We start from the raw sequence: 72,089 nt of genomic DNA, 5'->3' as shown, positions 1-72,089 counted from the left end.
TTGCTAAGGTGATGAAGCCAAAATTTGACAAGTACTTTGGAGATATTGATAGTATGAATTTGATTTTATATTTTGCTTTCTTACTTGATCCAAGGAACAAGGAAATGTTTTTGGATATTGTATTGGAAGATCACTATGGAATGGAAGGAAAAGTGTTTGTTGAGTTAAAGAAAACACACATAAAGAATGGAATGCAAGAGTTATATGATCATTATGTGCGAATTCATGCTCCACCAATACCATCTACTACAACTTCAACATCAACTAATCCTTCAAGTAGTACAACAAGCCACGATTTTGGAGATAGGTTGAGAAATAAGATGAAAGCGAGTCAAACATCAAATTCCTCAATTAGTGAATTGGATAAGTATTTGAGTGAAAGTGTTGAACCTTTTAACCCTAATGCTAGTTTTGATATATTAACTTGGTGGAAGGTAAATAGCCCAAGATTTCCAATTTTATCTCGTATGGCTAAAGATTTGTTAGCTATTCCAATCTCAATAGTCGCATCAGAATCGGTGTTTAGCACAAGTGGGAGGGTGTTGGATTCATATAGGAGTTCTTTGGGTGACAAAACTATCGAATGCTTAATTTGCACACAAGATTGGCTTCGTACCGGAAGTAATCCGGAAAAGGAGGAAGATCCCGAAACAATAATTCAACTTGAAAAAGGTAATTTTTTAAATGTTTTATTAATCTAGCATTGGGATTTACATGAAATATTTTTTTTTGTAGATTTGATGGAAGAAGTTACAAGGCTATAGTTTGAAGAATGAAATTTAAATTTTGGATTTTGTTGATCTTGATTTTCAGACTTTGACTTTTGAATGTTTGATGTTGAATTTTTAAATTTGGATTTTAGACCTTGTGTTTTAAGTTATGAATTTTGAATGAATTTTAAGAATGATGAGATTTTGATTCGTTTTGAAGTTTAAGGTGGCTCATATTACTGTGTCTATTTGATTTTTTTGTTGGGGATTTTGATTGAATGATGACAATCATTTGTGATGTTGGCGTATATCAATCATATACTACTATACTAGTAAATAATGAAGACTTCTTATAAACTGAACTCCTTAGTAGCATGTGGACACAAGATTGCAAGTGGAGAATGAATATGGTGATTGATAAAATCAATTTAAACTATTAATATTGTTCCTGTCACTCACGCCACAAGTCATTCTTTTTCAATATTATTCACCTACCTCACCAAGTCACCATCAATAAAAATAACAAGATGTGTTATTTTCAACCCAACCCTGTAGGCATGTAATTTTAAGATAATAGCTACTGTACGCCTCTGTACACCTCAACCTTGGTACCGATCCACATCATAATTTTAAGATAATAGCTACTGGAAATAAAAGAACTATATGTCATCATCGGCTCTGCCTTCTGGAACAGGTGGATACTTTTGCCTTGAAGTTATATTGACGCTAAATTTTACTCAAAATATCGAGTAACCCGACTCACCCGACCCGACTAACCCGAAACCCCGATTAATCCGAACCCGACAAACCCGAACCTTAATAGGGTCGGGTTGCGGGTTAGTTTTATTTTTCTTAAAACCCGATTAACCCGACCCGATTAACCCGAAACCCGATCAGGTTGACCCGATTAACACCCCTAACTACAATCCAGGATGGAGAAACCACCCGAATTTCAGCTGGGAAGACGGAGGTAACGCTCAAACTTTACCAGGATTCGAAAAAAGACTGATGAATCAATCATTCCAGCCTAAACCTCAATTTCAAGATCAAAGTTCTAGTAGCCATCGAAACCCAAGCTACTCAAAGATTGAAGAAATTTTAATCCAACTCATGACCAAAACAAACGAAGCAGAGAAGAAGGCCGAATCAAGAGCTGTTGATATCAGCGGAGTGTTGTTAAAGCATGAAGCCGATCTCAAAAGTCAACAGGCATCACTTCAGAATCTAATAACTCAAATCGGACAAATTGCCTGACAATTATCCGAAAGACCACCTGGCACTCTTCCAAGCAACACAATCACCAACCCGAATGCGACAGCTAACGACGTTACACTCAGAAGCGGTATGACCACTGTTATCTCACCAACTTAAGTTATGGAGAAAAAGTCTCCTGATGAAACACAGGAGAGACTGACCCCAACAAGCACTGTACATCCCAAGGAGCTAGTCCGGACTTATGTCTACCGATTCCATACCCTAGAAGACTGAAGCAGGAAAGATTGGAAGCCCAGTACGGGAAGTTTCTAGAACTCTTTAAGCAACTCCATATCAACATCCCTTTCATCGAAGCTATTGCTCAGATGCCAAAATATGCCAAGTTTCTTGGAGGAGCTCTCGCATGTCACCCAAAGTGAAGAATGTTCAGCAGTCCTCCAAAGCAAGCTGCAAACAAAAATGACCGATCCAGGGAGCTTTACTATCCCTTGTCTTATAGGAAATTTGTCTGTTAGCAATGCCCTGGCTGACCTAGGAGCTAGTAGTAATTTAATGCCTTATGCGGTTTTTGCAAAACTAGGGATAGGAGAACCAAAACCCACCCGCATGAGTATTCAATTAGCTGACCAATCTGTTAAATATCCTCGGGGCATTGTTGAAAACATACTTGTCAAGATTGACAAATTTGTTTTCCCAGTAGATTTTGTAATTCTAGACATGGAGGAAGACAAAAGTGTGCCTTTGATTTTAGGAAGACCCTTTTTAGCCACCTCAAAGGCTATTATTGATGTTTGCACCGGCAAGCTCACTCTCAGGGTCAATGACGAGGCAATCACTTTTGACATAGGAAAATCTATGCAATATCCGCAACAGCACGATGACACTATACTGTGTTGACATAATAGATTCCATCGTGAGTTGCTATATGCGAGATTCCTCTATCAATACACCACTAGAAACACAAGTCTTAGACAAAACACTCAACAAACCCATTTTAGAAAACGAAAATATCAAAAATGATTATCAGGAAACATCAGAAGTAATATATGAAATCACTGAAAACAATGAAAAATCAAAACCATCAATTGAAGAACCATCAGCCTTAGAGTTAAAAGAACTACCAAACCATCTCGAATACGCCTTCCTAGAAAAAGATTCTCAACTCCTAGTAATTATTTCATCTCACCTTTCTAAGAAGAGAAAGACGAACTTCTTAAGGTTCTCAAAAACCATAAGAAGGCCATCGCATGGAAGATCATGGATATCAAGGGCATCAGTCCCTCCTTTTGTACTCACAAAATCCTCATGGAAGAAGAACACAAACCCATGGTCCAACATCAAAGACGTCTCAATCCCAACATGCAAGATGTGGTGAAGAAGGAAGTAATCAAACTCCTTGATGCCGGATTAATCTACCCGATCTCAAATTCACCTTGGGTAAGTCTCATTCAAGTAGTACCCAAGAAGGGGGATTGACGTCGTAATGAACGAGAAGGACGAGCTGATACCAATGAGAACTATCACAGGCTGGCGACTTTGCATTGATTACCGGAAGCTTAATGACGCCACAAGAAAAGATCATTTTCCACTTCCCTTTATCAACCAAATACTTGAGCGATTATCTGGAAAAATGTTCTACTGTTTTCTTGATGGATTATCCGGATATTTCCAAATTCCCATTGCTCATGAAGATTAGGAGAAAACCACCTTTACATGTCCCTATGGAAACTTCGCTTACCGAAGAATGCCATTTGGATTATGTAATGCTCCAGCCACCTTCCAGTGTTGCATGGTGTCCATCTTTCATGAAATGATCGAAAATTCTATGGAAGTCTTCATGGACGATTTCTCAATTTTCGGAGACTTCTTCGATCATTGTCTAAAAAACCTAGAAAAAATGTTAACTAGGTGTGAAGAAGTGAATTTGGTACTCAACTGGGAAAAATGCCACTTTATGGTAAAGGAAGGCATTGTTCTCGGCCACAAGATTTCTCAAAACAGACTAGAAGTTGATAGAGCCAAAATAGAAACCATATCCAAATTTCCACCGCCAACTTCAGTCAAAGCCATTAGAAGTTTTTCTAGGTCACGCAGGTTTCTACCGCCGCTTCATAAAAGACTTTTCAAAAATCACTAGACCTATGACCAAACTTCTGGAGAAAGACACACCATTCGTTTTCTTCGAAGAATGTGTTGAATCATTCAACATATTAAAAGACAAACTTGTCAACGCACCAATCATGACTACACCCGATTGGACCCTTCCATTCGAAATCATGTGCGATGCAAGTGACTTTGCAGTTGGAGCCGTACTCGGACAACGCAAAGAAAAACACTTTCATCCAATTTACTATGCAAGTAAAACTCTGAACGATGCACAAGAAAATTACACCACAACAGAGAAAGAGTTACTAGCAGTAGTATTTGCCTTTGAAAAATTTAGATCCTATCTAGTTCTTTCCAAAACCATAGTTTACACCGACCATGCCTCCATACGATACCTCTTCAACAAGCAGGATGCCAAACCTAGACTTATCAGATGGATCCTACTACTTCAAGAGTTCGACATAGAAGTCAAAGACAAAAGGGGAGCAGAGAATGTCGCCACAGACCACCTTTCGCGCTTAGAATGCCAAGCTCCTGAAGAACTTCACAAAGAAATTATCAACGATAATTTCCCACATGAAATTCTCATGCACATTCAATCCGTCATAGAAGAAAGAGACGAAAGCCCTTGGTATGCCGACTTCACAAACTACCTAGCTTGTAGAATCCTAAGAAAAGGGCTTACTCATCAATAGCGGAAGAAATTATTCTCCGACCTTAAGTTTTACTTCTAGGAAGATCCATACTTGTTTAGGATAGGCGCTGACCAAGTTATTCGTAGGTGCGTGGCAGGCAAGGAGGCCTTAGACATTCTCAAACACTGCCATGAAGGACCCACTGGTGGACACCACGGTACCGCCACTACAGTCAGAAAAGTGTTTGATGCAGGATTTTTCTGGACAACCATATACAAAGATACACATACTTTGATCCAAGCATGAGATGCTTGTCAAAGAGCCGGGAACATCTCATCCAAAAATGAGATGGCTCAAAAGGGCATTCAAATTTGTGAGATCTTTGATGTATGGGGAATAGATTTCATGGCCCCATTTCCTAACTCATTCGAAAATAAATACATCCTTGTAGCAGTCGATTACGTATCTAAATGGGTAGAGGCACAACCCTTCCCACTAACGATGCTCGAGTAGTTGTAAGATTTCTAAAAAAACTATTTTCACGATTCGGCACTCCCAAGGCCCTAATCAGCGATAGAGGTACCCACTTCTGTAACACTCTAATGAACAAGGTGTTAGCACGATATGGGGTTCACCACCGACTGGCAACACCATATCACCCTCAGACTAGTAGGCAAGTGGAAATCTCGAATCGAGGAATTAAAAGGATTTTAGGAAGAACAGTAGGAATGAATCGCAAAAATTGGGCAGAAAAGTTAGATGACGCTTTGTGGGCTCTCAGGATGGCTTACAAAACTCCCATAGGAACGACACCCTTCAAACTCGTTTACGGAAAAGCATGTCATCTACCAGTAGAATTAAAACACAAAGCCTACTGGGCTCTCAGAGCAGTAAACCTTGATCTAATATCCGCCGGCATAAACCGGGAAGATCAAATTCGTGAGCTCGATGAACTGAGAACATTGGCCTATGAAAATTCATGGTCTTATAAGGAAAAGACTAAACGCCTGCACGACGTCCATTTGAAAGGAGACAAAAAATTTCAAACTGGCGACCGTGTACTGTTATTCAATGCCCGTTTACGTCTTTTCCCAGGAAAATTGAAAGCTCGATGGATAGGTCCATACATAGTTGAATAAGTTTTTGACTATGGGACAGTTGAAATTTCAAATTCAAATGGCCAAAAGTTCAAAGTTAATGGACATCGATTAAAGCCATATATCGATGGTCCATTTGAAAAAGTTCTGGAGGTATTAACCCTCCAACTCCCTGAATAAGAAATCAAGGAAACAAGGTCTGGCCAAGACCTTCACATAACTAGGCCTTGTAAATAATTATATATATAAAAAAAAGTTAAAACCACGGGGGCATTTCAAAGGCACGGTCACGTGCCAAAAATCGCGGACCGGCATCTTCGTTGCAAAAATCTCAGTCAGACTGGTTTGTAATAGAATTGTCAGAACAAAAACACGAGCCGTGCTTCCAAAAGCATGGGGTCGTGCTTGGGATGCTGGTTGGCTATAAAAGGCACCTTGTGTCATTGCATTCCTTGAACCAACCAAAACCAAACCAATAGCCTATGAAAATTCAAACATGCCAACTGAGATGAGTGAAGCAATCCCCGTTTCCCGACACCCGAGAAACGATGCCCGCCATGTTTCCAAAACCGAGCTTCTCTTGAAACTTCAAGAACTTGTTAAAGAACTCACCGAAATGAATCTCCTTGCTGAGATGCGTCTTGTTCAACTCACTGAATCAGTGGAAAATATTAAAATGGAAGTCCAAGACATCAATGAACAACTCCAGTTTCAAGTTCTCGGTTTCACGTACTTTTCACCACCAGGACCATTCAGAGGAGGAGAGCCTTTCGAAGAAATCTAGGAAACTTAATTTTCTGCTTTTATGTGTAAACAAGTGCATTCCACAATGTGTTAGAATTTCGGGCTTAACCCGATTATTTTCTTATTTTTAGGAAAACCGGGCTTATCCCGTATTTGTTTTAGGACCTTTTAGTTTAATGAAAAGTAATTTTTAGATGACCAAACTCCTAAATCATCATACTACACATCATTCTAAAAATTCCAGCTCTCGCGTTTTGCTAAAAATTACATGAAAAATATCTGTGACAAAAAGCACGGGTCGTGTTTCCCTAAGCACGAGGCTGTGGTCACCCTAGAATCTTTAGCATGATACGCGCTGACTCCGTACAATTCTCTGACTCAGAAAAATTTATTCCCCTAGCAGCACGAGGTCGTGCTTCTATAAGCACAGGGCCGTGTTCAACTTCCCAGTCTCTATATAATGCATGCATAAACTCACTATTCCATTCACACCAAACACAACATTACTGAAATGGAAAGCAAGAAGGTTGAATGGAGACCAGTGAGGAAGGGCAAGCAACATGAATCTTCCTCAAATCTTGAGGAGGAGGTCATGAGGCTACAATGCTTAATGAGAGACCAAGTTGAAAGCAACATTCAAACCGAAGCTCGCGTAATCGAGCTAATCAACAAAGTCGAACTACTGAGATTCAAAAACTTCCATGTTGTGGATGGCCACCACAAAGGTGTGGCATCCAAGCTCAACTTTCTTAACCGAGAAATCGTTAAGCTCGACAAAAAGCTCTCCGAGCTCTTGGAAGCCAAACGAGCACCACCACACATCCAGGACTTGTTCGGAATTGGTGGTCGTTGAAGTTTTGACTTTGTTTCATGTTGAAGTTGTTCCCGCTAGTATTATGTGTTAGGATCGAGAGTTTGTTGTACTTTTCATTTCCTCTATGTTTAATTATGTCTTTAGGTTTTATGTTTCAATGAAGTTTAGGATTTTTAATTACTGTCTCAAACTAACCAGAAAATAAACCCAGTTAAACACGAACCAGCTCGAAAAATAAACAAAATACAAAAGGTATACTGTCTGCATCATGCAGCACGGTACCGTGCTTCCAAAAGCACGGCGTCGTGCTTTTGGTCCCAGTGCAATTACGAGTTTTAAATTATTAAAATAACATTTTCCAACCACCAACCCTAACATTCACTACGTTTCTGGACCAAAAACCGCCGACCATCCAATAGTTCACTAATTTCTTCATCGAATCCTCAAATCAAAACCTAAGGTATGTTAATTTAACAATTGCATTGTTCAAATTCATCATTCTAGGTTTAGTTTAACCCTAAAATCTCTCGAATCGACCAAATCGAGTCTAAACCAGAAAAGGATATGGATTATTTTGCTAGTATAAGATGAATAGATTGTTGAATGTTTGATGGTTAAGGTTTAATTGAAAGGGACATTCGGGTTTTAGGTCTTGGAATAAACACCCGACAAACCAATAAAACTAATTCTTATAACCGGTTAGAAACGGGGGTTCGGATCTGAATAAGGTAGAAGTCAGTATTAAAAACACGAGCTGTGCCCAAAACAACACGAATCATGGTCAACCAAAATTCAAATTCAAAGGAAACTGAAACAGTGGCAACAGCACGGGGCCGTGCTTTTGAAAGCACACCGCCGTGCTTTGCTCTCTGTTCCAGCAAATTGAAAAATATTTATCAAATTTCGACTAATTTGGGTATGATTTGCAGATGGCCGAGTATGGGGACAATTTTCATGCACTCTTAGTCTTCTACGGACGGAGAACAAGGGACAGACAGGCTAATGCAAGACAGTCGCTTCCCAGAACCAAATTTCTATGCTTGTCAAGACACGTTGCGCCAAGTCAACCAATGGGACCGATACAACACATTTGTGAAAGGACCATGGAAACGGGTGTTTGAACAAACGGGAGAGGCAGTAACAAAATTAACAAAGGAGTTTTTGGCCTCTTTCAACATAAAGAAGAAGAAATTTGACATGTGGGACGGAGATGCAATCGAGTTTAGATGTGGGGGTGTATGGCATACAACTTTTGTTACCCAACTGGGGATTGATTTAAGAATCTACACGACCGAGGAAACTGACTCAGACATTTGGTATAATACTAAGACAACGTTTGCAGATGAAGATGCTGATGATAAAGCTGAAGCAGGAAACACACGATTAGAGGCCTGGGAACAACTGAGATATGGCACTGAAGAATACAATGCAAGCGTCTCAAAGAGCACAACACTACGTGACCCGCTCATGAGATACATTCATCGTCTACTCAGTCACACTGCCACGGCTCGAGGCCAAAGTGAGGGGGTGGTTAACCTGAGGGATCTTTGGTCACTGTACTGCATGAGGAATGACATACATTGCAACATCACGATGTTATTCTGCAAACTTTTCACGACAAATGCAGCTGCCAAAGGAAATACCCCCAAATTTGGTGGCCCGTGGATCTATAACCTTTATAGGGCTTACAATACATATACAGAAGGGACCCGAAGCCCAGATCCAATAGCCCTCAGCCTTGTTTATTGTGATAGCATGCAGATGATTCAGCGAATCGGCCAGAACCCAGATGTGTGGAGATTTTGTGACAAATATAACCAGGTTTGGGACCCAGAAGACCCGGCAGAAATGATGCTTCAGAAGTACCGCCGCCGCACCTACCATCAGCGATGAGGCCCATCTTCATCAGGGGCCGGCCCCAGCTCGTCACACGACAACCGATACTCTTTCAAGGGTATATATGGACTAATTGATCAATTCTCAGCTAACACTACCGCCTCATTTAACAGGATTATAGAGCAAATGGCTGCATCAGATGCACATCGAGCATCCGAATGCGCCAAGACGAGGCGAGAGATTGATCGATTGGGTTACCGCATGGACAGACAGTGGGGACCATTCAACCCAGACACAGGTAACTGATGACTAGCAGCACTGGTAGGTCGGGCATGTGCATGGTTTGGTAGTACTTCATGACATTATTATGTGTTTTTAAACAATTTACTTTCTGTCGTACTTGTTTGTTTGTTTATTTGCTAGTTTGGATACTCTTATGGCCATAGGTGCCAAGACATTATGGTAGGAACTAATTTAGCCCGATAGGGCAAGAGATGGATGATTAAATACCCAATTTTCAGCAGTTTATGCTTGTGGTTGTTTGCAGTTTTATATTATACAGGTACAAAAACAGGTAAACGGACGATATACAGGGGACACTCTGCCGAATTTTCGTTAACCCATAGGGAAGTAACTCTCCATTTTAACCAACTATACTCAATCAGAATTTTTATCTTTTTCATGAATCTTTCCACATTGAGTACAATGTGAGATTCAAGTGTGGGGAGAGGAATTACTTGACCAATTGTTTGTTCAAATAATTATAAAAATTCTCTATTCAACAAATACTTTTGCAGCAAACAAAGATTATTTTTAGAAAATCAGAAGAGAAATTGATGTGTGTATAATGATGCTCTCACAACTAAGCTTTAAATTTATTAAACGAAAATCCTAAAGAAACCACACAAAACCAGCAAGTGTACCGATCACTAATAGTATAGCACTAAGGAAGTCCGAGTATCGAACACAAGGACACTTGAAAACGTTAATGATACTTAACCCTAACCAAGACTCACCTAACAATATTTAAATGATTTTTAAGATAATTAACTACTTAACCTAACTAACTTTAACTAAATAAATTAACTAAACTTAACTAAATGAAACTCTTGACGAAACTTGGAAGCTTAACTGCAATCGGAGAAAAACGTCTACCTAGGTAAGAATCATGTTGAAGGTATAATAAGATAATGGATTGAGGATATTCACGACACCGGTTCCTAAGGATGACACAACTATGGTTCACTCAAGGAAGCTAGATCACCTCTCGGTCTCACCAACAAACTCTAACTTACACTTAGTTGATTTTAAGAACAAAACCGGGAAACGAATTGTTAAAGTGTTCTAATGCCGACTCTCCTCTCGGACTCACCGACACATTACCCTAATGGAGACGAATACTACGCAACCAAGGATAGAGGAACAATTTAGTTTAACTTAAACTAGATCAACTAATCGCTCAAAACCCAAACCCGATAAGAACCAAACCCGCTCTCGCGCGATCTTAATCCTAACAAGTAAAAGCTATAAGACGACCTTACTTCCTATCACCTCTCGGTCTCTAAGAAGGTGTTCACCCGCTGATTATATTCAATTAACTTATCCACTTACACCCTACGATTGTACACCCCGCAAACAAACCCTAAACACCAAGTAAAGAGTCTAAACAAGTAAAATCAATCAAAACCGATTCAATTAATTAAAGCAAGAGGTTAATGAGTATAGTTAACAAATTCACAGTCACTAAACACAACCTAATTCAATGTTAAACCAAACTTTTCATTAACAATTCAAGCCATGATGATCAACAATCCATATTATTCATTAAAACCTAACAATATTCATCTAACCTAGGTAGAACTAACAAGTTTAGCCTAACATATTATTTGGACAGCAGCTATACATCAAAGTAAACATCATATAACTCAACATAAACATAATTAAAATCATTCACGAATCAATCTCAATCAAGCACAAGTCAATCTTCAATTCAAATGCAAAACAATCCAAGTTAAAGATCAAAATCAACTAGTTAAGTATCTTGAACAAAAGAACAAAGTTTATGAATGAATACTTAATATTATGGCTGAGATTATATTGGATATATAATGACCCTAAGTTGTTGTACCGAAACGCCCTTGGCTGCCTTCTTTCTCCTTAGCTTCAAAAGAACTCAAAAAAATTTGTTTTTTCTTCTCCTTTGCTGCCTTCTGTCCGATCGGAATAGGTGAATGAGTAGAAGTTAATTATTTGGTGCTTGCTGCTGCGTTTTTCCACATAAATGAATTCACCAGCCCCTTTATATTGTAAATATGATTTATGTGTGATCCTAAGAACTCCAGCGGTCCACCAACTTTGACTTAAAACTAACTTTGTTATTTTTTCCTTTTACTCTTGCCGATCCGAAAAATCCAAAGAGAGCTGTTTAGGGTTCTTATATTTTTTTTTTTGCTTTGATTAATATAATAATGCATGTAAGGATTTGAACTTGTGGGTTTGGGTAGGGCCTTGAGTTGTAGTATTAAAACTTGATCAAATGAGCCCCTAAAGTCTTCAAACTTAACTCTTTTTTCCATCAACTTTCATTACCTACAAGTAAACATTCAACATTTGTAAAATTATGCAAAAACCACCCATAACTCTTATTAATCAAATAATTAAGCATGAAAAACATGATAAAACCATACGAAAAGTAAGTGTGTTTTACAACACATCAGAAATCCAAGAAATTTTTTTGCCAATAACCAAATAGAAATCTGTTATAACCAAAAAAGTGAAAAAGTAAAAAGAAGTTTTGTAATACTGAGAATAAAATCAAGCAAAATATGGCATTTATACCCAATTCCTCCGTTACTGTGATATAAACCTCATGTCATATAAATATTTTTTTTTCGGAAGCTTTGAGTGAGTCATATGTTTCGTGTGATTTAGAACTCGTCGCAATTATTCATTTCAAGACAACACGAAGCATTGTATAAAGAAGAAGGTAATATTATCACAATTCCATCAAACAATTCGCCAAATTACAAAACCCAAAAACCTCAAACCGAAACCCTACCACTTTATCTATCTCACCGGTAAAATACAACACTGGTCTTTTACCGGCATACCTTAAAGAACTGGAAATGCATTACTTCAATTTCAATTTCCTTTGCTGCATACACTTCACAAAACCTAGGTTGCCTCCAGAACTTAGGGAGAGAATCTTTCTCTTTAGCAATGAGGTGAGGAAAAAGTGGCGCAAAGACGAACAAAGGCCACCATTTTGTGGAATTTTCAAAAACGCAATGAAGAGAAGAGCAAAAGATACGAACGATGCTTAGGTTGCGGAAACTGGTCCCACAAAGGAAGATGTAGAAAAAGTCAAACTCAGTCTCAACATGAATATACTGAACTAATGAGGGTGAGGACTATTAGGCTCAAAGCCGAACGATCCATTAGAGTTGGGAGTTATGTTCAGAACAGGATTGAGGAAGAACTAATCCACATCCTCGACAAAACTGGTCTTGACGATCTGACCTTAAAAGAGTCACTAGGTATATAAAAAAAAATGAGAGAAAAGAGCTAACCGTTGAAGACATCTTAAGACTCCCGATAATCAGCAGAAGTTGTACATGCCGTCCTCATCCTCATTAACCGAAACCCCGGACCACCAATACGAAAATCCCTTCTTTCCCAAAACCAACCATTATTACCTTCTAATTTATGCAACCCTTCAAAAAGGTGAAGATTTGAACTTGTTACAAGCTTATTTATCACATGTCACATTTTGGCTAAAGAGTGTTCACATACATACATCACAGGTATGAACATATATAAAACCAAGAGTGAGTGGACATTGTGAGAACGTGACATTTTGCATAAACAGAAACTCATAAAAACAAAACCTTGTTATATATCACTACATATATTCCTATGATTTAAGGTTGGTTATTTTGTTCCCATTTTCTTGAAACTCTTTTGGGGATTTACTATGGTCCTAGTTTGCTGTTTATAGAGAATATTTATAAGTAAATTGCTTGAGGACAAGAAATATTCAAGTGTGGGGATGTTTGATGTACATAAAAATATACATCTTTTCGGCATCAAATAATCTCTAAAAACTGGAACTTCTACAAAATAACATAGCATAAAAGACTACTTACATAATAAAATGTAATTTCAGGTAAAACCAAGCCCCAAACAAAGAAAAAACGAAAAGACGAATAAAAACAGAAGAAAACACAAGAAAAACAAAGAAACACGCCCCCATGCTTCTGAAAAGTCAAAAAGAATTAGCACATGTCAATAAAAAGCACGGGGCCATGCCTCTCAACCACGGGGCCGTGGTCACCTTTCAGAAAAGACAAAAAGAATTAGCACATGTCACAAAAAGACACGGAGCCGTGCCTGAGAAAGCACGGGGTCGTGGTGAATCATCATGTACGATCTGACAACATGCAACTGGGACACGTAGACACGAGGCCGTGCTTAATAAGGCACGGGGCCGTGCTTTTCTCTTCAGACAACCTATAAATAGTGGCTCTTGTGCCATTTGAAGAGTGTGTCTTGAAAAGAATTCTATCCGGTTCTCTCTTATAAAAACACACACTAACACTCATATAGAAGATTTAGTGAAGAGTTTGAAGGCTTGGAGGTCATCACCATCAACCATCATCCATCATCACCATCATTAAGAAGGAAGATTCATCTACATTTGGTTAGATCATTCCAAGTTTAATCATGTATTTGTTATCATCATTCATCTTAATTTTTATCACTATGCTCATTATGAGCTAAATTCCTTTTACCATCTAAAATCTATGAATAAGCTTTGTTTTACTTGATAATTATACAAAATATGTGGTGTAGTCTAGTAAAGTACATGGTTATATTACAATTATCTTTTGATGAGAAATGTTTCACCATCTTAAATCACTAATTCAAAGTTGGTGGTTGTCAATTATATTGGCAATCGTTCATGATCAATTCTTGTTCTTGAAATATAGAAATACTTTGATACATTATCGAAACATGGATCCTTATATTGTACTTAGAAATGATGAGATATAAGTTATGATGTATTTTTCTAAACCTTGGTAATCCGAAAATGGCTTTGCTTAGGATATCAAATTAGTTAAAGAAATCATATGTTAATATAATGTGTAATAATAACCTACATAAATCTACCAAGGGGAGGTTATGTGACTAAACTACAACCACCCGAAGTTGTTAGAATTGGTATTTGAGAAATCGAAGTCAATCCTAGTCTTTCTACTTTACGAAACTACTTGCCAACTTAAATTGATATCATTAAGATGGCATGACATTAGGAAAGGGTGGACTTTACAATGCGCATGTTATCTCCTTAGTGCCAAAGATGCTCACTTAAGGTTTAAGAAGCTATCTATCATATATTGCTACGGCAAATTTTCCACATGTTTAAATACTAATTATCAATGCTAAAATGGAGTGGATTCTTGATCTTAGATGGTGTAACGATTCCGACGAAACCAGGTATACCCTAACCGGTAGACGTTAGTTACGTCATATGTAATGTCGGGTACATGAGTTACCATGGTAATTATACGAGAATACATGGTTTATTGTATTGATTGTATGTGAATATATAATTCACCGTATTGAATATGCGATCAAACGATCGATAGTTATTGAAACCCGAATGAATCGAGGGTTCAATTATAGACGAGATATATGATATTTAGTGATGTTATGAAGTATTAAAGCTTCGGGGTAAGTGGATTAAAGCACAGAAAAAGGATTTCGATTTAATAGTACGTCGGTACGTTAAACGAAACCTTTAATACCAAACCGAGCAAGAGACGATCGATCAAGCCGAAAATGATGCGTAATAACTAATAATATGACGTTTTAAGTTAATAAATGTCATGGTTTAAGTTTTTAAATTGGTTTTATATAAATTTCATTTTTTAGCCGAAAAACAACCGTTTTTGCCTCGTTTTAAGCCGAATTAAACTTTTAACCGAGAAACGAACTGAATCAGATTATCCAAAACATTATCCAGATTACGGAAATCCAAATGAGTGGCCAAGAATGAATTTGTGGGTCCCACCCCACCCTTATGGGTTCCGATCGGCCTCCCATGGCCTTCATTTTCTTTTTTTTTCTTTTTTCAATCAACAATCCACAAACTTCATCAAATCCTCTCAACTCCTTGATCAAAAACCGAGACTTTTAACAAGAAAAACCAAGGTAAAGATCGAATTATATACGTTTCCATCTTCGTTTCTTGAGTTTATTTGCAAGAAAATGAGGTTTCAAAGATGAAAACCGATTCTTGCATGATCAAGTGACGTATACGGGTTATACAAGGGATCTTGGTCCAAGAAAGGAGTTAAACGAATCAAAAACGAATTTTTACGGTTAAATCTTTGTTTTAGTATCATAACCGTAACCATGAAAGAAATGGCTTGATCGTGAGTGTAACTTGCTTGGTATTGTGGTATGTTGTTTGTAGGCTCTGTATTTAGTGGTAACTAAGGCAGAAAGATGAGTTTGTAGCTTGTAGTGGCGGAAAACGAAAGGTATATTCGGTTATGTTCGGTTATGGGAAATTTGGACATATTGTTGATGCTTTAGAGTTAGGTCATGAAATTTTACAGAGGTGTTAAACACATGAAAATATGAGTTCTATGAATTTTTGTGAATTTTTGGATAAAGGATGAATATTTGGTGAATTTAATGCTCGGTTTTGGCCAAAAATGGTGAAAAATAGTTAAATATCATGAAAAATTCTGGAAAATTTCAGATAAGCTTTTCATATCATGTATAAGTCACACACAAAATTTTAGGTCCGTTGGAGAGGTCTAAGTAGGATTTTTGGTTAAACAAGTTCTAGGGATTTCTAGCTCGGTTTTGGAAAAAGGGCATGTAAAAGAAGATTTTGGTTCTGGAAAAATTACAGGGGACTATGTGGATGGCAGGGGACATCCAGGAAAAAAATTGGGATTTTTCTAAGGTCGTTTGGTATTTACGACATATTTAGTGTTTAAATGGTGTTTAAAAATAGATAAATAAATTTTAAATATAAGAATTAATTCTGGAAATATTTTTATAAAATTCCCCACTATTAAAAAGTGATTTGTGCAAAATTTCAAGATCCGAGAGTAAACGGATAATTAATCGTGCTAATTATCAAACTTTTTAAGTTAAAACGCGTAAACCGGTGAAGTTCGCTTAAGCGAGCTGACTGGTGTATAAAAACCTTAAAAATGGACTATTTTCATATAATTGAGTTAAACAAGTAAAAATGAATCATCCGAAAATAAGTCGAATGATTTGGGTATTTTTAACCGATTTAACAGTTTCCGGTACGCCAAAGACGGAAACGGGTCCCGCGGCCAATCGGGACGTCTAAACCGAGCTATAATTTCACATTTTAAATTAAATTATCAGACAACCACTATTTTCGGGTCGTGTGTGACCAAACTCATTTTTGAAACATAAAACGGATATTCGTGCTAGGCACGCAAAACGAGAAAACGACTAATAGAAATTGTGACCATGGAACTCTAAACGACATCACAATCTGAGTCCGGAGAAGTATTTCTGGGTTAACATTGCCCCCGGAACAGGTACAGTACTGGGTTAACAGTGTCCCCAGATGTACCGATTGATAAGGTTAAAGATTATATAACCAATAATTGTATAATAACGATCGTAGGGATCATATTACAGATTGGACGTGTTAATTGATAATGATTGTTGTTACCTGCTTGCATGTGCTAAGGTGAGTTTCACGAGCCCCTTTTTTACTAAAATGTTTTAAATATTTTCCCGGGGCGGAAAGCATGTTTCTATCAAAATGATTAAGTACATGCTGAACGCATGGAAATGAATGTATTTATATAATGTTTATTGTACGGGAATCGTACGGTAATGTATTAAAATGGTAATTGTTTGAGTTGTTAATATTGTAAGGCCCGCAACAGTGTTCTGGGTTAACAGTGTCCCCAGAGGTTATTGGAAGTTTCTGGGTTAACAGTGTCCCCAGAGGTTAGTGGAAGTGTTCTGGGTTAACAGTGTCCCCAGAGGTTATTGAAAGTTCTGGGTTAACAGTGTCCCCAGAGGTTATTAAATGTATTTATGGGTTAACAGTGTCCCCAGATAATATTATATTATGATATGGATTTATCATGGTTTACTAAAATTGTGAAACTCACCAACTATTCGTAGTTGACCCGTTTTCTCACATGCTTTTCAGGTACAACTAAGATAAAGTGATTGATTACGTGCTAAGTGCTTGATGTGTGTAAGGTTTGCGTACTGGACGTTAGGATACATTATAACAGATAGAATTATGAACCGTATTGTATGATGTGTGTATCACCTAGACGGTAATGAAAGATGAGATAATGTAATTTTTAAGTATATTAATGCATTCGGTTTTCTTTATAAACAATGTGGTTGATATCAGAGGTGTCTGTCGCATCCCGTTTACGTTTCCGCTGCGGTTACGGGGTGTTACAGAACTTGGTATCAGAGTCATTGGTTATAATAGAATTAGGATGTCTTTAAAAGATACCTAAAATATAACCAGTAGCTCAAGTATTATAGGATCTGAATATCAACTATAATTTATAGTGACGAGGTCTGGATGAACTTGGATGGACAAGTGAGTTATTATGGTCCGGAACATAATAACAGACTTGTCCGCACGAGGGAATTCAGGGGAAGTCACGGGGTACATTAATAGGTAAAAATGGCAACATATGTGTAAAGTATATAGTATTATTTATACGTGCTAATGTGTATATATATATATGTACATATCTTGTGGGTACATGTATTGAGAAATGGGACCCGGATAAGGAACCGGGGGATGAAATAATAAAAGTACCGAGGATGCTGGAATTCTTAGAGCATCGGTTGATGATAAGTCTGACTTATCGAGTCACAGCTATGATAGCACCAAGTTAGACCTCCCGTGTGACATTAACCAGAAATATCTAGTAACCGTCACTCCCAACCAAAATTGATGAATCTCATACCCTACCAACACCGGTACCGTATATCCTAATAACCCCAGATGTTCACCCGAACCGTCGACCCTCACGTACGGACGGATCCGTACCTGAACCCATTCTTATTCCATTAAGGTAAATAAATAAATAAAATAATAATAATAATAAATTTGATAATAAATCAGCAGATAAAAATAATATATAGAAATATATATATGTATTTCTCACTCTCAAATATATGAGTCATACCACCTCCAGATCGAGAATTACTGATTTTAGCAAACCTAGAACGCCTGAGGACATTGACTGAGCAAGTGTAGAGTTTCCCATAATAGTAATTAATAATATTTGAAGGCAACCCATGTTGCGCAATTACCTTGAACCTTGCAACTCCCTATGTTATCCTTACATTCGTTAGATGTCTACACTCATGTATGCTCGAATAGAATGATTACCTATACACAAAGAAGTGTTGGAATCATTATAGCATAGTTGGTTGTTCGTTCGTAGGTGGTATACTGTGTATGCCGGATATACGAATAGACACGGATATTATAACTCCGTGGTACGTAATCGTTTGGTGCTCACGGTGAGCATGTATCGGTTTTTTTGCTGATATGCAGAAGGATATTGAAATCAAGTATGTTAAATATTAATCCTTATTGAGAAAGATCTATATGTCAGTTGGTGACAAGGGTTATGAAACATATTAAAACGTTAACCGACGTCAGGTTAAGTCCATATATTATTATATTTGTGGGTCATATATATTAGATACTGATATGTGTAATATGTATGATAATATTTGGTGTGTATGTGTACCTGCTGTCATGATTGAGCTGGTAACGAGTTATACGGTGAGATTAGTATTGAATACTGCGTACGGGATGAGTACGGCAGAATGACATAAAAAGAGTAACTCCAATGATGGAGATAGATATGATTCAGTTGATTGCTCAAAGATAGCAGATGATGATACCGAATGTCGTATCATAGATCACTGCTAGTGTTGATGCAAATGTGATCGCAAGATTGTAGATCGAGCAATCACATGAATATGAATATTTCAATTCTTGGTGGTATTACTAAAAGTGATAATGTTCCACCGAATACTATTATGACTACAAGTATTAGTTATAAACTAAACATGAATAGTAGTCGTAATGAATTAGATCCGGTATGAAGAATATGTTTATCGGTTGTGTTAAAGGGATTATTAATAGTTGACTGATGGTAAAGGAAGGAATAGATTAGCGAGTGGATAGAAAAGATCGAAATGGTTAAGGATATTGGTAAGAGTCTAGAACATTGTGTAGTGAAATATGCTACAGATATGTTGGTAGATTATGTTGTATCGTGATGGAACACGATGGTACAAAATTATAGTTAAAAAAAAAAAAAAAATTTATTGCTCAGATAATATGGTCAGGATTTAAAATTCTTGTGCTAGAGCACTTTTATTCGAGAAATTAAACTCAGAGATTGGGAACTGAGCTATGAAAGATAGAAATGTTGTGTGCTGATCACTTAGAACACACTAACCGTTCGAAGGAATTGTCATGTCTGGTAACTTGGCTAATTACTCCTGAAATTAAGCGAAGTGAGCGCTATATTGGGAGCTAACTCCATCGATAAGGAGTATAGTCAATCATGTAAAATATACAACCTTTGGAAGGGTTGTGTCACAAGCCAGCATTGATATATTTTACTCTATGAGAAGCGGACTGGAAGGACGTTAGGTGAGACGTCGAGTGTTAAAGAAGAGAAGTGATAAAGGCATAGTGCAAGATAGGCCTTTGAATAAGTAGGTATGTCTTACAACCCAGAATTATACTGAGACTAAATCTGGTGCGAAAACATGAACCGCATAAAGGGTCCTTCCTTAAATGTGGAAAATATAGTTATCGGCAGAAAGAAGAATGTCGGGTGATAGTAGGCCACAGGTATGGTAAAGATGGACGTAATGCCCCATTCGTAGAACCAACTGAAGCCATGAGAACCGGCAACCCCAACCCATTCATGTACAACCACTCCGAACCCAACAACTTCAATAACAATCCATCCGAAGAAATCAAATTATGCCAAACAGTTGTACTTGCTATGAATGTGGCAGTGAAGATGAACCTCATGACAAGCAACAACCTCTGATCAAGCAAGGAGCCATGCTTTTGTGAGTAATTCAAATAAAGCACGTCATGATCCAACAGTGGTATTAAGTACGTTGTAGTTTTAAATCAATAGGCTTCAGTGATATTTTTGCGGTCGTCGATAGAAGTTAGTTCCTGCTAACCTCCTACCCTTTGGAAAGATACCGATTAGTGAAACTATAGAACCCTATACTGTAGGATCGCTAACGGTAAATCCCTAATGGTTAACTAAATTGTACGGAATTGTCCTATTATTCTGAACGATTAACCTTTTCTTATCGACCTACGACCAGTAAAGCAAAGAAGTTTTGACGTAATAGTTAGCATGGATTGGCTAACTCAACATGAAGCAGAAATCAAATATGAAAAAAAGATGATTAGAAGATCTCTTTCGGACGATGAAGCGATTAAATACAGAGAAAAGTGTACGGTATTATGTTGCCACTCAAATCTCATCTTGAGATGTTATAATATTTACGACAAGAAGACGAGGTGTATTTAACAAACGTGATTGCCATGGTATTTAAAAGAAAACATATAGAAGATATCCCGGTGGTGCGCAAATTTCCACAAGTTTTCCCAGAAGAACTCCCTGGATTACCGCCAACCCGGCAGGTCGAATTCAGAATCGATTTAATGTCTCAAGCTAGCCCTGTTGCTAAAGCATCCTGCCGACTTGCACCGTCCGAGATGCAAGAATTATCCAATCAGTTACAAGAATTGCTGGATAAGATTTTATACGATCTAGTTAGTCACCATGGGATGCACCAGTTTTAATTGGGAAATGAAGGACGGAAGTGTTAGGATATGTGTTGATTAGGGAGAATTGAATAAAATGACGATCAAGAGTAGGTGCTCACTTCTTCGAAGTGAACGATCAAGGGACGATTTATTTTTAGAAAAATTGATCGTGGATATAGTTATCACCAAATGAGAGATCCAAGAGGAAGACGTTGCAACGACAGTGTTTCGGACTCGCTACGGCCATTATGAATTCTTAGTTATGCCTTTCGGGCTAACAAATGCGCCGGCAGCATTCATGGAACTCATGAACCGAGTCTGTAACTTTATTTTGACAAATTTGTCATAACATTCATTGATGATATTTTAATATATTCGCAACGTAAAGAAGAGCACGATCGACGGTTAAGGAAAATTATGGAAGTGCTAAAGCAAGGGGAGTTGTACGCGAAGTTTTCAAAAGGTGATTTTGAATAAAGAATGCATAATCCCTTGGTCATGTTGTAAAGCAACAAGGATTTCACAAAGATCCAAATAAGATAGAAACCATTAAAGTTGTGCCAAGCGCCGATTTTAAGTCTCCCCGATGGAGACGATGGTTTTGTCGCATATTGTGACGCATCGCGTAAAGGGTTAGGATGCGTGTTGACGCAGTATATTAAGGTTATAGCCTATGCTTCCCGACAGTTAAAAGTACACGAGTAAAATTACACTCCTCACGACTTAGAACTGGGAGGGGTTATCTATGCACTTAAAATGTGGAGACATTGCCTCTACGATACGAAGTGCACCATCTTCACCGATCATAAAAGTTTGCATCACATATTCGATCAAGAAGAACTAAATATGAGGCAACGAAGATGGGTTGAGTTGTTAAAAAAAAAAAAAAAATTATGACTGTGACATCCGTTACCACCCGGCAAGGCTAACGTCGTAACCGATGCCTTGAGTAGGAAAGATCGGGTTAAGCCATTGCGAATGAGGGCGTTGGGGATGATAGTCCAGTCAAACTTTTCGGATCTGATTCGAGTCGCTCAACGTGAGGCGTTGAAAGAGGGACAATTGGAAAAGGAGGAACTTTACGGCAATGAGAAGAATTTCGAACAGCGCGTGGACTAAATTCTCTACTTCAAAAATCGGGTTTGGATCCCGACCCTCCATGACCTTCGTGAATTAATCATTGACGAAGCGCATAGATCGAAATAATCCATACATCCGGGATCGGATTTGACTATTGATGATACGGATATCTGAAAGGATTTTATTAATGGTCGAGTTTGGAGAAAGATATGGTCACGTGTGTTGGTGAATATTGAGTTATGCAAGAGATAAGGCTGCACACCGAAAACCCTAGGGAACGCCAGGACGACAGAAAAATTCGCCAATTATAGTGGGAATAAATTACATTGGATTTCGGGATGCAAATTCCCAAGATATATCAAAGGCATGAGGAAAATTGGGTAATCACGGATCGATTAACCAATTCTCGCATTTCATTCCAATCTATGACGATTACCACAACGAATTCTTGCCTAAATTCCTGATGGTGAAATGGTATCTCGTCGTGGAGTGCCATTTTCAATTATCTCAGATCAAAATAGTCATCCTACTTCCATTATTGGAAGGCGGGGAAGGAAGCATCGAGAGCTTGAAGCTTTTTATGGGTGAAGTGATTATCACCAATTTGTTAAATTGAAAATGGGCGTCGATCGAGCCATAAGATTTGAATTGATTCGAGAAACAACCAATCGGGTTTATAATGTTTAAGAGAAGTCGAAAGTAGCGCGAGGATTGGCAAATGATTTATGTCAACGTTCAAAGGAAACCATTGTCACTAAATAGAGGTGACAAGGCATTTTAAAGCATCTCCTTAGAGAGAGGTGATATGAGGTTTGGCAAAACCGAAAATAGCTTCTTAATATATTGGACCCCATGAGAACTATCTCCATGGTTGGTCATTTAGTCTATCAATTAAAGTACTCCAGGGGCTAAGTACTATACATGATATTTTGCCATGTATACGGATTGAAAAGTGCCTAAGCGATGAGGCAACGAGAGTACTAGTAATAGAGGTACTCATAGAGGACATACTTGATATCATAATTAATTCCGAAAAGATAGTAGACGGGAAAACTAAACAGTTTGAACATACCAAGCGTTATTAATTAAGATTAAGTGGAAATTCACAGCGAGGACCAGATTATACTTGGTAACGCGAGGGTGAATTCTGAAGGAAAAACCCCCCACCTTTCTCTCAAAGGGAGATTGTGGGCGTGTAAAATTTCGAGGACGAAATTTCTTAACGGGGGGAGAATGTAACGATTCCGACGAAACCAGGTATACCCTAACCGGTAGACGTTAGTTACGTCATATGTAATGTCGGGTACATGAGTTACCATGGTAATTATACGAGAATACATGGTTTATTGTATTGATTGTATGTGAATATATAATTCACCGTATTGAATATGCAATCAAACGATCGATAGTTATTGAAACCCGAATGAATCGAGGGTTCAATTATAGACGAGATATATGATATTTAGTGATGTTACGAAGTATTAAAGCTTCGGGGTAAGTGGATTAAAGCACAGAAAAGGATTTCGATTTAATAGTACGTCGGTACGTTAAACGAAACTTTTAATACCAAACCGAGCAAGAGACGATCGATCAAGCCGAAAATGATGCGTAATAACTAATAATATGACGTTTTAAGTTAATAAATGTCATGGTTTAAGTTTTTAAATTGGTTTTATATAAATTTCATTTTTTAGCCGAAAAACAACCGTTTTGGCCTCGTTTTAAGCCGAATTAAACGTTTAACCGAGAAACGAACTGAATCAGATTATCCAAAACATTATCCAGATTACGGAAATCCAAATGAGTGGCCAAGAATGAATTTGTGGGTCCCACCCCACCCTTATGGGTTCCGATCGGCCTCCCATGGCCTTCATTTTCTTTTTTTTTTCTTTTTTCAATCAACAATCCACAAACTTCATCAACTCCTCCCAACTCCTTGATAAAAAACCGAGACTTTTAACAAGAAAAACCAAGGTAAAGATCGAATTATATACGTTTCAATCTTCGTTTCTTGAGTTTGTTTGCAAGAAAATGAGGTTTCAAAGATGAAAACCGATTCTTGCATGATCAAGTGATGTATACGGGTTATACAAGGGATCTTGGTCCAAGAAAGGAGTTAAACGAATCAAAAACGAATTTTTACGGTTAAATCTTTGTTTTAGTATCATAACCGTAACCATGAAAGAAATGGCTTGATCGTGAGTGTAACTTGCTTGGTATTGTGGTATGTTGTTTGTAGGCTCTGTATTTAGTGGTAGATAAGGCGGAAAGATGAGTTTGTAGCTTGTAGTGACGGAAAACGAAAGGTATATTCGGTTATGTTCGGTTATGGGAAATTTGGACAGATTGTTGATGCTTTAGAGTTAGGTCATGAAATTTTACAGAGGTGTTAAACACATGAAAATATGAGTTTTGTGAATTTTTGGATAAAGGATGAATATTTGGTGAATTTAATGCTCGGTTTTGGCCAAAAATGGTGAAAAATAGTTAAATATCATGAAAAATTCTGGAAAATTTCAGATAAGCTTTTCATATCATGTATAAGTCACACACAAAATTTTAGGTCCGTTGGAGAGGTCTAAGTAGGATTTTTGGTTAAACGAGTTCTAGGGATTTCTAGCTCGGTTTTGGAAAAAGGGCATGTAAAAGAAGATTTTGGTTCTGGAAAAATTACAGGGGACTATGTGGATGGCAGGGGACATCCAGGAAAAAAATTGGGATTTTTCTAAGGTCGTTTGGTATTTACGACATATTTAGTGTTTAAATGGTGTTTAAAAATAGATAAATAAATTTTAAATATAAGAATTAATTCTGGAAATATTTTTATAAAATTCCCCACTATTAAAAAGTGATTTGTGCAAAATTTCAAGATCCGAGAGTAAACGGATAATTAATCGTGCTAATTATCAAACTTTTAAAGTTAAAACGCGTAAACCGGTGAAGTTCGCTTAAGCGAGCTGACTGGTGTATAAAAACCTTAAAAATGGACTATTTTCATATAATTGAGTTAAACAAGTAAAAATGAATCATCCGAAAATAAGTCGAATGATTTGGGTATTTTTAACCGATTTAACAGTTTCAAGTACGCCAAAGACGGAAACGGGTCCCGCGGCCAATCGGGACGTCTAAACCGAGCTATAATTTCACATTTTAAATTAAATTATCAGACAACCACTATTTTCGGGTCGTGTGTGACCAAACTCATTTTTGAAACATAAAACGGATATTCGTGCTAGGCACGCAAAACGAGAAAACGACTAATAGAAATTGTGACCATGGAACTCTAAACGACATCACAATCTGAGTCCGGAGAAGTATTTCTGGGTTAACATTGCCCCCGGAACAGGTACAGTACTGGGTTAACAGTGTCCCCAGATGTACCGATTGATAAGGTTAAAGATTATATAACCAATAATTGTATAATAACGATCGTAGGGATCATATTACAGATTGGACGTGTTAATTGATAATGATTGTTGTTACCTGCTTGCATGTGCTAAGGTGAGTTTCACGAGCCCCTTTTTTACTAAAATGTTTTAAATATTTTCCCGGGGCGGAAAGCATGTTTCTATCAAAATGATTAAGTACATGCTGAACGCATGGAAATGAATGTATTTATATAATGTTTATTGTACGGGAATCGTACGGTAATGTATTAAAATGGTAATTGTTTGAGTTGTTAATATTGTAAGGCCCCGCAACAGTGTTCTGGGTTAACAGTGTCCCCAGAGGTTATTGGAAGTTTCTGGGTTAACAGTATCCCCAGAGGTTAGTGGAAGTGTTCTGGGTTAACAGTGTCCCCAGAGGTTATTGAAAGTTCTGGGTTAACAGTGTCCCCAGAGGTTATTAAATGTATTTATGGGTTAACAGTGTCCCCAGATAATATTATATTATGATATGGATTTATCATGGTTTACTAAAATTGTGAAACTCACAAACTATTCGTAGTTGACCCGTTTTCTCACATGCTTTTCAGGTACAACTAAGATAAAGTGATTGATTACGTGCTAAGTGCTTGATGTGTGTAAGGTTTGCGTACTGGACGTTAGGATACATTATAACAGATAGAATTATGAACCGTATTGTATGATGTGTGTATCACCTAGACGGTAATGAAAGATGAGATAATGTAATTTTGAAGTATATTAATGCATTCGGTTTTCTTTATAAACAATGTGGTTGATATCAGAGGTGTCTGTCGCATCCCGTTTACGTTTCCGCTGCGGTTACGGGGTGTTACAGATGGTAACCTTCGCATAATTGAACAACTTGTTTAGAATCTGTCGTCTTGGTCACCTATATATTATATATAAATATTAATATTTTATAAAAAGTTCAAAAATTAACCCCAAAATGATTAAAACCTCCAATTAAAGTAAAACAACGATTTATCATTAGAAACATTTGTGTCCACGGATCGATACTTGGTTCTTACCAATACTATTCTACATATATGATAGGTACACTTGCCTATTTTGTGTGTGTTTAGTCTTTGTAGAAATCACTTTCATAAATTTAAAACACGACCTTGTGCAAAAGCTAAATATCCAATCTATCATATTTTACAAGCCGCACGTGCATCGCATCAACCAAAAATGATGGGAAGCCTGTGGAATGGTCCAAGAAATTTGTTCCCCTCGTTTGACTCACCGGTCAAAGGAACAGTTTTTTATTTTAATTGCAACTTTTCTTTTCTTGGCAACTTGTTACATCCAAAATACTCATATTGTTATTTGCAGTCCCAATGACAAAATGTGTTAGGTCGGTCATGGGTCAAAATGGTTATTTTTGTACGTGTTGTGCTAGTTGAACTGACCCAATATAGTTAATTTTGTTTATGTATTAATAACGAGTGTGTCACCATATTTCAGAGAATGGTTTTATAAACAAACCGAAAAACAAAACGGTAGATGTAGCAATGTACAGTCTTAGTATAAAACATGGAGTATTATTTATTCTGAATAGCTCGGATTTTAAATTTGGTTAATTCCGTTTAGCAATGTACTTTCTTAATTACGTCTGCAGATTGATTTTGTTTAAATTTTGTGTCTTTCGTTTATATAACTTTTCATAGAGGTATGGTACAAAATATTCTTTTTCTTTTCAAGTGCAATATTGTATAAAAGTTTAAGTTTTATATCTACTTGTGTAGGAGGACAGCCTCGAAGATGGTACGGTTGCACTGATTTTATGAATAGCCTTTTTTATTGGTGAGTCGTCTGTTTTTCATTCTTTTTTGATTCTATGCTGATGTGTTACGTGTATATTTTTTACAAATTGATTACAAAAAAATTAGTTAACAAATTAGTTAACTTTCATTGCAATTTATTGTGAATTGGAACATCAGTTTATTATTAGTAAATTAGTTTAAACAATACGTACCCGCCGCGAAATTAGTATTAGTGTAAGTTTACTATCGAAGATGTCGGTAACACAAAGAATCGCTACTAACGGAATCACAAATGTGTCCCCGTCGCAACGCGCGTGTAAGGCCCCGTTACCGGTAGCCCTACTTTCGTGTTGGATTTACTCATAAACACAGTCCTAAATATCAGAGTGAATTAAAACTTTCGCGGAATAACATAAAACATCAATAGTCATTACAAACATTCATAACCTTGTTTTTAAAACATAACTTAAACATGTCTTTCAGTTCAAAACATAACAAATAGATCTTCAGATGCCAGCTTCTTTATTCTACCACCATGTGTCCCCGCTCAAGCCAGCTGCCTCATTCTACTCACCTGCTTGCATACTAAAAGTCAGCTACGCTGAGTGAGTTCTAGTTAATCACATAACATACATTACATTCATAACTACATACTTTCGTTATATTATACTTACTTACCTTCGCACCTTCTTTCATATACTTACCTAACGTTTTAAAGAGCATTACGCCCTATAACCTTCGCATATATTATTAGGGTATGCAACCCTTTAACCTTCGCATATATTGTTAGGGTGTGCAACCCTTTAACCTTCGCATACATTATTAGGGTATGCAACCCTTGAACTTTACCTTACCTTTCATTATCATATTTGTACAATTAATACCATACACAACAAAATCGTACATACTCCCTTATACACATACATATTTCATACATACTATACTATACTTACCTTAACAATACGTGCAATACCCGAAGGTCGTTCACGTACTGTCAAGCATACATACATAACTATCACAACCGTCAATAAGGCATACATTTACCATTCAAGGTAAGTGTATTAACATTCACATCGAGTATGCACATAGCCCCGAAAACATAACAAGGAAATGGGGCTAGAAACTCACCTGAAGTCGGTTACGTTCACCGTTATTTGTTATTCCTTTCTTCAGTTGGGCGCGGCTAACTGTATAACAATTACTCGTGTTAATTATCTATTACTAGCCATATCACTAGCTTATTTGTAATTAATTCATTCCTTTCTAAGTTCAGGGACCATCTGTCCTTCTGTTAAACTTCAATTCGTTACTTTGGTCTTAGCGAATTAGACCTTCTAATTCGATATCTTTGTTAACGAATGGTCTTAAAGAATCAAGGGTAATTCGTTACCCTTTTCCATAAAGAATCGAATAAAGAATCAAGCCTAGTTCGTTAGGCTTCCTTATGCGAATCAGCTAAAGAATCACCCTCTGGTTCTCTAAGTTCCCTTAGCGAATCAGCTAAAGAATCACCCTCTAGTTCTCTAAGTTTCCTTAGCGAACTAGCTAAATAATCACCCTCTAGTTCTCTAAGTTTCCTTAGCGAACTAGCTAAAGAATCACCCACTAGTTCTCTAAGTTTCCTTAGCGAACTAGAAAAAGAATCACCTTCTAGTTCTCTAAGTTTCCTTAGCGAACTAGCTAAAGAATCACCCTCTAGTTCTCTAAGTTTCCTTAGCGAACTTGGGTTAGGTCAGGGAACATTCCCTGACACCTTTATCTTTTCCGGCGCCGCCTTTCCGGCGCCGTCATCGCCATAAAACCGCGTTTTCGCCGGAAAAATGAGATCTCACTCGTTCTTCCACCGTTTTCATCGTTTTTCGTCCCGTTTGATCCAGATTTGAGCTAGGGTGATCCATGAACTCATCTTAGGTCCGGTTTATACCCGATTCCACCCGGATCTTGTGATTTAAACGGTTTAACGGTGTCGGCTCGTCGTTACGCGACTATAACTAACGTTTTAGGCTCGTACAATATTAAACTATCATTACCTCGGGTCGGTGCTCGGTTTCCTTCTTGATTTCGGCTAGAGATAAGGAAGAACTAGAGAGAAATCTTAAGTGTGTGTTTTGGGTGGTGTATGGAATATGTGTGAATGAGGATTAAATGGATATTAAGGGTTTATATATTTATGGATCATGGGCTTAAGCCCATGGTCTTTCATTCTTTCTTTCCTAACCCAAGTCCATAACCTATATTCATTTACCCAACACTATCCCAACTCGTATTCTATTTATCTAAACCGATAACGACCCACTATGAAATAACGAAATTTATTTTTATTATAATAACCGAAAGTAGGATGTTACAGTGCGGGCACTCTTACTAGTATATATATATAATTCATATACATGTAAAAAATAATAATAACCAAAAATAATAATAATAACAAACTTGAATGTATATCTATGTTTTATCATTGTTTTTAAATATATATGATATTATGATATACGTTTGATCAATGGAGACATCAATGAAGCTTGGTTGGTTGGCTCATAGGTAATTATTAAAGTTTCTATATCTGAAATGTCCCAAGTTCGAATCCCAGCATGCACATTTCATTTTGATTTTAATGAAAAAATTGGTTTTACCGGTTCACCCGCCGGGTCAACTGGTCGGACCGGTCCGGGCCGACCGTCTGCCCGCAAAACTTGATGGTGAAACATTTGCTCCACACATAAACCCTAGCCACCACCACTAAACCAGCCGCCAACCTCCGGTCGCCACCCTTTTCCGGCCGCCGCTGCTGTTCTTTTGCCGCCGCTGCCGAATCGGAGCTGCCGCAGCTATTGCTGCTGCTGTTTATAATATTATTATTATTTAAAGAAAAGAATAAATAAGGAATAGGAATATTAATAATTCTTTATTTATAGTGTTATTATTATTTAAATTGTTATTTGAATAATATAAAAGAAAGTAAACTATACGTTTCTTCAAGAAGAAGAAACATTGTGTTAAGAAAGTAAACGAAGTTAAACTAATGGTTTTAAACTTGTAAAATAAAGAAAAGTATTTTGAACTAAAGGTTCATAAAAAAATATAATCGAGGTAAAGATTATACAAAAGAGACTAAATGTCTTAATTCGTACTAAAGATCTGGTATTAATAAAAGGTTATACTCGTACTATAGGTGCAAGATAGCAAGGAAGAACCAGTCAGTATATTGAAGCTGATAATACACCCAACTTTTATAACTTGTATTATCGAGTGAAATAAATCTATTACATGAGATTACGTATCTCTAAAACATTATAAACAAAAGTAATCACTAGCCCTCAGGCTGTCGTGTACGTTTGTTTGGATCCTTAAATATGTGGTAAAAAGTCTGTGGGCGCACCGCGCCACACTTGGTTATGAGCCTCTGCCATGATGGGCCGGACCTAAGTTACGTCCGAGTGAGGTTAATCATGTGTATACTGATGGTATCTAAGTAATATCGAACGCTGTGGTGTTTGCTGAGTAGTTTGTGTCGAATTTAAGTTTATAATTGTGTTTTGTTTTAACTTGAGTATTCCTAAGCCATGATGGGTCGGACCAAAGTTATGTCTCGAGGGGTAATCAAGTAAAGAACATATTTTATGCATCAGCTTATTCACCAGCATGTGCTGCTGATGTATTTTCTAAACATTTTACAGGTAAAGAAGATTGCTGACTTATTTTCTAAACATAAAGTCACCCAAATGATTCAGTTCAGACATCGACATCAACTGAATTTCGGGACGAAATTCTCTTAGCAAGGGGAGAATGTGACAACCCGCAATATCCGTACAATATATTAGTGATAATTAAACATTATTATTGATCTCAAGCTCCTGAAAACGTATGAATGTTTATTATTTCATTTAAAGTCAAGTAAAGTCAATGCATTCATATCATATACCTTAGGTAGTTATACTTTAGGTAATTATAGGAATCACCAAGTCACACGCACGAATACCCGACACATACAAATGTTAGTGATACTATCCTTTAAATATGAATATAATACTTTTATAGGGAGAATGATACACTATATTTTATATGTATATATATGCGTGTTTATATACAAATAACGACCCTGAAACGTGCCCGAAGCATAACGGTACTTTACAAGTTGGTAAACAAACTTGTGTACACCTAAACCAAAAACCTAATAGTCTCTTAGTAATTTTTACTACACCTATATAAACAAAGTAAACACAAGGTTTAAAGAAAATAATGCAAGGGTATAACTAATAGAAGGCATAATCTAAATTAGAATTAATATAGTTACCAAATAATTTAAAACTCCAACTCACATTCATACCAAAATCTATAATGCATGCATTAAACTCAAGGTATTCACAAGTTGCATAAAAGTCCTGCCCCATTTACCCAAAAGCTTTACCATAAGTATATATATTATTAAAAGGGATGTAGGACAAAACAAGAGTTCTAAAGTAATTCAATCCATCCAAACTACCACCATTACCCAACTCGTACCTATTTCATACCCCTAGCACTTTTTGACTAATTCTAAGCATCAAACACAAAAATTTCACCTAACAAGCAAAACACACTTTTGATCGACTAGAAAGATCATTCAAAACTTACCTTTATTGACTTCTTTATTCTTTGAGATGCTAAATATGAAAACTAAAACATTAGGAGCCTAAATCTCAGGTTTATGTGAGTATAAAGAAACATAAACACCCTATCCAAAACAATGTTGGAAATATGTACGGTTCGGGTAAAGTTAACACGGTCCAACCCGATTATGACCCGTTGATGTGCTAAAAGTAGTTATAAAATAAATAATTAAAATTATACTAATCTAGACACTAAGTAATACTCTAGACCCTTAAACTTAACTTAAACTACTAACCGGCAAGTGAACCGATCGACTCTAGTACAGCTAAGTAAGTCCAGATATCGAACCACGAGACTCTTTAAATTACGAAATTAACAAATTAGACTCAACTACAAGACACGACTATTTATTAATAATATTTGAGGGGGGATTTAAACTAACGATTACTTTAATTAACTAATTAAAAAAAACCCTAATTAATAAAATAATAATAAAACATAATCATTACTTTAAACTAATTAATTAATTAATTAAAACTAAACCTAATTAATTTTAACTAATAAACAATTTAGAAAACTTGGATTAAGTCAGATGATTAAAATAACTACCCAGGCCAGAATCCCCAAAGTTACGGTTATTAATTTAAATGGAAAAACGTAAGTTATGGAATCGGGATCATAAAATAGACCCTTGACAGAAAATCCGAGCAGGACCCTTGAGCTTCAAGGAGACGCCTACGGATTTCTAACAAGTTTTAAGACTCACCAGTTTTATATTAAACTTCCTTACGGTTATTTAATCGCTTATGTCTAAGTATCTTTTATGACGAAAACCTACCTTACAGCGCGGAATTCAAAAGATAGCAAAGCAGACTCAATTAATTTAATAGACTAAGCTGACAATCAAACCTAGAAGGACTCCTTACGAAGAACTAAATCTAGCAATCCCGACAAGCAAAGATCTATTAATAGCCTATCACTTTACATCTTTTTAGACTAGCAGCTCACTTTTATTTATTTACTTGATTTTATTGTTTCTATGATTTTTAATGCATATTAATCACAAATTAGTCAAGAACACACAGTAAATGACCTAACAAAATCCTATCCTATGAAACAATCAACAAGGGCAATGTAAAACAATAAATTCAAGTAAACAAAACCAAGCAATCATACGCATCAATTAAATCAAACTCAACCGTTTACTTAGAACATAATATCCATAACGAAGCGGAAATCCAAATAAAAATCAAACCGAACTAAGGTTCATCACGACCTAGGTAGTTTAAGAAACTTAGCCTAGCATCATAAAGTCTAAATCAAACAAAGTAAATAAAACTGAAAACATGGTGAAAATCTAAAGAACAAAGGATTAAAGGCGATAAAACCCGTAATCTCCAAACGAGAACGTATAAGTCTTCACCGGCTGTCCTCTTGCCTTCAAAATCACCACGAGACTCGAAAATATGCTCCAAGAACTCCCAAAATCGGCTGGTGGCTTAAGGTTATGTCAGGTTTAAGTTAAATGTGTTTAAATAACCAAAACAAGGCCCGACAATAAGCAAAAACGAATTAAAAACCCAACAGCAGCCCCTAGGCGTCGGGCCTAGGGCTTTTAGCCTTCTGCCTAGGCGTGGCGCGGCGTGCTCCTCCATGGGGACCGGTCAGACCGGCCGGGTCTGACCGGTTCTCTGTTCTGACTCTTCCTGACGCGTTCTGGATCTCCGTTTCGGCTCGTTTTTCGCCCTTTTTCATCACGATCAAATCCCGGAACCTACAAAACATAAAAACATTAGTAGTATACAAATCTTGACTAAAAACGAACAAAAACAATTGAAATATTAAATAAAATAAACAAGGGAAACATATATATTTAGCATTATATCACCCGTGAGAGTTACACCGAGGATAACGAACTTCAAGCCCACTTAATAGTTAACTAGGCCAGACACAATGAAACAAGGTTAAGGGGTGGATAAGGCTTTTAATATGGTTATTGGGCTCAAAGCCCATTGGGTTTAGTGATGGATTAAACCCTAATCTCCTTATATATATATATATATATATATATATATATATATGTACCCATATATTATCATTTGGTGGTGACACGTTTGCTCCACACATAAACCCTAGCTGCCACCACTAAACCAGCCGCCGCCAACCTCCGGTCGCCACCCTTTTCCGTCCATTGATGCTGTTCTCGTGATGCCGCTGCCGCAGCTACTACTGCTGCTGTTTATAATATTATTATTATTTATAGAAAAGAATAAATAAGGAATAGGAATATTAATAATTCTTTATTTAAATTGTTATTTGAATAATATAAAAGAAAGTAAAGTATACGTTTTTTTAAGAAGAAGAAACGTAGTGTTAAGAAAATAAATCAAGTTAAACTAATGGTTTTAAACTAGTAAAATAAAGAAAAGTATTTTGAACTAAAGGTTCATAAAAAATATAATCGAGGTAAAGATTATACAAAAGAGACTAAATGTCTTAATCCGTACTAAAGATCTTGTATTAATAAAAGGTTATACTCGTACTATAGGTGCGAGGTAGCAAGGAAGAACCGGTCAGTGTATTGAAGCTGATCTTTTCAAAGAAAGGTGAATACACCCAACTTTTATAACTTGTATTATCGAGTCAAAGAAATCTATTACATGAGATTACGTATCTCTAAAACATTATAAACAAAAGTAATCGCTAGCCCTCAGGCTGTCGTGTACGTTTGTTTGGATCCTTACATATGTGGTAAAAAGTCTGTGGCGCACCGCACCACACTTGGTTATAAGCCTCTTCCACGATGGGCCGGATCTAAGTTACGTCCGAGTGAGGGTAATTATTTGTATGCTGATGGTATCTAAGTAATATCGAACGTTGCGGTGTTTGTTGAGTGGGTCGTGTAGAACTTAAGTTTATAATTGTGTTTTGTTTTAACTTGAGTATTCCTAAGCCATGACGGGTCGGACCTAAGTTATGTCTCGAGGGGTAATCAAGTAAAGAAAATATTTTATGCATCAGCATATTCACCAGCATATTCTGCTGACGTATTTTCAAACATTTTACAGGTAAAGAAGATTGATGACGTATTTTCTAAACATAAAGTCACCCAAATGATTCAGTTCAGACATCCACGTCCACTGAATTTCGGGACGAAATTCTCTTAGCAATGGGATGTGACAACCCGCAATATCCGTACAATTTATAATAGTGATAATTAAAAATTATTATTGATCTCAAGCTCCTGAAAACGTATGCATGTTTATTATTTCATTTAAAGTCAAGTAAAGTCAATGCAATCATATCATATACCTTAGGTAGTTATACTTTAGGTAATTATAGGAATCACCACGTCACACGCACGAATACCTGACACAAACAAATGTTAGGGATACTATCCTTTAAATATGAATATAATACTTTTATAGGGAGAATGATACACTATATTTTATATGTATATATATATATATATGTTTGTATACAAATAACGACCCTGAACTGTGCCTGAAGAATAAAGGTACTTTACAAGTTGGTATAGCCCATTGGGTTTAGTGGTGGATTAAACTCCAATCTCATATATATATATATATATATATATATATATATATATATATATATATATATATATATATATATATATATATATATATATATATATTATCATTAGATGGTGACACACTTGCTCCACACATAAACCCAAGCCACCACCACTAAATCAGCCAGCGCCGCCGCCAACCTCTAGCCGCCACCCTTTTATGGCCGCCGCTGCTGTTCTCATGCTGCCGCTTCCGAATCGGAGCTGCCGCAACTATTGTTGCTGCTGTTTATAATGTTATTATTATTTAAAGAAAAGAATAAATAAGGAATAGGAATATTAATAATTCTTTATTTATAATGTTATTATTATTGAAATTGTTATTTGAATAATATAAAAGAAAGTAAAGTATACGTTTCTTTAAGAACAAGAAACGTAGTGTTAATAAAGTAAAACAAGTTAAACTAAAGGTTTTAAACTTGTAAAATAAAGAAAAGTATTTTGAAATAAAGGTTCATAAAGAAAATATAATCGAGGTAAAGATTATACAAAAGAGACTAAATGTCTTAAGCCGGATTAAAGATCTGGTATTAATAAAAGGTTATACTCGTACTATAGGTGCAAGATAGCAAGGAAGAACCGGTCAGTGTATTGAAGCTGTCTTTTCAAAGAAAGGTGAATACGCCCAACTTTTATAACTTGTATTATCGAGTCAAATAAATCGATTACATGAGATTACGTATCTCTAATACATTATAAACAAAAGTAATCGCTAGCTCTCAGGCTGTCGTGTATGTTTGTTTGGATCCTTACATATGTGGTAAAAAGTATTTTGAACATTATCGCGGTTGCATGTATATTTCTTGTCAGTTATAACATTAATTATTAGTTATCTAATTTGTTTCTTTTTCCTAATTTTTTCGACACGCATATGCCATAATCTTTAATATCTTCAACTTTTCATATTTAAATTTTCAGAGCTCAAACAACACACGTGAGCAACTGCAACTGTTGGCTTAAGTTTTTAGTTATATATTAAATGATTACTTCTCTCAAGTGGCGTGGTTATCAGTAAGTTTTATGTTGTTTTGTAGTTATATTCTACGCACCAATTATTTATATAACTAAAGAATGAAAGCAAGGGTCTTTGTCCTGCACGGTAGGCTTTTCGTTTGACTGAACCGATTTTGACCGGTTATTGGCTTTGCCCTTTCCACCTTTAGTTTCTAAGTTCAAAAAATTCTTCTGAAGTCTTACATGATCATCAAAATGTTTGTGATTACTTGACTATTTCACTATTTTGAATTACAAGATCTTATTATTTGACCAATTATATGTTGTGATTTCATTTAGGAATGACGAGCTGAATTCCTCAGCCGGCCGAAAATGATGGGAAGCCTGTGGAATGGTTCAAGAAATTCATTCCCCTTGTTTGACTAGTGGGTCAAAGGAATAGTTTTTTATTTTAATTGCAACTTTACTTTGCTTGGCAACTTGTTACATTCAAAATACTCGTATTGTTATTTGCAGCCCGAATGACAAAATGTGTTAGGTCGGTCATGGGTCAAAATGGTTATTTTTGTATGTGTCGTGCTAGTTGAACTGACCCAATATAGTTAATTTTGTTTATGTATTAATAATGAGTGTGTCACACATATTTCAGAGAATGGTTTTATAAACAAACCTAAAAACAAAACGGTAGATGTAGCAACGTACAGTGTTAGTATAAAACATGGAGTATTATTTATTCTGAATAGCTCGGATTTTAAATTTGGTTAATTCCGTTTAGCAATGTACTTTCCTAATACGTCTGCCGATTGATTTTGTTTAAATTTTGTGTCTTTCGTTTATATAACTTTTCATAGAAGTATGGTACAAAATATTCTTTTCTTTTTAAGTGCAATATTGTATGAAAGTTTAAGTTTTATGTCTACTTGTGTAGGAGGACAGCCTCCAAGATGGTACAGTTGCACTGATTTGATGAATAGCCTTTTTTATTGGTGAGTCGTCTGTTTTTCATTCTTTTTTGATTATATGCTAATGTGTTACGTGTATATTTTTTACAAATTGATTACAATAAAATTAGTTAACTTTCATTGCAATTTATTGTGAATTGGAACATCAGATTATTATTAGTAAATTAGTTTAAACAATACATACCCGCCACGAAATTAATATTAGTGTAAGTTTACTATCGAAGATGTCGGTAACACAAGGAATCGCTACTAACGGAATAACAAATGTGTCCCCGTCGCAATGCGCGGGCACTCTTACTAGTATATATATATAATTCATATATATGTAAAAAATAATAATAACCAAAAATAATAATAATAACAAACTTGATTGTATATCTACATTTTATCATTGTTTATAAATATATATGATATTATGATATACGCTTGATCAATGGAGACATCAATGAAGCTTGGTTGGTTGGCTCATAGGTAATTATAAAAGTTTCTATCTCCGAAATGTCCCAAGTTCGAATCCCAGCATGCACATTTCATTTTGATTTTAATGGAAAAAAAATTTACCGGTTCACCCGCAGGGTCAACCGGTCCAGGCCGACCGTCTGCCCGCAAAAGTTGATGGCGACACATTTGCTCTACACATAAACCCTAGCCACCACCACTAAACCATCCGTCGCCGCCAACCTCCTGTCACTGCCCTTATCCGGCCGCCGCTGCTGTTCTCGTGCTACCGCTGCAGATTTGGAGCTGCCGCGGCTATTGCTGCTGCTGTTTATAATATTATTATTATTATTTAAAGAAAAGAATAAATAAGGAATAGGAATACTAATAATTCTTTATTTATAATGTTATTATTATTTAAATTGTTTTTTGAATAATATAAATAAAAGTAAAGTATACGTTTCTTTAAGAAGAAGAAACGTAGTGTTAAGAAAGTAAACCAAGTTAAACTAATGGTTTTAAACTTATAAAATAAAGAAAAGTATTTTGAACTAAAGGTTCATAAAAAAATATAATCGAGGTAAAGATTATACAATAGAGACAAAATGTCTTAATCCGTACTAAAGATCTGGTATTAATAAAAGGTTATTCTCGTACTATAGGTGCGAGGTAGCAAGGAAGAACCGGTCAGTGTATTAAAGCTGATCTTTTCAAAGAAAGGTGAATACACCCAAATTTTATAACTTGTATTATCGAGTCAAATAAATCGATTACATGAGATTACGTATCTCTAAAACATTATAAACAAAAGTAATCGCTAGCCCTCAGGCTATCGTGTACATTTGTTTGGATCCTTACATATGTGGTAAAAAGTCTGTGGGCACACCGCGCCACACTTGGTTATGAGCCTCTGCCATGATGGGCCGGACCTAAGTTACGTCCGAGTGAGGGTAATCATGTGTATACTGATGGTATCTAAGTAATATCGAACGCTGCAGTGTTTGCTGAGTGGTTCGTGTAGAATTTAAGTTTATAATTGTGTTTTGTTTTAACTTGAGTATTCCTAAGCCATGATGGGTCGGGCCTAAGTTATGTCTCGAGGGGTAATCAAGTAAAGAAAATATTTTATGCATCAACTTATTCACCAGCAGCACATCAGCATGTGCTGCTGATGTATTTTCTAAACATAAAGTCACCCAAATGATTCAGTTCAGACATCGACATCAACTGAATTTCGGGACGAGATTCTCTTAGCAAGGGGAGAATGTGACAACCCGCAATATCCGTACAATATATTAGTGATAATTAAACATTATTATTAATCTCAAGCTCCTGAAAACGTATGCATGTTTATTATTTCATTTAAAGTCAAGTAAAGTCAATGTATTCATATCATATACCTTAGGTAGTTATACTTTAGGTAATTATAGGAATCAACACGTCACAAGCACAAATACCCAACACACAAAAATGTTAGTGATACTATCCTTTAAATATGAATACAATACTTTTATAGGGAGAATGATACACTATATTTTATATGTATATATATACGTTTGTATACAAATAACGACCCTGAACCGTTCCCGAAGCGTAACGGTACTTTACAAGTTGGTAAACAAACTTATGTACACCTAAACCAAAAAGCTAATAGTCTCTTAGTAATTTTTACTACACCTATATAAACAAAGTAAACACAAGGTTTAAAGAAAATAATGCAAGGTTATAACTAATAGAAGGCATAATCTAAATGATTTATAATATAGTTACCAAATAATTTAAAACTCCAACTCACATCCATACCAAAATCTATAATGCATGCATTAAACTCAAGGTATTCACAGGTTGGTGAAATGAACATAAAAGCTCTGCCCCATTTACCCAAAAGCTTTACCATAAGTATATATATCATTAAAAGGGATGTAGAACAAAACAAGAGTTCTGAAGTAATTCAATCCATCCAAACTACCATCATTACCCAACTCGTACCTATTTCATACCCCTAGCACTTTTTGACTAATTCTAAGCATCAAACACAAAAATTTCACCTAACAAGCAAAACACACTTTTGATCAACTAAAAAGATCATTCAAAACTTACCTTCTTTGACTTCTTTATTCTTTGAGATGCTAAATATGAAAACTAAAACATTAGAAGCCTAAATCTCAGGTTTATGTGAGTATAAAGAAACACAAATACCCTATCCAAAACAATGTTGGAAATATGTACGGTTCGGGTCAAGTCAACGCGGGCCAACCCGGTTATAACCCGTGAGAGTTACACCGAGGATAACGAACTTCAAGCCCACTTAATTAGTTAACTGGGCCGGACACAATGAAACAAGGTTAAGGGGTGGATAAGGCTTTTAATGTGGTTATTGGGCTCAAAGCCCATTGGGTTTAGTGATGGATTAAACTCTAATCTCCTTATATATATATATATATTATCATTTGATGGTCACACGTTTGCTCCACACATAAACCCTAGCTGCCACCGCTAAACCAGCCGCCGCCAACCTCCGGTCGCCACCCTTTTCCGTCCGCCGCTGCTATTCTCGTGATGCCACTGCCGAAGTTACTTTTGCTGCTGTTTATAATATTATTATTATTTAAAGAAAATAATAAATAAGGAATAGTAATATTAATAATTCTTTATTTATAGTGTTATTATTATATAAATTGTTATTTGAATAATATAAAAGAAAGTAAAGTATACGTTTCTTCAAGAAGAAGAAACGTAGTGTTAAGAAAGTAAACCAAGTTAAGCTAATGGTTTTAAACTTGTAAAATAAAGAAAAGTATTTTGAACTAAAATTTCATAAAGAAAATATAATCGAGGTAAAGTATTTTGAACATTATTGCGGTTGCATGTATATTTCTTGTCAGTTATAACATTAATTATTAGTTATCTAATTTGTTTCTTTTTCCTTATTTTTTCAACACGCATATGCCATAATCTTTAATATCTTCAACTTTTCATATTTAAATTTTCAGAGCTCAAACAACACACGTGAGCAATTGCAACTGTTGGCTTAAGTTTTTAGTTACATATTAAATGATTACTTCTCTCAAGTCGCGTGGTTATCAGTAAGTTTTATGTTGTTTTGTAATTATATTCTACGCACCAATTATTTATATAACTGAAGAATGAAGGCAATGGTCTTTGTAATGCATGGTAGGCTTTTCGTTTGACTGAACCGATTTTGACCGGTTATTGGATCTGCCCTTTCCACCTTTAGCTTCTAAGTTCAAAAAATTCTACTGAAATCTTACATGGTCATCAAAATGTTTGTTAGTACTTGACTATTTCACTATTTTGAATTACAAGATCTTATTATTTGACCAATTATATGTTGTGATTTTATTTAGGAATGAAGAGCTGAATTCCTCAGCTGACCAAAAATGATGGGAAGCCTGTGGAATGGTCCAAGAAATTCATTCCCCTCGTTTGACTCACCGGTCAAAGAAACAGCTTTTTATTTTAATTACAACTTTTCTTTGCTTGACAACTTGTTACATCCAAAATACTCGTATTGTTATTTGCAGCCCGAATGACAAAATGTGTTAGGTCGGTCTTGGGTCAAAATGGTTATTTTTGTACATGTCGTGCTAGTTGAACTGACCCAATATAGTTAATTTTGTTTATGTATTAATAATGAGTGTGTCACACATATTTCAGAGAATGGTTTTATAAACAAACCCAAAAACAAAACGGTAGATGTAGCAACGTACAATCTTAGTATAATACATGGAGTATTATTTATTCTGAATTGCTCGGATTTTAAATTTGGTTAATTCCGTAGCAATGTACTTTCTTAATTACGTCTGCAGATTGATTTTGTTTAAATTTTGTGTCTTTCATTTATATAACTTTTCATAGAGGCATGGTACAAAATATTCTTTTCTTTTCAAGTGCAATATAGTATAAAAGTTTAAGTTTTATGTCTACTTGTGTAGGAGGACATCCTCCAAGATGGTACTGTTGCACTGATTTGATGAATAGCCTTTTTTTATTGGTGAGTCGTCTGTTTTTCATTCTTTTTTGCTTCTATGCTGATGTGTTACGTGTATATTTTTTACAAATTGATTACAAAAAAATTAGTTAACTTTCATTGCAATTTATTGTGAATTGGAACATCAGTTTATTATTAGTAAATTAGTTTAAACAATACGTACCCGCCACGAAATTAATATTAGTGTAAGTATACTATCGAAGATGTCAGTAACACAAGGAATCGCTACTAACGGGATCACAAATGTGTCCCCGTCGCAACGCGCGGGCACTCTTATTAGTATATATATATATATAATTCATATACATATAAAAATTAATAATAACCAAAATAATAATAATTACAAACTTGAATGTATATCTATGTTTTATCATTGTTTTTAAATATATATGATATTATGATATACGCTTGATCAATGGAGACATCAATGAAGCTTGGTTGGTTGGCTCATAGATAATTATTAAAGTTTCTATCTCCGAAATGTCCCAAGTTCGAATCCCATAATGCACATTTCATTTTGATTTTAATGAAAAAATTGGTTTTACCGGTTCACCCGCCAGGTCAACCGGTCGGACCGGTCCGGGCCGACCGTCTGCCCGCAAAACCGGCCGGGTTTTTCAAAACGGCCCAAATACACCGACCCGACCCGGTATAGGGACTGGTCCTGTTCCGACCGGCCGGGCCGGGTTTCAAAACACTGTATATAAACATTAAAAAACTCTATACACTCTTTCTCTCTCAAATCACTATCGCCTCCACCAGCACCACAAACCAACCACCACGGAAGCGACCACCACATCACCGGAGAAGCGAGTTTAGTACTCGTTAGAAATACCAGTTTGTTAAAAAAAGATACATCTCTATTCTTTGTTTCCCTCAGAAAAAGACTTGCCACCGACTAAGGTTTCTCCGACAACACATTTAACAGTCCGTCACGATTTATCTCTTGGCGTCTCTCACTCTTTCACTTCAACTAATTCAGGTAGCCAAGTCCGTCTCTTCAGACGATACCACAATCTCCGGCTACTGTTTCTCTTCTTTCATGACTCCGACTTGCTTAGATTATAACCCAATTCTCGCCCTATAGTTTCAGCTTATCCATATCATAAATCACCAGATCTGATAGTTGAAGAGCCCGATATGTGACCGGACATCTCCACGACAGCAACTAGAAACCTTGCCACACTTATTTTAATTCTCATATTATAGTTACTCCAATTCAGTGATTTTGGGGTTAGAAACAAGGCGGTTAAGAGCATTCACATCCCATTCCCCATCCCCATCTCTATAATTACACTACAAAACACTATATTTCTCTTTCCTGTTTAATTAAATAATACTTTTATCATTACAGTTTTCTCTCTCATCTACTCACAACCAATCCAACAAATATTAAAAAATAAATAGGGGCAAACAATGTTCCCCAAATTTACAAAAAATCACTACATTTCTCTCTCCACCCTATAATTTATACTCACAATCATTCAAAACCTTACCCTATAATTTACCAATCCCCCTCACATAATTATGGGGGATGGGATGTGAATGCTCTAAAACACACTTATTTTCCATACCTTTTTATCATCTTTTTATTAATAATTTATATAATAAATAATGTTTTTAACTCGTTTTAACTTGATCTTACAAAGTTTATTATTTTATGTAGGTGACGAGTTTTAAAAGAGAAAAGGTTCGGGTTTTGGAAGATAAAAGAGGCTCGTATGATCAAGTTTGAAGAAACAAGTTAAAGCCCAGCCCAAACCATTTATATGAAGCCTTACATGTCTTAATATATAATATAACTTAAAAAAAAAACCTAAGCACCTTGGCTGCACCTGTTTGCGATCGGATATAAGCACAAAGAAATAAAAAGGTTTGTTGGTTAAAAGGTGGTAGGCTGGAACGATTTTGTTTATTGTCTCCTTATTAGAGACATTTAATTGTTTCCCTTGGTCAACACGTGGACAGCATCTCACAAAGCAGCTCAAACAAATATAAATCATAAAACTTAACAGCCTATAGCTGGCCGATCGGAACAGTGCAGCAGCAAGGGAGGAAGAAAAATCTTTTTTGTGAGCTCTGTGGCGGCTAGGAAAGGAAGAAGAACGTTAAGGGAGACTTAGTACAGCAGCTACGGGTCATCAACATCGATAAACTCAACCATAAATGATAGTAAAACACTTATAAACTTTGTTTTCTTGTTCAAGATTCATAACTTGTTGGTTTGATCTTTTAACTTGAATTGTTTTGCAATTAAATTGAAGATTGAGTTGTGCTTGATTGATATTGACTCTTGAATGAGTTTAATTATGTTTATGTTGAGTTTTATGATGTTTACTTTGATGTATAGCTGCTGTCCAAAATTAATGTTAGGCTAAACTAGTTAGTTCTACCTAGGTTAGATGTTTATTGTTAGGTTTTAGTGAGTAATATGGATTGTTGATCATCATAACTTGATTTGTTAATGAAAAGTTTGGTTTAACATAGAATTGGGTTGTGTTTATTGGCTGTGTTTTTATTAATTATACTCATATACCTCTTGCTTTGATTTGATTGAATCGGTTTTGATTGATTTTAGCTTGTTTGAACTCTTTACTTTGTGTTTAGAGATTGTTTGCGGGGTGATCAACCGTAGGGTTTAGTTGGGTATGTTAATTAGTTAAAATCAGCGGGTAGGCACCTTCTTAGAGACCGAGAGGTGATATGAAGTAAGGTCGTCTCATAGCTTTTACTTGTTAGGATTAGGATCGCGCGAGAGCGGGTTCGGTTCTTGTCGGGTTTGGGTTTGTGAGCAATTAGTTGACCTTGTTTAATTTAAACTAAATGGTTCCTCTATCCTTGGTTGCGTAGTATTCGTCTCCATTAGGGTAGTGTGTTGGTGAGTCCGAGAGGAGAGTCGGCATTAGAACACTTTAACAATTTGTTTCCCGGTTTGTTCTTAAAATCAATTAAGTGTAAGTTAGAGTTTGTTGGTGAGATCGAGAGGTGATCTAGCTTTCTTGAGTGAGCCTTAGTTGTGTCATCCTTAGAAACCGGTGTCGTGAGATTCTTCAATCAATTAGCTTATTATACCTTCCATATGATTCTTACATAGGTAGACGTTTTCTCCAATTGCAGTTAAGTCTCTAAGTTTTATCAAGTGTTTAGTTAAGTTAAGTTTAGTTAAAGTAAGTTAGGTCAAGTAGTTAATTATTAAAAATCATTTAAATATTCTTAGGTGAGTCTTGGTTAGTGTTAAGTATTAAAAACGTTTTCACGAGTCCTTGTGTTCGATACTCGGACTTCCTTAGTTCTATACTATTAGTGATCGGTACACTTGCCGGTTTTGTGTTGTTTCTTTAGGAGTCTTATTTAATAAATTTAAAGCTTAGTTGTGAGTTACTTAAAAAGAGCATCATTAGACACACATCAGGTACGATGGAGAGGGTGGTTGGGCGTGGTGGTGGTGTTGATGACGGATAGGAGAGTGAATCGAGCGGTGGTAGTAACAAAGTTGGGATAAAACAAATAGGGGGGTTTGGGGTGCTTTAACTGGTGGTTGAGAACCAGTGACAATGGTTACGGACCGACGACCTGGTTGCGGTAGTGATGGAAGGTCAGGGTGGTGGTTGGTGGCAGACAGGTGAGAGAAAGAGGAGGGGTGGGGGTGGTGGTAGGTAGTGGTAGTTTTCGGAGGTTTGGATGGTGGCAGCTCGCAGGTGGTGTGGTGTGGCTGATGATGGTGGTGGGTTGGTAAGGAAGGAAGGTTTTAATTTGTATATTAATTTTAATATAGATAATTAAGTTTTAATTTGTTTTTTGGTTATTTAATATAATATTTTTAATTAAATAAGTAAATGGCTAATTTCCCTCATGTGCAAGGCACATGATCATATTTAACGAGAAAACTAACTGGGTTAGTATTAAAGAACAATCGATGTAACATTTTGACACGTAAAGTACAAATTATGTTACTTTTGAAGATAAACGACAACCACTGAAATTTGGTGCAAACATAATGGACAAATTCTGTAATTATGTCTTTGGTATATTGAATGAAGGAAAACAGATAAAGCTCTTTATCTTATCATAAAGGACCGAGGCGTAATTTCACAAAACATGAAGCTTTATCAAGTCGTATCGTAGGCTTGAAGTACGAATTAATATAATGGCAAATTAATTTTATCGCTCAATTGTGACATGTCGTTTATGTCCTTGTTCACTAATTGTAAAATTACCATGTATAGATTATTATTATTATTATTATTATACAAAGAGATCTTCGATTTAGCCTCCAAATGACACCCTAACTTCCACCACTCCTACTCCACTTTCCAAACCCTCATCCTCAAACTCAAATCCCATCCCCGCCACACCCTCTATTCACCCACATTATCCGCATCTACGCCGATGCCAATTTGCCCGATAAAGCTTTGAAAACGTTCTACACGAAGCCACGGGCGAAACACCTTAATGTAATTCTCGAGACTTTGGTATCGGATCGGGGATGTGTTCGATACATCCGACCCGCGTTTGAGTTGTTTAGGTCGGCGCGTCGGTACGACGTGTTGCCGAATGTGGAATCGTATAATATTTTGATGCAGGGTTTGTGTAGGAAGAGTCAGGTGAATAAGGCGGTCGGGTTGTTGGAGGATATGTTGAATAAAGGGTTTGTCCCGGATTGTTTGATTTACACGACCGTGCTGAATAGTTTGTGTAGGAAGAAGAAGCTTCCGGAGGCGTATAAGGTTTTATGTAGGATGAAGGTGAAAGGGTGTAGTCCGGATATTGTGCATTACAATACGGTTATATTAGGTTTTTGTCGGGAGAATCAGGCGCATGATGCTTGTAAGGTTCTTGAAGACATGGATTCGAATGGTTGTTTGCCTAACTTGGTGTCGTATCAGACTCTAGTTGGTGGTTTATGCGGTCAGGGTATGTATGATGAGGCTAAAAGTTATCTAGATTTGATGATGTCTATAGGGTTTTCGCCTCATGTGTCGGTTTGGCAAGCTTTGATCAACGGGTTGTGTGGTGTTGGGAAGATTGATGAGGCGTGTTCGGTTTTGGAGGTGATGTTGAAAAGTGGAAAACCTCCGCATGTTAATACTTGGATGGAAGTGATTAGTAGGGTTTGTGAGGCGGAAGTTGGAAGATTAGAGGAGGTATTGAAGGTTGAGATAGTGCCTCGTACGAGGATAATAGACGCGGGTGTTGATTTACAAGAGTATTTAATAAAAAAGGGTCGAGCGAATACTAAATTTAAATCAAGAAGAGAAAAGGTTTGAACTTTGAAGGGTGTACATTTTAAGATTTGTTTACGAAGGCCCTCTTGTATTTGGAAGTTAAGAGATTTGTGATTGGGATAATGTTGAAACAATTCAAGACTCGAGAGTCGAGTATAAAGTGTTGCAAGGAATTGACGGTGGAAGATAAAACTTTTGCAGGTGCTGATTCTTGGTACTTTTAACTATTGAATCTGTGACAGACTGACAGATGAGTGTTCTGTCATTAGTTTAACTGAAGCTTTATGCTGCTGTGCATGCTAACAAAACTTTCACGCACCAGAGGACTTGCAGCCTAGCTATGATCTTTTATAAGTGATTAACTTTCGTCATCAATGCACTATGAAAGTATTGCAGAAGATTGTTATCAACAACAATTATATATATACTGTGAAATGATTGATAAATCGGCTTATACTCAAACCTCAAATTTGATAGAAGAATTATTGGTAGACGATGGGATCTGTGTTGATTGTTAATAGTGGTTCGGATATGGTTCAGAAGTTCTTTTTGTTTATTGGCCATGTATCACGCATCTATACGATATTTTAGTTCGCTTTAAGGGCATACTTTAAGGGCATATAATATATGATATTTTAAGTTCGTGTTGGATATATGTGATATTATCATTTATAAGTTTGCAGGAATATATATGTGAAAATCTCTCTTTATTAAAAGTTGGTTTTGTAACGACGGCTCTTTAACTGTAGTTGTTAGCAATGTTTATAGTAATAGTAGTAAAGAAATAAAGAAATGAACAGGTTAAAAGTTTTAACAAGTTCACATGAGTTAAAATTTGGTAATTGGGTATCTTTGTCTAACATTTTATTTCAAGACTTACCTTTTTCCAAGTTAAGTTCTCTTCACATGCAATCCAACAAAGTACCACTGAATGGAAGAAAGGATTTTAATAACGAAATGGCTGTAGGTAAAAAAGGAACCAAGTGGGGAATGAAACCGTTTTTTACCCCAACCAAAATCGTTTTGGTAACCAAATTGAGAGAACTCGTTTTTAACCTTGCCCGAACCAGTTTGGGACAGAGCAATCCTTTTCCACTTAATAGACTGCTTTCAACACGAACCAGTTTGGCCAAAAGTCGGTGTTGACCACGTTTGATTTAACCAGAACTAGTATCAACTTACACCGGTTTAGGCCTAGAATCTGATTTGTGCACTGGTGGCATTGAGTGGAAGCGGCTACCATGTAGAAAAGTTTGTAGGTGTGTTAGGTATTTAAGTATTAGGTTTGTTAGATTGGGTTATCGGTTTTCTACCCGAGCTCGAGCTGATTTGATTCAAGTTTTAAAAGCTGATTTCGAGCGAACTAAGTAACATGAACCTACTCTAGAAAATCTTAAAGTTATGTTGATTATCCAACATTTTATTTTTTCAAATTTAGCATGAAGATTGAAGGAAACTTACATATAGTCATATACGGATGACTCGTAAATTTGTTCTTAACGGTTTGATGGCTTACATTATATCTTAATAAAACAAGAGCAAGAAACAACAATAATAATCACAGACCGAGTATGCAATGTTTATCATGGGAGGTTCATAGATTCGATGCCAAAAGACATGCTGGAGGAATTAACATTAGTCCAAACATGCTCACTCAAAAAATATTGTCAAGCATTTGATAGAATAAGGTCACAAATTGTGGCGAGTATGAACTAAGTATCTTTTTGAGGGCCATTCAAAAAGAAAAAAAAAGGATCTTCTTGAGGGAATTAAAACCCGATATCATCAAGTCATATATGATGTAAAACATATATGTTTGCAAAAAAAATTTGTCAAACCCGTGTGGTTTTGCAACATCACACATTAACATATGAAGATCAATACATGTATGGTACCTCACTACCTCTATGTCATCACTTCCTTCTTTAATCAATAAACTTTAATCAAGGCTCGGGCTCGGGCCATTTTACAACTTCCCGAAGCTTTAACGTCCTACCATAAAATTGCTGCAAAAGATACAGAAACAAAATATGATTAAAAAAGTGGGAAACAGAGAGAAAAAAACAAGATGAAGTTTAAGTAGACTAAACTGTGCCATCTAAAGACATTGCAGCTTCAAGTTCTTCAGATGATGAAAACGAAAGAAACCCGTACACGCGGTTTTTCCCGCCTTTACGATCATGCAAAACCGTTGTGCTAATCACTTCACCAAACTGGCTAAAGTGATTCCTCAAATCCTCAGGTTTAACACTCCATGCAAGATTGCCAGCATAAAGTTTGTAAGGTGACTCAAATACCAGATTCTTTTCAGGTCGGGAACTTGATATCGTGCTTCGGTATTTACTATTCATGTCAACTGAAAACCTGACTCGCATTTCACGCCCATCAACATCCTTTTTGAAAATAACCAATTTCAGGTATATGTATTATAGAGTTGTAAAGAATAACAGCAGCATGCAATTATTATAGATTTGAAAATCCAAGAGCAGCAATTGCAGCTTTGGCTTCATTGAGTGAGCTCATGGTTACATACCCGCATCCCCGGCTTATTCCAGTCTCTGCGTTTCGTGAGACCTTAAATGACCGACAAAATAATGTATTAAAAATTTAAAACAAATATTCTGAGTGAAAGAGTAATAGTATTACTCAATGAAAACCCGAAAAGTATAACCTTTTATCGTCCTAGTTCCTATTAAAAGATGTGGATTTTTGATACAGAGTTTAGACCGGGCAGGATATTAAGCAAACACTAACTGTCTCACTCCTTAAAAATTTTGGGTTATTGTTGTTAATTTATAAAGCATATAATACAGATCCGTGACATCTCTCAGTTTCCACAAAACAATTGGATCACTTGAAAGTTCATCATTATTAATCTACATCGAGAATACTGTATCGAAGGTTTGAGCAGAAAAAAGCTAAATTATGAAAACCGCAATTTTCTACTTGAGAAGCTACTGTTTGAAATTTGGAATGAATTTAAATTACAAAGAGTATCTGTATAAGGAAAAATTCTCAAAATGTTTCTTTTGAAGAGAGAGATTCGAGAATTGTCCCCAAAAACGAAGGAATTCCATGTATGCCATCGCCGAAAACGTGTCTTTTAGGTGGGACAACAAGTTTTTTGTCCAACTAGAAGACGACATCTGTCACCAAAAAAGTTGGCCCGACGTGTCTGCCAAATATTTGGTCGGCCGCATAAATATTTATTCCCATATTTGGTCGGGAAGCATAGATTTTTCAAATTTTTGGTCGGGCCGCCTGTGTTTGAAGACAGATGTCATCGTCTTGTTAGACGAAAAAACAAGAATCTCTTTTCCAAAAAGGGGCATTTTGGGAATTTTGCGGGTACAATTAATTTCCTAAAATATTCATAACATGTCTGGTTGGGGCATTTCATCGAACATCTGGAGGGCAACATTACAGAACCGAAAAACCAACTACAATAGAGTAAGTACCTCAACAGACTGAACTGGGCCATGGGTTTTAAACTTATCAAGAAGGTCAGTGATATCACAGTTTCTGGGAAGATTACAAACATATAATTCAAATGGTTTGAATGAGTTTCTGAAATCAGAATCCTCTTGCAAGCTGTTGTACCCATTTCCAGTAGTAGAATTATACTGTTGCTGTTGTTGTTCACCATCAACAAGCGCTGAAACAGTGAAATGATGGGTTTTAATTGCAGGGTATTGGATTAAAGATGATGTTTTTGTGGTGTATGGGATACGAATTGAGGATATTAATGGATTGGATTTTGATATTGAGGTTAACCAGCAATAAGAATAAGTGGCCACTGATGGAAACCTGAAGAAGAGCTTCATCAAGTGACCCATCTTGGGTTTATGGTATTATGATACAAGTCAACGTGATGATGAATATTGGGATTTTTTAGAGTTTAAGAATTAGGAAATAATAGAAACCAAATTAACTGATTGCAATAATAGAAGCCGAATCAGAAACCGATTTAACTGAACCGAAATTACTAGAAAACCGAATTAACTGATTGCTTCTGTGGACGCACATTGTCAAGTGACAACATGTGGTATGGTTTCACGGGGGACGCCCAAGCCAAATTATGAAGCCAATGTGGGTCCGGTTAAGACAACATAGTCCAGCCAGAGTCGAGGCTCTTCAATATAGAGAGTGTAGTGGTCTAAAAAACACAAAGTCGTTCTAAAAAAAGATAATCAGTTATAAGTATTTGTACCCTCATTTAACCGCAATTAACCGAACCATTTATATTTTCATATATTTCTAGCTTTTATTACTCAATTTAATGTGTTTATTTATTAGTTTATACCTCTAATTCAGAGGAGGCTCCGAGGGTGGGCGATGTGGGCGCCCGGCCGGGGCACATTTTTTTCTAGGGCACAAAAATTTTGAAAAAAATTCTCGATATAATATATATTTAGAATATCTAAACTTTTTATGCCCACTATTTTGCAAATTGTTATGTTTATTGCTATTACTTTAATCGTCATTTAAAAAAGTAGTTCACATTATTTAGTTCGTTAAGGCTAAAGGGGCATATTTTTCCGGCTCCGGCGTGGTACGTGAATTCTCAAGGCCAGCCTTGCTCTAATTCATGTATGTATGCTTCCATTTCATGTAAATTTTAAGCAAAAATTTTAGTCCAAGTTTGGTTTTGGTTATTAACCGAACCAAAAACCGTTTAATTATTAAAATAGATCAACCGATGACTTCAGTTTTCAGTTTGGGTTTATGTTAATAATCAGACCTAACTATGCACACCCCTACGGCCCAACTGTAGCCCAAGATTTGTGTTTTATTACCTCGGTGGCTTGGTATAGAGGTGCAAATTGTAACTGGTTAACCAACCTATAATTGAAACTTATCCGAAATTAAATACCGGTTATACACTTACGACAAGATATCCTACTCACAGACATCAATGTACCATACATTGTGATGTTTTAAAGCTTTGCAAGGATTTTTTTTTTGACACAAAGCTAATTACTTCTTTTTTATCGGATTTGCAATTTTGAGAATATAAAGATTGCTATGGTATATGATCTTGATTCTTGAGCTTATGTGACATTGGGAGTTTGGACATCAACATACAATCTGTTCTAACAATAATAATTTTACAGATTTTAAGTTTAATGCTTTCTTGTCACATCTGTGATAACATTTGTGTTTACAAGAATGTCATGTATGCACATCTACATGTTTTCCCTGTGAACAGATGTCGCAATAAAAGGCTTGGTTAAACCGATTGTAAATGGTTGCTTCGATGACAAAACTGGATTTTTGTGAACGTGGCATGCTATTCTTCTCAAATAAACCGGCTGCATTGGAACCCAGCCCGGATTCATTGATGGTCAAAAGACAAGCTCCAAAAAGGAACCGAAATTTCGAGATCATCATAAATATATGATCCTTGATTCATAAATATACGAGTATTCTCAAACAAGCTCTTAATTATTTGTTGGGTTACTTTCTATTTGATCTTTGATTGTGGACCATAATCTGCAGATTGATCTAGCTTAGTGTCAATGTTCCGGTTTTTTTGTAAAACCATTTAGAGTAATTCACAAATTATGATAATCAATCAAAGATTTAAATAGAAGTATCCCAATAGAAATTTTTTCAAATTAAGAAATTTGATGTGGTGGAAATAGTTTCTAGGTGGAAACCAAACCATAGGAGACCATCTCCACGTGGTGATGGACATTGGCTACCATCTTCTTGGAAACCAAACCATAACGGACCATCTCTACGTGATGCGAGACATGAGATCACCTTCTTGAGAACCACAAAGCGACAAACCATCTTCTGATGGTAAAGGTCACTGAGGACCTCCCTTTTGGAAACCACGAACCGTACCGTACAATCTCTACACAGCAAGGGGTAAAAACAGTAGTCAAATTCTTATGGTTGTAATAACAAACAAATAAAGTTATGAATCGTTGGTTTAGCCAATCCCCTGCCAACACTTTAAAAAAATAGTTAATGTTTGTTATGACTAATAAAAGTTTAAAATATATTGTAAAAGTTAATAAACTTAAGCAAAACCCATGCGTGTTACGTATAGGAAAGTATAGGGGTCTAAATGTAAACAATAGTAATAGAGGGACTAGTTTGTAATACTTGTAATTGTTAGGGATGTGCTTGTAATCTAGCTAACAAACTGTTAGTTGAGAATTAGTTGTACTTAATTGTGAGTAACGATAATAAACGCAACAATTAGTTGGAATACTTCTTCTCTGTTTTCTCTATTCTATCTTTTTGCTTATCAAGTGGTATCAGAACACCGATCCGTCGGAGCTCCGGTGACCTAATTCCGTTACCTAATTCCAGTGACATAATTCCGATGACCTAGTTCTTCTTTCATCGCTACTCACTGCTGATTACTTTCCAGTTCATTTCCATTTCTTGAAATTGATCTTTGATTCGATCAATTTCCTTCAATTCATTCAACAATTCAGTTCGTTCAGTCCTAATTGATTGTTAGTTCGATCAATTTTGTTCCCCAAATTCGTCAATTTTAAACCTTAATTTCGTTCAGACCTAATTTGTGTCAGCAATGACTGCCAACATTAACACTCGTCAACAAGAGGTCAATAAGACTCTGAAAGAACACGAACGCATGATCTTGCGTATGGAGACAAGTTCACAAGCAACAATGACTGATTTACAATCGAATATGGAGAAGATGATGGAGCGTATGCTTGCCCCAATTCAAGAACAACTCCGTAATCAACATAATCAACATCCTACTGGTGGTGCTGCATCATCATCATCGGGATCTCAATTTGGGGGTGATCAAAGATAAAGCCGTTATGGTCGTATTGATTTCCCTAAATTTGACGGTGAAGACGTTGAGGGCTGGTTATACAAATGTGATCATTTCTTTGAAATGGATCGCACGTCTGATCCATCAAAGCTAAGGATTGCAGTAGTTAATTTGGAAGGTCCTGCTCTTCAATGGCACCAAGCATATATGAGATCTTGTGGTAGGACAGTTGATACCGTACCTTGGGAATCATATGTGTAACACCCGTTAATTTTCAGTTCAAAGACTTAAAGTTTGTAGAGGATGTACATCTCTCGGGATTGATCCGACATTCCTCGGAAACCTTCTCGTTATCCCGGTTCGTTAAATTATTTAGCTTTCCTCTCAAATGCCATATTCTTTAAGTAGGAGGGGCCATGGTGTAACTTTGAAATTATATCATACAGAAGAAATGATTCAGGTTGAATCATTCAACCACTCTTGCACTCACCATGTTCTCCCAACTACTCTTCTTACCTTTTTCCTCCTTTAGCCGACCAAGACATCAAGAGCAGCTCACAATTATTGAACTACTCATCCACTCATCATGTTCCCCACATGCTTCATTTTTTTTCTTTCTTAAATTGAACGGCCAGCAAAGATGTAGCTCACCCCTGCAATCATCTTGTTTACAGCCAGGGTGTGGGCATAAAACTTCTATTGAAGGTGAGCTCTATGTTTCCCCAAGTCTTTACACCTTAATTGATCATTATAACTCGCCTATTGATTGTTAAATCACTTCTTTTAGGCTTTACGGGTGGCTGTCCAATTTATCAATTCCGGGACTGTTTTGGTTGAGTTGTTTTGCACCAAAATCTTCCTAGGTATGTCTAGTATAACATAATTTAAAATTATGTTCATTGGTATTCGTTAGATTGGTCAACTAGTTGTAGATTGAAAACTAGTTTTCGGTTGTCTAGAATGGTGTTTGGTTGCGTTTAACGCGATGGATGAAATAAGTGATGACCAATTCAGTTCGTATTGCTTTGGTTTGATGTACGGACTGTTGGAAAATGATTTTTATAATTATTGGGGCTGAATTGGTTGTCGGTTACTCAAACGGGTCGGTACAACGCGTATTTGCGTTTATTGAATAGTTGGTACGTTGAACTTGCGAGTTACCGACCCATTTGACTCGGGTAGCGTCTTGTGGACTTGTTGGATATGAATTTATCAAATTTGGGTCCACACGGGGCTGAGTTGGATGTTAGATGCCTAAACGACTCTTAAACACGCGTATTAGTGTCACCTAGTGCTTCCGGGGACAAATTGGGAAACTTTATTTCTGGGAGTACCTAAGGGTCGTTTTGGTGAACGTGAGGCCTCGGGGGCTGTTGTGATTTAGTTTGATGAGGTCGAGGGTTTAGGTAATTCGAACTATGTTAGAATATCTCGTAGGATAAACGAGTCATCTCGATGTCATTAGTATTGATTGAATGTAAACCGGCATGTGTTTGAATTTTGGGATTACCTAGGAATCATCTAGCTCATGGTGAATTCGTGTCTTGTCTCAGGTGAGTTCATGATACCCTTTTTTTTATTTTGCAGCCATTACCTGTACCCGCTTTTGTTTTCTCCGACATTAGTATGGATTTCATTACAGGATTACCTAGATCCAGGGGTAAAGAAGTAATTTTTGTGGTTGTCGACAGACTTACCAAATATTCTCATTTCATAGCCTTGGCTCATCCATATACTGCAAGCACTGTAGCTCAAGCATTTGTGGATAATGACTACAAGTTACACGGATGGCCATCCACAATTGTATCAGACAAGGATACCATTTTTCTGAGTATTTTTTGGAAAGAATTCACTAGAATTCAAGGCGTTACACCAATTGAACTGACACGTTTTTTTCAACTACCGTCGTAACTTCATTTATTTATTTTATTGCATTGCAAAATGCACGCGTGACGGTTTCTTGGCATATGTTAATAACAGTTCATTTGTTTACATTTTTTGGGGAAACAATTACACCAACATACAAGAGCAGTCATGACTTTACAGTTTGCCATCGTTTCACACCATACATATTATCTTAATATAGAGTTAATGTCATGTATAATTAAAAGTAATTATTTTGATTTAAATAAATTTCAAATAAACTTTTACCTATATCCCGAGGTCCCGTCTTATGTTGTGGTTACCCTATTTATATTTCTTTCATATGAAATCTCAACAATCTTATTTAGACGTACATAAAAAGGTTGAAAAATAGGTTTCCTATCAATTCTAAATATAGTAGAGATAATAAGAACGAAAAATTTTATATTAATCATAAGATATTACATTGTTGTTTTTATGCAAAATGTTACACGCAATGTAGTCACAAATTAAAAAGTAAATTAAGACTAAAATTTGGTTGTAAAAAGAAAACAAATAAATATAAGTTATGTTTTAAAATAAAAATAGAAATGATGAACAATCTTATATGGTTGGGTTAAAGAGAAACATGTTTCTTTAAAATGATAGATCGACAAAAAATATAATAATAATAATAATAATAATAATAATAATAAACAAAATAAATTTACATGTATTGGGCTAAAATAATGTTGGGATAAATGTGTATTGATTGAATATATTGGCTAAATATATATTTGACTTGAGTTAAGTATTTATTGATTGGATTAAACTTATTTAAAAGTTATTATTTTACAAAATTTCATGTATGGCCCTATACAACGGTAGAGGTGAGCAAATAAACCGGTTAACTGAACTGGTTTGAAACCGATTATGTAGAAACCGGTTTGGAACCGATTGAAAACGTCGGCTTGGAATCGGTTTGTAATTTTCTCCACTAAAACCGAACCGAAACCGGCCAAAACAGGGCAATATCCGGTCAAAACCTAAACCGAAACTGATCAAAACCCGAACCAAAACCGATCGTGACATTATAAGAAACCGGTTTTAACCCGAACCAAAACCGATCATAAATTGGTTTTGACTTTTGTTGACCAAACCGGTTTGTGCACCTCTAGACGATGGTCCACCCTTGCCCCCACCTCCTAGCCGGGCCTGAAATTGATTTTGTTTTATTTGTTAATCATGTGTTCAACTTCATCAAATCCGTTAATTATAAATTAGACATGTGCGATTGTTCTAATTTCGGTTGACTTTCTAAATAGTCTAGTCCTTGACACATGTGACAATAACCAATTAACCATTACATTAGGTTAAACTTATCCATACTTCCATAGTATTCCAAAACACATTGGACTATTATTAGCTTAACTCATGTCACATATTATTATATATATTACTAGGTTATTGACCCGTAGGCGCCACGGGTGGAAACATAGAAATCGTCTAATAAACATATATAATTATAATCAAAAATATTGTCCGTTCTTGAAAGTAAGTTCATTGAACTTGTCTAAAATCGAAGGATATACAAAGTCTATTAAATCATATACTGGATATAATGAATTGTTAATTAAAATATCATCAGGAATTTGTACATTCATTTGTCGTCATTTGGGACCCCCAACGTTCCCTTCACCTATATCCAATAGTTAATTCACAAATTATTTTATCTCTTCAACATGTATGTAAGGCCCCGTTCCCGGTAGCCCTACTTTAGCGTCGGATTTACTCATAAACACAATTCTACAAATCAGAGTTTATTTAAAACTTTCGCGGAATATAAAACTGTAACCGTTTATTACAAAACATTTAATCTTTTCTTTAAAGCCGTAACATAAATCATCATATGAAAACATCATATCTTCCATCTTCAAATGCCAGCCGTTCAATCCATGCCATGTGTCAACCTCATGCTAGCTCTTTAATCATATTCACCTGAGTGCATACTAAAAGTCATCTACGCCGAGTGAGTTCTAGTTAATCAGGCGACATACAATACATACACACACCTTACATACATACATATCTTAACCTTGTATAAATATCCATAAGAGGACGTAACATAATATCTATTAGAAGAACTATTACTACCCTACTAATTATATTCTCCATAGAAGGACACTCTATATATATATTCTCCATGGAAGGAACATCCTATATACTTCCATAGAAGGAACACTATGCTTTCCATTAAAGGAACACTATGCTTTTCATCAAAGGAACACTGGGCTTTCCATTAAAGGAACACTATGCTTTCCATCAAAGGAACACGGGGCTTTCCATTAAAGGAACACTATGCTTTTCAATTAAGGAACACTCTATATATTATCCGTAGAGGGAACTCTATATATAAGTTATCATTTAATATCCATATAAGGAGACAATCATTGCTATCCTTGGCAATACATGAAATATCCGAAGATCGTTCACGTATCGTCAAGTAATCATCCCTGCATTACATACAATATCCATATCTTTATTTATAACCTAACGGTACATGCAATATCCGAAGATCGTTCACGTACCGACAAGCAATCAATCGTATCTAACACATATATCATACGTGGCATACACTTACCACTAAAGTTAAGTGTATTAACTGTCACATCGAGTATGCACACAACCCCGAAAACATAACAAGGAAGTGGGGCTAGAAACTCACCTGAACTCGGTTACTTCTTCCGTTAATGGTTACTCCTTTCTTTGGCTGTGCACGACTAGCTGTATAACAATTATGCGTATCAATTAACTATCACTACTCATAACGCGTTCATGGTCTAATTATAACCCTCAACAAACGGGGGTTCGGGGGCAGCACCCCAGACAGCGGGGTTCTAGGGGTGGCAGCCCCTAGCAGGGTCCAAGGGGCAGAACCCTTGGCTGGGGTCGAGCTGTCTTATCACATTATCTGTCTTATCACATTTTCCATTACGAATTTAACTTATTATTTAATTCGGCCACTTATTTTACTATTACGAATTAAGCCTAATTCGTTATCAAAACACCGTCTAATTCGTTATCAAAACACATGCTAATTCGTTATCTGCTTCGCTGTCTAATTCGTTATCTGGTTCGTCATCTGGTTTGTCCTTCTGATTCGTTATCTGGTCCTGACTTGATTCGTTATCTAAACATAACGAATTGGATGAGCTTATTCGTTATCTGAATATAACGAATGGGTGAACTAATTCGTTATCTTGCCATAACGAATTGGTGGTGATTCGTTATCTTGCCAGAACGAATTGGCTAGTTAATTCGTTACTTAACCTTAACGAATCATATCAGTCTTATCCAGACTTTGACCCTGAGGTCAAGGTCAATATCGATAAGAACACATAACAGTCAACTCATACCAGATCTACAATAAACCTTCGTTTCTTAACCAAATTTCATGATTTAGGTATTACTTGAATCGTCTATGCAGCGCCTACAAACCCTAACCACTCAATCGTTCAAAACATCGGGTTTACATGGTGCGATTTATGTACATATATTACGGGTTTTCATACTAACAATTAGCATATCAAACTATAATCAATTTCAGTAAATTTAGCTTCAATGGATTCGTTTTTACCATACTACAGCAGATCTATGGTTTCCAGGCTAAATCCAAACTTTAACGAACAAGTTCTTGATATAAACGTACCTTAAACGAGTCGGTTTACGGACACAGTGTAGTCTTGATGTTGTTTTGGTTCGTCACAATGATCTAGCACCAACAATCTCGGGTTTTCGCCTTCAGATCTTGACTCGGGTTAGAGAATAGTGTTTGTGTGTGTTTATCAAGGTGTAGGCTATGGTGTAGAGATAAAAATGGAAAGGATTAGGGTTTAAGGGGTATTTATACTCCCTTAAGGCCATGGGTCTAAGGCCCATCTTTCCTTTTTGGTTCATATTCAATTCCATCTAATTAGCCTATTCCACCTATCTTTAATCTTTTATTATTTCTCTACTATTACCAGTAAACTTTTCCACCTTTAACAAATAATATATATAATATTATTCTTAGAAATTTCGAGATGTTACAATGTAAGGATTAACATCCAACTGTGAGCCTCGTGTTTTATTTTTGATAGTTTAAGTACGTTTAACTTTGACAAGATGTAGGAAGAACTACTTGAAGTGTAATTTATAATAAACACGAACAAAAGTCTATACAATTTAACTATTTATTTAACAAAAGTATCATAAATTTTGTATTTACAACTCCCTAAATACTTTCTTGTATACAAGGTTTATACTTTAATTTGTAGTATTTCGGTGTTGTCAAAGATTAATATAAAAAGGAATAAATTGGTTTATATGACTTGTTAACGATTCATAGAGCCATGACTTGTATACACTCTAATCTTGACTTGAACTTGTTATGACTTGAAATCAAGATGCTAATAACCCATATTAGCTCAAACATGTTCTAAATCATGACAAGAACTTGCACAACAATACATTTTGGCATGCCTAACTACATATCCATATGGCTGCTAATAACAGTCCGGATGTGGCAACCATTTGATATAATGACGGATTTTATTTTCCATTAGTAAGATAATAAAAATGTATTAATCTTTTAATACATACAAAAGGTGAACTAAATAATTTTTAGTGGTTCGTAAATATTTAGTAGTTCTCATTGAGCCCAACAGTATGTATAAATCTTAAATTATTGGTTTTAGTTATTGATCTATATTAATAATCTTTATATCCACGAAGACAAGTGTCTCCAACATATGATATATTGATAATACAAAATCAAATTGCACAATGACCTTGGCTAGAGAATAGTTTAATATATTATAGAAACATAGCTTTCTTTTTACAGTATTCTTTGGAAATGAGTTTAATAGACTTTCCCTAAATCTTGTCCATATGCAACCAATATATTTATTTTCCTCCTGTAAAGCATGCATTTGGCCATGAACATCTTCTCCATCTTATTTTTGCTAGAGATTAACCTTGACTTTTGTTAATAGTCATTGCAAAACATACTACAATTGGAAAAAAAACTACATTCTCTTCAATTTGAACGAAAGTTTCTTATCTGAAGGTGTTAGACCACAACGAATTATATAAGTGCGATAACCAGTATTAGTATCTGAAATCACTTTTACTTCAACAAAACGCCTGCCCAAATTAATTACTTGCAATCTAGTTCCATTACACAAACCGTTCTTCTGATTCATATTCCTTAGTAACATTATTGACACACCGACTCTTAAAACCAATCTATTAGTCAAAATAATTTTGGTCTTTTTGATTTTATTTAGTATAATGTGTTTATGAAAATTTTAGTTCAAACTAAAATATAAACTAATAATTTGTATGATCTTACTTAACCAAAAAACTGATTTTTATATGGACCACATCTAAATTTGTGAATTTTGTTGTTAAGTATGAAAACAATATAATTGAGTAAACCAAATATAAGTAAAAAATAACGGAGAAATACATTTGCGCCTCTAATTAACATAAATTGATTTGTATACACATATTTTAGTTGGTTTTAAGAAAATAAAATAGTATCGGATACTGAAAATTATGTTTCATATCATTTTAAAAAAGAAAATAGAAAAAAAAATGTGTAAACATACATTCAATGTTATTAAAAATTTGTTTATCAAAAAGGTATAATGTAGTTCATAATAGATATATTAAAAATGTTGGTGCATAATGTCAGTAGTTCATAGTCTAGTGTCTGTAATCGAGTCTGTAATGTTTAATTATGTTTTGTTAGTCAAGCGAAGTTATGGACAACTTCGCCTGAACATGCCAGGCGAAGTTGTCGTGTATAAATAGTCCTAGGTTACGGCTGTTTGTAATTTAATCAGTTGTTCGTGTTAGTTTGTTCGAGTTGTTACGAGAGCTGTAACGTGTGTCTGTAATAGTGATATCGTATCACGTGTTTGAGTTATTATATAACGTGTGTTCGTGTGATTCGTGTTCTATACTCGTAACGATCTACGCAGGGATTCCGCACCTGAGTTGATCGAGATATCTCGTGCGATCCGTCAGAAACTGATTGTGCTTGAAAAGGTGGATACGCTTGTTAATTTCGCTGATTTATATACTAAAGCGTTTGACAAATCAAGATTTCAAAACCTTATTGAGTTGAATGGGATGATCAATCCCGAGTAACCATGCTTTTTATGTTTATTAAAAAAAAAAACGTCACTATCGCTTAGAATTATGTCGGTTGCCTCAGTTTGAAGGACATGTCTTAGGACATGTTTGGTCCTCATTTCTACTTGTAGAATATGAGGATAGCCATTAACCAGATGACTGAAAGTGATCGGGGCGGTTTATGATGAGTTTTCATTCTTTCGCTTAAAAATAGTCGATCATACTTAGTTAGAAGGACACATACTACTATGTGGTCGGTCCAGCTGATCCATTGGATCTTCGGGATAGCCGTTTACCTGAAGACTTTGTTTTGGTCGGGGCGATTGATGTTAAAATTTTTCTTTTTGGGAAATGAAATTATTTTTCAAGTCTACTACTTCGTAAGAAGTTACTTTACTATGTTTAACAGAAAATTGATCCAACCTTGGAAAATGATAGATATACTGATTCTGTGTGCTTAACTAGTGAAGTTATTAGGCTTAAAAGGCTTTAGAACAGTCATTGTATGTCATGGTAGCTTTTTATGGTGCGTAAAAGTAGATGTGATACAAACTAAATCTACTTCGATTTTACGTGGACACTCCTTAAGAGTTTTGCATGTCTTCATATATATCTTTCCGAATGATAGGCAGAAAAGCGATTACCCAGTCATACACGAGCCCATAAGTGTTCTGATTCCCGTAAAGATAGTGTGTGAAGAAACTGCAGTGATCCAGATTCGGGACTTGCAGTTGTTTACTACTCTGAAGTCTATGTAAATGTTTATTCAAAAAAAAAAAAAAAAAAAAACTTATGAGTTATTGAAACATTCTAGAGCTAACAATGTCAAGACTTCTCAATCATGGAGTAAGAAAGAGAACGGGGAGCAGATGAAGAGTACTTACAAACTTAATCAGACACTACGGGTCGAAGTCAATTCGGGGTGACTTCGGGAAAGCCAAATACGCTTTGAGAATAGATAGGAGGCATCATAATCTCTGAGTTGTTGCCCACTTAATTTTTGAGCTTAATTGAACTTAACTCGTATCACAGAAACGATGAAAACCATCTTAAGTTATTTACCTGCCTACAACCTGTTTCTTTATGTCATAATACAGCTAAACATGGATCTATGTGACAGTCGCGTAATTAGTATGATTCCTGTTCGGATCTTTTCTAAAACGTAGTAGTCCCTGTCGAGACTGAAATTTGATCCCTCGTACTTTAAATTTTTAAAAGTTTGTCGTACTTAAGTAGTTTTATGATTTTATAACTGGTTACTTGGACTTGATCGTGTCATTTAATTCTTTAAAGGGAGTTTTAAAAGTTAATTGCAAAATGTTCAAATTATAAGGGTTGATTTTGTAAATATAGGCGAAGTTGTTAAATAGGCGAACTTGTGAATAACTTCGCCTAGGCGAAGTTAACCGTAACTTCGCCTGTATAACTCCGCCCCTATATAAGGATTTTCAAAGGTCAAACTGTTCATAATTTTCAAATTCAGCGAACTTATCAGTTTCCGGCGAACTTATCTTTCATTCCGATTTCTTATTTTTCCAGTTTCTAACACCGATTCAAGGTTCGTTGTGTCATCATAGCTAATAATATTTGTCATTGGTTGTTTATCAAAGGTCGTTTCGACCCGGTTATGGACCTCGGACCGTCGGACCGTTCAATCGGATTTTTCCAAACTTGTTTTACGTGGTTGTGAACCAACTTATCGTCCAGATTGTCTTAATATCATGTGTTTTAGAGTCCTTAATCATCAATTTTACCAGAAACCATCAGATTTTCCGAGTTTAATCGACCTTACTGTCGCCGATTCAGATTCAGGCGAACTTAGGGTTTCGGCGAAGTTATCCGTAACTTCGCCTGAGGCTTAACTTCGCCTGAGGCGATGTTCTGAGGCGATGTTGTGAGGCGATGTTCTAAAGTGTTGTGGTGAGGCGAAGTTATCATTAACTTCGCCTGGACCTTTTTAACTTATCAGTTATTAGACGAACTTAAAGCTGAAGCGAAGTTGTTCCCAACTTCGCCTATACAGATTTTTTCACAACTTCGCACATGGTAACAAGCGAACTTGTGTTATGCCTTAACGTTTATCTAACTTGGTTCGTTTGTTGCAGATATGGCTGCAGTAGCAGGTGCTGGAGGTGCTGGAGGAGATGGCGGAGATAATCAGAGGCAATTCTTCCCGGGTCACAATATGTATATCACCTTAGACCCGGAAGCGAACGGAGTTGAAGATTACCGCGAGATAATCACTTTCCTCCTTCGCTCGAGGATATTCCACGCAATCACTACGACTCTGCCGATTTCCTTACCCAATATTGAGGATTTTTGGCAGACGGTGGAATACGATTGCCGCGTTGAGCCCCCGGTTATGCGAGCAACCGTCAACAATCAAGAAGTTCAGTTCTCGTCTGAACAAATTCGGGTGGCTTTACGTTTTGGAGAGGAGACTAGGGATGACCCTACAGAGTTTGTTGCTCCGTTCCGCGATGGAGAATTTCTACGAATGGGCTATTCTGGTCCATTGGGTGATACACAACGGAGGAAGGGTTTCCTACTTGATCAGTGGCGCTTCCTCATGCACGTAATGATTGTCTGCATGTCTGGGAGGAAGGCGGGCACTGATGGTATGGGTGCGACCATGCAGTCAGCAATGACTGCTCTGACTTATAACAAACGATATAGCTTTAGTCAGATGGTCTTTTACGAGATCGATAGACAGAGAAGAGCGATGGCCCGTGAGAGGTTCATCATGTATCCAAGATTCATTCAGATGATCTTGAATCATGTTGCTCCCACGTTGCCTCAACGACGTCCAATACGATACGTGGAGAGTGTGAGCAAACGTATCTTCGCTCAATGCCGAACATCCAGTGCGAGGAGCAAGCCTGAACTGCGTCCAAGGCATACTCCACTCTTTGGGTACTTAATAAACCCGGGGTATGTGCCAGCTCGTGGGGATGAGTTCAGAGACCCGGCACCACAACAGGCAGGAGCATCTCAAGCTATACCTGCTGCTCCTGTTGTGTCACCGGAGGAGGAAGTGGACCTTGATGCAGAATTCGGAGGTCAAGGATTCTTCGATATGGATCGGGTGGATCCAGAGGAGAACGTTCAGATCCCAGTTGAACGTGTCTCGACTGTGCGTGTTACTAGAGCAGCTACGACGGTGGCTGACTCAGATCTTGATGATGTTATGGATGAGGCGAGAAGGATGTTGGTGACTCAAGAGAGGACGTTTGGGAAGAGAAAGAGGACAGATGATGATAGTGAGTCAGAAGAAGAAGAGGATATTCACAAGTTGATTAGACGTTCAAGACGGGAAAGGACAGGTGCAGGTATGGGAGCTGGAGAGACTTCAAGAGTTGTACGTTTCGCTCCGCCCGCACTGTCAGGTATGTCGATTGTTCCTACATCACTACAGGTCACAAGTTTAAGCGCCGCGGATGTTCCCGTGGTGGCTACATCATCAGCTTTCGGCATTCCATCCACTACTTTCCAGATGACGACTCCGGAGATTGTGTCTTTACCACCTCCAACGCTTACTCCTTCAGAGGTGGTTGCACAATTTGTTGAGTCGACAGTCGTTGCAACTGCAGGGTTGTCGGTCACGATACCACCTGCGGTTACGTCCACAGCTGCTTCTGATGTCCCGGTTTCATTCGAAATCCCTGCTGAGTATACTCAAGACACATCTCACATGAGGTTTGATTTCGATGCAACCCTCTCAGACTCGGAGAGAATAGCTGCACTAGAGCGGGTCGTGGCAGAGCAAACGAAGATAAATCTTGTCCAGACCCAGGCTATTCAGCGCCTTGTAGCAGAGAATCAACTTCAGTCGTCCCTCCTGGTTGAACATGGGAGAATTATAGATGCTATGAAGGAGTTCTTGGCATCTCAGGGGGGAGACAAGCTGTAAAGGCGACGAGTTAAGGACAAAGAAGAGAAATGATAGAGACGATGATCCCAATGCATCGAAAGGTGCAGGTGGTGAGTTGCCAAGAACTACTCAAGCTCTTGGGACTTCCACAGCTCAGGGGGAGTCTGCAGGTGCAGTTGGTGGTGATGAGGTGGTGATGGTTGATGATGAAGATGATGTGATTGATGCTTTGAAAGAATTAGATGATGATATGTTTAGTGATGATGTGTTGTTTGATGATGATGTGCTGCCAATTGAGGAGATTGAGAAGATTGGCGCACAGATTGTGATTGAAGAAGATGTTGAAGAAGGTGAAATAGTAGAAGAGAATGTGGAGCATGACATTCCAGGTGTGGAGAAAGCAGATATGGGTAATGAGACAGTAATCGATGAGACTGAATGGGAAGAGCAGCCTAGGTGGAAGGAAGGCTATGCTCAGTGGTTCGTCAAAACGAAGAAACCGGCGGTCCCTACAATGTTTAAGAAGAGTTACAATATTAAAGGCTATGCTGAAGCGAAGAAAGGGATTATTTGCTGGATCTATGATGAGCAGTTGAAGCTCTTTGAGATTAAACGGTATGACGGTGTTCGGTATTTTAAAAGAATGTTAAGGTCGTTGAATACACTGCCGGAATGTGAAGTGAAAGACTTAGCCAGATTGGGGTTAATCAATCGAAATGACGATAATATGGCTAGAGTCATTGGGAAAATTGTATGGAAAGAGAGTATAAAAGAGAAGAAGTTTGAGCTGTTGAAACCGCAGAAGGGAAAACTTGTTGAAGACAAGGATAGAGGTTTGAGAGCTGATGGAAAACCTTGGATGGTCATGAAGTATAAACCGATCCGGTGTTTGAAAGAAGTACCGATGAAGCTTATGCCCAAGGATGTGCTTAAAGACCTAAAGTGGTGGTTTGTGGATTGTGAGACAGCAGAGGCAGTGATGGAAGACGAGGATGAACAAGAGCTCCTAAGAGTTTACGATCCGATGCATTTGGTAAACTTATCGCAAGCTGATCTGCAGGTGCTCAATGAGAAGAAAATCTTTTATATTCCTGCTTGGAAGGACGAAGCGAGGAAGTATCAAAGAGTTGTGTCAATTTGTGTTAGAGAAGGAGTGCATGCGTGAAGATACAAGATTGAAGATTACAAGACAAGTGCTTAAAGATCAAGATATGAAGCTACTGCCAAAGGGGAGTCTGTTGGTGCATAATGTCAGTAGTTCATAGTCTAGTGTCTGTAATCGAGTCTGTAATGTTTAATTATGTTTTGTTAGTCAAGCGAAGTTATGGACAACTTTGCCTGAACATGCCAGGCGAAGTTGTCGTGTATAAATAGTCCTATGTTACGGCTGTTTGTAATTTAATCAGTTGTTCGTGTTAGTTTGTTCGAGTTGTTACGAGAGCTGTAACGTGTGTCTGTAATAGTGATATCGTATCACGTGTTTGAGTTATTATATAACGTGTGTTCGTTTCGTGTGTTCGTGTGATTCGTGTTCTATACTCGTAACGATCTACGCAGGGATTCCGCACCTGAGTTGATCGAGATATCTCGTGCGATCTGTCCAGGGAACCTACAAAAAATCATTTATAATTTTCTGTGACAAGTGCTTAATTTTTAGTTAATAACATATTAATACTTATTTACTATATTTTTTAGTTAATAAAATTTATATTTTAATACAATATAATGTATTAAGGAGTTTAAAATAAAATGTTACCGTTTAAAATGCTAGTAAGTAGATCTTTTGGCGTTAAAGATTACAAAAAAATGCATTCTTAAAAAAAATTTAAAGGGTAACTAAGAAATATTAAAATGACTAACCTTTTGAATTACTTCTCTTATTGGAACACGTTAATTGACTTTAAATTACATTTTATTTAGTTTTGAAGACATCTATAATAGAATATAATATGTTTAGCATATGTAAAAGATAAATAACATAAATATAAAAACAGTAGTTTATAGAGCATGATGTTTCAATTTTATTGACTTAATGAAGGATTTTAATACACAAATCAGAAAAACTAAAAAAACCGGGAAACCAAATACTATTAACTTTAGTGACAATTGTAGGTTATTTATATTTGATATTCATAAAGATATTAAAGACATGGAAATTAAAAATATTACAAAGGAAACAATAATAAAACAACTTACACTACTGGATGGGAAGACTTAGATGATCAGAAATTCATTTATGTAAAAGTATTTAACCCATCAAATTTCTAGAATAGTAGCCCATGTTACACATGGGTTGAAAACATATAAACAACCATATAAATATAGACAACCAAAAAATTTCATAACTAACATATTAAACCAACACAAATATTTAACATAAGTTTATAACCAAAATATTAAACATTTAGATTGTGTATATAAAAAGTCAATACTTACACAAACTTACCATACACCTAAATTAAAAAACCAAATGAAGACATGAACATGTTATAATTATATTAGCCCACCATCAACTTCTTTGACATTTCACAAAAAAAAAGTCATTTTGCTTCACAATCTAAAAAATAAATTAACCATAACAGCCTGGTTAAATATACAACTAAAGTCTTAAGTTATTATGAGTTTCATTTCAACATTATTAAATAAATAAAGAAATATTTTATTATAAATTATTTTGTAAATAATCTTTTGTTTTATTTCGATTCAAAGACCTTTTAGTTAAATGTATTACGTTAAATCGAAGCAATAAAGTTTTGTTCTACTAACTTCACTAATTAAGTATAATTAAAATAATATAGAGATAATTAAAATTAAACTGATTAATTTAATTTTATTATATAGAAGTCATCCCCTAATTAAAATTTTATTAAAGTGACTGCAATCTACAGTAAAGTTTATTTAAAACTCTTTAACATCATTACTTTATTTAAAATCAATTTCATTATATAATTATTTTTTCAATTGTATACATTAATCTTGGCATTTATGCGTAATTAAAAATTGTTCAAATATAAAAGGTGGAAACTTTGTTTGAGATTGGAGACTATTAAAAACTATAAAAGAATTGTCAAATTCGATTATTAAAAACATAAATAAATAAATGTATAAATGATTGGAATGTATCATTAAAATTAAACGTGATGGTTATTTAGCATAAATAAGCAATTATAATTAATTTCTAAGATTTTTTAAATTTAAATTTGAAATAAGTAATAAACAACATATTAAATTGGTCAAATAAATTAATGCGTATTTAAACAAAACATATTAACTTTCTAGTAAAATCAAAAGTAAATTATTTAAACTTCCCGTATACATTAAATTTGTCATTTATAATAATTAAAAATTTGTCAAATATAAATGATGGAAAGTTTGATAACATTGAATATTATTAAAAAAAACAAAAGATTGTTGCAAAAAAGTCAACTTCGGTTTTGTAAAAACAGAAATAAATAAATGTAAATATTATTATAAAAGTTTTCCATTTTTCTTGGAAATCCAGTAACTAAACAATATACTATTAATTTTTTTAATTATCACGACATTATTGTTAACACTTTAGCATCATTACCTTATTTAACAATAAATTTCATTAGCTAACTATTTTTTCAATTTAATACATTAATCTTGACATTTATGCCTAATTAAAAATTGGTCAACTATAAAAGATGGAAATTTTTATTATTTATTTAGTTTATTAGTTTATTTTTTAATTTAGCCGGAATAATTTAGAAAAATCAGAAATTCTTGACATTTATGCCTAATTAAAAATTGTTCAAATATAAAAGACGGAAAATTTATTGAGATTGGAGATATTAAAACTACAAAAGAGTGGTTAATATTCGATTCTCAAAAACAGAAATAAATAAATGTATAAATGATTGGAATGTATCATTAAAATTAAATATGATGAATATTTAGCATAAATAAGTAATTATAGTGAATATCTAAGATTTTTTAAATACAAATTTGAAATAAGTAATAAACAACATATTAAATTGGTCAAATAAATTAATGTGTATTTAATACAAAACTTATTAACTTTCGAGTATAATCAAAAGTAATTATTTAAATTTTCAGTATGCATTAAATTTGTCATTTATGCTAATAAAAAACTAGTCAAATATAAAAGAAGGAAAATTTGTTGATATTGAAGACTATTAAAACCTACAAAAGATTGTTGTAAGAGTGGTCAATTTTGGTTTTTAAAAACATAAATAAAAAAATGTAAATATTATCATAAAAAACTTTCCATTTTTTCATAAGTTTACTAACTAAACAATATAATATTAAAGTTTTTATTTATCACGAAATTAATGTCAAGACTTTAGCTTCCTTACTTTATTTAACAATAAATTTCATTAGATAATTATTTGTTTAATTTTATACATTAATCTTAACATTTATGCCTAATTAAAAATTGGTCTAATATAAAATGGAAAAATTTTTATTTTCTATTTAGTTTGTTAGTTTAGTTTTTAATTTGGCCGGAATAATTAAACGAATTGGTAATTCTTTACTTTTATGCCTAATTAAAAATTGGTCAAATATAAAAGATGTAAAGTTTATTGAGATTGGAGAATATTAAAACTAAAAAAATGGTCAAATTCAGTTCTTAAAAACAGAAATAAATTAATGTATTAATAATTGGAATGTAACATTAAAATTAAAGATGATGAATATTTTAAAATAAATAGGAAATTATAGTAAATATCTAAGATTTTTTAAATATAAGTTTGAAATACGTAATACGCCACATATTAAGTTGGTCAAATAAATTGATGCGTTTTTAATACAAAACTTATTAACTTTCGACTATAATAAAAAGTAAATTATTTAAAATTTCTAGTATAAATTAAATTTATCATTTATGTTAATTTAAATTTGTTTAAATATAAAAGATGAAAAAATTGTTTAGATTGAATATTACTAAAAACTAAAAAGATTGTTGCAATAGAGGTAAATGTTGAATTTTAAAAACATAAATAAATAATTGTAAATATTATTATAAAAAAATGTTCCATTTTTTTGGAAGTTCAATAACTAAATATTAAGACTTTCAAAATACGATTCAAAAATTTTAACACGTAAAAAATAAAGATTGTTATTCATATAAAAATGAATTAATTTACATGAATTGTCTAAGCTATATAAAATAAAAAAATGATAGAACACTAATAACTAAAATACATTCGTAATGACCAAAACAAACATAATCAACCCACTCTCCATCAAATAATTTTAGATTAATTAGAAAATAGTCAAATATTAAAATTGAAAACGTTAATGATATGAATAGTATCAATACATTAAAACTTTCCAAAAACAATAGTGAAAATATGTTTATAAAATGACTATTAAATAAGTTATCAATATAAATAAGAAGTAATGGGTATTAAATAAAAACATAAGCACATAAATGTTTATTATTTTAAAATATAAAGTTCGATAATATTGGAAAGTATATAAATTTGTTAAATTTCGTTGACATTGTTGATTTAATTTCCTATGATATTAAATTTAAATTAAAAATATGGAAACATATTAAATAGAATTTGACCAATAATGATAACCAGAGAAATATATTAAAACGATTTTGAAAATGATTCAAAATCATGGAAATTTATTAAATAGACTTTGACCAACAACAATATAAGATTAATTATATAAAAATCAATTAAATTATATGAATTGTGAAAATACAAAAATACATTAATAATAAAAATATATACATCTAATCTTGTACAAAAGGTAACACATTTTTACAACAAATACACCATCCATGACATTAGCATTTCTAGTTGTAACACCCTTGGCAAACACAAACTAGTCCCACTCTTAGGCTATCCCACATCGGCCGTGGACAAGAGAGATCACTGGTTCATAAGTAATGTCCTGCCTCTTCAATCACCAACGCGTTTTGGGCAACCAAAAACAAATTCGTGAGCTCTTCGTGGGCAGAGCGGACAATATTGGTGGTGCGAGGGGCCGGATGTTACAGTTGGTATCAAAGCCACTCTTGTGCCATTCGGGATGTTGGGACACGCCTCATCGAGGACGATGAGTCCAAAGGGGGGTTGTCTGTAACACCTTTGGCAAACACAAACTAGTCCCACTCTTAGGCTGTCCCACATCGGCCATGGACAAGAGAGATCATTGGTTCATAAGTAATGTCCTGCCTCTTCAACCACCAACGCGTTTTGGGCAACCAAAAACAAATACGTGAGCTCTTCGTGGGCAGAGCGGACAATATTGGTGGTGCGAGGGGCCGGATGTTACACTAGTTGGGAGCCATAAATTGAAATGATAAAATTAAATAAATGTTAAATAATATATTATTCTAACTAAACGGAACTGTGGTTATTAACCGGAATAATCATAATT

The 72,089-nt window shown here is 35.7% G+C and overlaps 2 protein-coding genes and 1 pseudogene across 2 annotated transcripts; 1 reads left to right on the top strand and 2 right to left on the bottom strand.

Moving 5' to 3' along the window:
- Positions 1-45,381: 45,381 nt before the first annotated feature.
- On the top strand, positions 45,382-47,252 carry LOC143618988 (uncharacterized; annotated as a pseudogene).
- A 1,522-nt stretch (positions 47,253-48,774) lies between these two features.
- Positions 48,775-50,956, bottom strand: LOC143618852 (28 kDa ribonucleoprotein, chloroplastic-like). The gene is made up of 3 exons (XM_077090926.1): positions 50,511-50,956; positions 49,143-49,626; positions 48,775-49,058 (listed from the first exon to the last, which is right to left on the bottom strand). The coding sequence occupies exons 2-3, from the start codon at positions 49,425-49,427 to the stop codon at positions 48,996-48,998; spliced, it is 348 nt and encodes a 115-aa protein (XP_076947041.1). The 5' UTR covers positions 49,428-49,626; positions 50,511-50,956; the 3' UTR covers positions 48,775-48,995.
- On the bottom strand, positions 49,516-50,888 carry LOC143618987 (uncharacterized). The gene is made up of 2 exons (XM_077091037.1): positions 50,511-50,888; positions 49,516-49,626 (listed from the first exon to the last, which is right to left on the bottom strand). Exons 1-2 carry the CDS (start codon positions 50,886-50,888, stop codon positions 49,516-49,518), a joined length of 489 nt encoding a protein of 162 aa, XP_076947152.1.
- Positions 50,957-72,089: the final 21,133 nt, after the last annotated feature.

The sequence above is a fragment of the Bidens hawaiensis genome, unplaced genomic scaffold (assembly GCF_021521415.1).
Source record: "Bidens hawaiensis isolate Kalapana, Puna unplaced genomic scaffold, B.hawaiensis_p1.1 tig00002343_1, whole genome shotgun sequence".
Taxonomy (NCBI): Eukaryota; Viridiplantae; Streptophyta; class Magnoliopsida; order Asterales; family Asteraceae; genus Bidens; species Bidens hawaiensis.
This window is presented reverse-complemented; position numbering and strand designations above follow the sequence as displayed.

What these genes read in the sequence shown, in the direction of transcription:
- LOC143618852 (XM_077090926.1), bottom strand. Translation starts at nt 49,427, where the DNA reads ATGCGAGTCAGGTTTTCAGTTGACATGAATAGTAAATACCGAAGCACG. An exon ending in CAATGTCTTTAGATGGCACA is followed by an intron (nt 49,059 to 49,142) that starts GTTTAGTCTACT and finishes TATCTTTTGCAG; the next exon opens with CAATTTTATGGTAGGACGTT.
- LOC143618987 (XM_077091037.1), bottom strand. Translation starts at nt 50,888, where the DNA reads ATGGGTCACTTGATGAAGCTCTTCTTCAGGTTTCCATCAGTGGCCACT. An exon ending in GCCCAGTTCAGTCTGTTGAG is followed by an intron (nt 49,627 to 50,510) that starts GTACTTACTCTA and finishes CGGTCATTTAAG; the next exon opens with GTCTCACGAAACGCAGAGAC.